Below are 68,218 nucleotides of genomic sequence, written 5' to 3'. Positions count from 1 at the left end.
ATGTCCTGCACCGGTCTAACATACTTCTCTGCCACTCAATACAATACCAGAGTTCCTCTTTCTGCACCCTGTGGTATGCTTTTTCTAGGTCTACCAGTGGTGGGCCGTCAGGGCCTGCAAGGCCTTCTCTGCTAGCCCAAAAAATATCTGAATCACAGATGTTAATTATATTCTGTCTGTTCACTTCCTTTTGCTTTTCCCCTGATTGTGCCGCTTCCAGACATGCATTTTCATATTGTAGCACTTAACCAATCACATTTCAGCCATCATCTGTTGCCAGGCAAGTCAAATAACTCTGCCTGAGGAGGGAGGCCTGCACAATCAGCAGAACTGATTGTGCAGGCCAAACACTAGAAATATAAGTGTCGATGACGCTGTTGCTTCAACCAATCAGATTTTGAGTTGGCGACATCCAAAGCCTTCCAGCAGGCTACAGCAATGTCAGCGCACTCACATCCTCTGATTGAATAGTCAGTGAGTGGACTAGTGTACTAGCGAGAAGCGCACTAGCGAGCTGCGAACAGAAATATAGTTGTGTTTGTTTAATATCGGTTTTGTCAACCCACAATGGCTGCTGGGGGAGAAGAAACAGATTTAGTTGCTAATATATTGTTAAATCCATTTTCTAGATGGAGTTTTGAAGGAAAGCTGGACATCGTTAAGCAACTCCTAAGCTAGAAATCCTGTCACATCCAGGAAAAGGATCTACAACCGGTACCCCTGGCTCACAGGCTCCGAGGTACATTGCAAATTGTATTGCTGGGAGTGCTTGGAGCCGAATAATAAGATTCTTTTTGATAGCCATAAAGTAATTATTGGGGGTTGGATTGATTCAGAGCAGCACTGAAGGCCTAGGTGTAAAATGCCCGGCACTGCTTAAGCATCGTTTCTTTATTGGAAGATCAGGACACAGAAAAGACCTGTTTTGGTGCCTTTGCAGTGACGGCCCGTCCTCTGGCTCCTCTGGTGATGGGGCAGTTCTCTGGTGTGCCACCGGGGGGCGCTCGTCCATCTAATACCCACCCTGTAACACAAACTACACTCTCAATAGAGTGAAGATCAGTGTTTTACGGCAGAATATTCTGTCTCTTATCTTAGAAAATGAAATCAAATTCGGAGAAAATGTTGCTGGCAACTGCAGTGTTTACATGAAGACTCAAAAGGTGGGCGAGCGACTGGGCCTGCACAGCTCTGATACCAAATAGGCACAGAATACAATCATCTAGTATGATAGCTCTATTGCGATAATAGCTTTATGCAGTAGCGTGCAGTCAGGTGAGGCAGGAGAGAACGTGCCTCACTTGCCAATCTTGGAAAGAAAAAAATGTAAAATGAAAAAAAAGAATGAAATGGTTTATCAGTGATTTGCACTATAATGGTGGTTTTCATTTAACGTCACCAGTCTTTTTTATTCAAAATGGCTGGCTCTTCACATTTACCATTCAAGTAGTAAGAAGAGACGTGTGGTGAGGCTGCAGAGTGGTGAGCCTCAATGTAGATTGCGAAATGACCGTATTGCTGTTTCTCTGTATGTCACTATTAAAATGTTAAAATAGTTTTTCTCTATGAACTACATTTTCAATTTGTCAAGAACTGTATGTGCGTTACCAGTTTCTAGCGCTGAGCGATCATAAAAGACCAGCAAAGAGTCACTAAGTGAGGCACGCAGCTCTCCTGCCTCATACTAGGGGGCGCTTGTGATTCCAAGGATTCTTCTTGCGACTCCTCAGCTTTTTTTTTTTCATTAAATGTGCTTTTTTGTGTGCTACAGTTTGCTGTAGCACACAAAAGAAAACTTAAATGAGATTTTGAATATAATCGGCTGCCAGTCAAATGATGACTGTAGAGCTCATAAAATGGTTATATTTATCAGTGATTTGCACTTTAATGGTGGTTTTTATTTAACGTCACCAGTCTTTTTTATTCAAAATGGCTGGCTAATTCACATTTACTATTCAAATAGTGAGAAGAGACGTGCTGTGAGGCTCCAGAGTGTTGAGCCTCAATGTAGATTGCGAAATGACCGTATTGCTGTTTCTCTGTATGTCGCAATTTCTCTGTATATCACTATTAAAATGTTTAAACAGTTTTTCTCCATGAACTACATTTTCAATTTGTCAAGAACCGTGCGTGCCTTACCAGTTTCTAGCGCTGAGCGATCGTAAAACACCAGCTAAGTGAGGCACGCAGCTCTCCTGCCTCATGCTAGGGGGCGCTTGTGATTCCGGGGATTCCAAACTGGCAATTATTGAACAAATGTCTGCAACTGGGAACCCCGGTGGAAGAGACAGTACATTCAAACGCTTTCAAACCTTGGTTTCCTGGTGGTTTGGTCTGGGCAGGTGGGTGTTTGACAGGAGAATCCAGCTCCAGTCTCTGGCGGACGGTGTCCAACTCAAAACTGAAGTGCCACTGAAGCTCGGCGGCTACGGGGGTGCTAGCAGCCGGACGGCCGCTGACGTTCCTCTGGAAGATCTGCCGTCTGAAGCGCTTGTAGGGGGTCAAATGTGCATCTTCTTGTTCCTGGAAGAAAAGAAGAGGGTTTTTTTTTTTTCCTCTGTTCCTCCACACTCCCAAAGAGGAACCTCCGCATCTTAATCTGCGTCATGCATTTAAAGTTGTATCAAATGTGTGTGATGAAGTAGCTCCAAATCTGCATTTGTGGTTTGGTCTGCCAAATGGTTTTGTGCTCTTTTTATTCACTGTTGGATTTTTGAGGGTCTCCTTAATGAAGAACGTACTTGAAAATGAGCAAAATGGATCTTCTGGGTCCCCAAAGTTGGTTTAGTTTAGATTTGTCTCTGACTTTATTAGTTCTTGGTTGTTTTTCTTCTTCCATCTCTGTCAATCCAGTCCTTTTCACAAACCCTTGTTAAAATTTTTTCTTGAGATGTCCTACTCTAATCCCTTTTTTATTTTCCTTCCATCCTTGAAAACGAGTCAATGTGTACATTGACGTTTTCGGCCAACACTATACAACAACATGAAAATGCATGATTAATAAAAAAAAAAAACACTAATGACAAATTATTTTTCATGCATCGTTGGTTTCAAGCAGTTTAAAACATTTTGTAACTTAAGTCAGAAAGAGTGATTGACTGATATCATGTTATGGAGTTCATGCAAACATGCTGTGCTGTGAGGCCGAAGCGCCAACCACTGCGCCACCGTGCCGCCCTACCATATATATGATATAATATAGTATAATAATCATATTCAAAAACTCTCTGCAGGTCAGCAGAACTGAAGAAGCCTCTCAGATGAGGGCTGAAACATCTTCAAGTGAAGTTGCCGCAGCAAGAAATAATGGTGGTTAGCGCTTCAGCCTAACAGCACAAATGTTGGTTGGTTTGTTTGTTTGTTTATAAGTTTATTAGGACAGTGTACAATTACATTAAGCACAGAGGCAGAGATGTTTGTACCAGATTGTAGCTCATAGCTAATTTCCATCAAGGGGAGCTTTCTTTGTGGGTTTGCACGTTCTCCCCGTGTCTGCGTGGGTTTCCCCCCACAGTCCCAAAACATGCAGAAGGTTAAATGGAAAAAATGCCCCCGAATGTTGTGTGTCTGTAAGCGATAACAGCTGGGATTCACCTGCGTGCAGGAGAAGATGGATGGATAGATAATATAATAATATTAGTATATCATCACGTTGAGAAACTCCCGACAGGCCATCATCAAGTTAATAAGGCCTTAAAACACTTGATAGCCTTAACCTTGACAATTTAAATTTTACTGTATTTCTTATTCTCCCTCCTTCCTACTATTACCTATTACTGTTATGTTTTTGCTTGAAACTCTGGCACAACAATGTCCTTCGGGATAAATAAAGTTGTTCTCATCTCTCTCATAAATTCAAGAACAGCCTCAGAAGGGTCAACCGGAAGTACCTTCATGTGCCGTTTTATTTTGAAGGGCACACTTCCGGTACGGAACGGTAATGTTTGCGCTAACTTGTCGGATCCCCCTCTCCCCGCCCCTCCGGACCCGCAGCGGCCGAGCTCGGTTCGTCCTTTCCCCCCTCCAAGATGGAGGCCTTAGGGGGCTACCCCAGCAGGTCCTCCAACCCCAAAGCCAAGAAGCTGACGGTGCTTGTGTGCGCGGCGGTGTGCGTCGGGTGCCTCCTCCTGCTGCTCCTGAAACCCCGGAGCCCGGAGGACTTCTACTCCTTCGAGGTGGCGGACGCCAAGGGGAGGACGGTCTCTCTGGAGAAGTTCCGGGGAAAAGTAGGTCCACATCATCAGTGAGTTTCCGTGCGTGGGCCGGAGGGTTTCTCCTCCACTGGTATCGCTTTGTTTTGCTTTGTTTGTTTGTTTGTTTGTTCTGTTGTGTTTGCAGCGCGACGTTTTTACGCGTCTACGCGCACTAACTCTTCGCTCGGTGTTCCTCCGCAGGCGTCGCTGGTTGTAAACGTGGCGAGTCGCAGCGAGCAGACGGAGGAGAACTACCGGTCCCTGCAGGAGCTCCACCGGGAGCTGGGCACCTCGCACTTCAACGTGCTGGCCTTCCCCTGCGGACAGTTCGGGGACACGGAGACCGGGGCCAGCAGGGACATCGAGGCCTTCGCCAAGTCCACCTACGGCGTCACCTTCCCCTTCTTCAGCAAGATCAGGATCATGGGATCCGAACCGGAACCCGCCTTCAAGTTCCTCACAGGTGAGGGGTTTGTTCTCTGCAGGACCAGTTCTCCTCCACCTTACTGTGACCATCTAATCTTCTCCTCCTACTCCTGTCCTCTTTCTCTCCATCCGTGGACCTTCTCTCTGCTCTTCTTCCTCCTCCAACCTCAGCAAACTTCTACCCAGATCTTCACCTCCTCTCATCAGTCTCACTTCTATCTCCTGACCGTCTAACGCCCGCCGTCCCGTTGGAGTTCTCCTTCCTGATCCAGAGAAAATAAAGCAATCACGATATAGTTACAATCCGGAAGGTAAACGGTCCAAACAGAAGTCGGTATCGTGAAGTCGGTCTTCTAAATGTCTTGGATTTGATGTGAACAACAAAGAAACATCTACTTCATTTTATGGCAAACCAGGTTTATGTGAAGATAAGATAAGAACAACTTTATTAATCCCGAAGGAAATTGTTGTGCCAGAGTTACAGAAAATATAACAGTAATAAATAATAAAAAGAAAAAGGCAGAATTATAAATAAAAATAAACTATAAACTATCTCAGTGAAACTATAACGTGTCTTAGTAAACAAGTGATAAAACTATAAGTGTCTTAGTAACAAGTGAGGTAAGGAGTTCACAATAGTATGATAAAAGGAAAAATTGTAGTGTAGCTGTTATGAAATGAAATATTGCACAGTGAAATGAAATATTGCACAGTTTTGTTTTTTTTAGGTTAAAGATATGTTTTTATGGTTGCCGGCGGCTGAATGGAGAGGAATTAAAAAGTCTGATTGACCTCCTGTGGCGTTCAGTGGAGCTCCTCGGTGGTATCAGAAAGGTCTGCCATCAAGTTAACCTCGAAAGACAGCTTTTATTTAGTTTCTCTTGCGAACGAACGTTCCTATTCCCCTGCTTCCGCTCGAACTTAAAAGCATAACGAAATGTTTAGAAACTGAAAACTGACCGCTTTCGCTTCCCATCTCTAGATTCTGTGCAGAAAATTCCAAAGTGGAACTTCTGGAAGTTTCTGGTGAACCCAGAGGGGAAGGTGATCCGGTACTGGCGAGCCGACGAGCCCATGGAGAGCGTTCGCAAGGAGGCCACGGCGCTGGTGCGGGAAATTATCCTAAAGAAACGCGTGGAGCTCTGACGGAGCTTTTTGCTCAGAAACTGGACACGCTCACGGTCTTCCCTGGGCTTTTTGGAGCCTCGGGTCAACTGGACTGGCCCGCTTCCTGCCGCGGGGGAGGCCGGACAACGGCTCGTAAAAAGCGGGATTTTCTAAATCAAGCCATTTTTTTAAATTCCACGACGGCGACAGATTTCAAGCGAGGCTGAGCGGAATGAGCCTGCGTGAGCGCGAGGTTGAAGGGACCATCCTGGAGTTGAGGATAGATGACCACTGATGGATAGTTAGCCACTAAAATGCTGGATTTGTACCGTTTCTGCCAAACCTTTTTATTAAAATAGATTTGGATGAAGCAACATTTTGGTGCAGGTATTGTTTCACAGCAGCATGTTGTAACAATGTCCATGTCAAAATGTCAGGTGCTTGTTTTGGCCAAAGAGATTTGGGGTAATTTGTCTAGAATCAAAATCAGCTCACAGAATTTTTGCATATTTTGCCACAACTCTTGTAAAACATGAGAAAAACAGGCCAAAATGTGTTGTGGAGACATCTCCTGAAGTCATGCAAGGTAATTATCCAAAGTACTTCTTTTGCTTTAAGCTTTTCCCTTGGGGTCGTGGGGTCGCCACAGCGAATCCACTTCCTCCATCTGACCCTATCCTCTGTATCCTCCTCTCTCACACCAACTAACTTCATATCTTCTCTCACTCCATCCATAAATCTTCTCTTTGGTCTTCCTCTAGACCTCCTGCCTGGCAGCTCCACCTTCAGCAACCTTTTAGCCAGATCTTCAACGTGGTTTGGACATGAACAGAGGAGTGTTCATGCCACTTCCCCTCGGTCATACATGTCCTGCACCCCTGTGACAAATTCTTCTTTTCCTTTGGGCTTTTCCCTTCAGGGGTCACCACAGCAAATCCACCTTCTGCATCTAACCCTATTCTCTGGATCCTCCTCTCTCACACCAACTAACTTCATATCCTCTCTTACTACATCCATAAATCTTCCTACCTCCAATTCCAGCATCCGTCTTCCAATGTATTGACTCTCCCTCCTCTGTCCATGATCCAACCATCTCAGTCTGGCTTCTCTGACCCTCTCTCAGAAACATCTAGCATGTGCCGTCCCTCTGGTGGACTCATTCCTGATCCTATCCATCCTGGTCACTCCCAAAGAGAACCTCAGCATCTTCATCTCTGCGACCTCCAGCTCTGTCTCCTGTCTTTTGGTCATTGTCAATGTTTGTAGAGCATCTCACCACTGTCTCCTCCACCTTTCCTTTCATTCAGGCTGACAGTCTTTTATCTCTTTGTACCCTTGACACTTTTTTCCACCCATTCCAACCTGCTTTGACCCTTGTCTTTACCTCTTTTACATATTCTACTACACTCTGGACTGTTGACCCAAAGAAATCCTTCAACTTCTTGATCTCCACTCCCTGTAGCCTCACCATTGCACCAGGGTTCCTCTGCTCCACACACATATATTCTGTCCTGCAAGACTAACCTTCATTCCTCTCCTTTCCAGAGCATACCTCCACTTTTCTAAATGTTCCTCAACCTGTTCCCTGCTCCCACTACAGATCACAACGTCGTCCGCAAACATCATGATCCATGGAGATTCCTGTCTAACCTCATCTGTCAGCCTGTCCATCACCACTGTAAACACGAAGAGGCTCACAGCTGATCCCTGGTGAAGCCCAACCTCCACCTTGAACGTCTCTGTTACCCCTACAGCACACCTCACAACTGTCTTACTGCGAGCATACATGTCCTGCACCTGTCTTACATACTTCTCTGCTACTCAAGGCTTCCTCATACAATGCCAGAGTTCCTCTCTCTGCACCCTGTCGTATGCTTTTTCTAGGTCAGCAAAAGTGCAATGCAACTCCCTCGGACCTTCTCTGTACTTCTCTACTAGCGTTCTCAAAGCAAATAATGCACTCAAAATTCAAATTGAATAAAAAGAAATCCATAGTTTCGGCTTAATTATACTGTACACTTATTAGATCCACTAAAACCAATGTCAACAAAGAAATAAACTGAAGAAATAAAAGGAAAAAAGGCTTATTCCATCTCATTTCTAATTTATTGAAGCGCATCGAGCGGCTACATCATGCACTACAGCGACACCCTATGGTATGAGAGTGTAACTGCTTGTAAGATTCGGGTCCCAAACTAGTTTTTTTTTTCCACGTCTCATCATATTTCAAGCATGTAACAAAATATAAATAGAGAAAGTCTTTGTTTTTGGTATTTCTGTTTCAATGCAATTTTACATTATTGCTATATCACTTGATGCCACTGAGCACTCCCAACATACGGATAATGTTGCATTTGCTCACAGTGGGACGGATCTATCTTTGCAAGTCAGCCCTGGCGTGCACACCGTTGCTGATGTGTCCGGTTGGAGGGCAGCAGCAGGTAAGCTGGCGCACAAACACGCACGACCCACCAGCTAACAAGACACTGCCTCCCAACCAGCCACCGTGAGGGCCTTCCCCAAAAACATGGCCTTCTGAGTATCTTTTTTGCAATTATCTTCAGGGGAGTCGACTTGTTCAGGATGGTACCCTGTCTTTTTCCTTTCCAGCAGTGTTGTTTTCTTCTCGGTTTGTCTTTTGTCCAGCGCAGCATCACTGGTCTGACCTTTTAAATATTCACTTTCAATATTGTTGATGGTTTTTTCTTCTGAGTTTTATGAAACGCTTTGCTGATTTTCTGGCGTTTGCTAATTTATTTTTTTCAGCTTTCAGATGTCTTTGTATTTTGAGATAATTATCTCTGAAGTGAACTTCTTGTTTAGTATACTGCTCAAAAAATAAATAAAGGGAACACTTAAACAACACAATATAACTTCAAGTCAATCAAAATTGTGTGAATTCAAAGTGTCCACTTAGGAAGCAACACTGGACTTGTTTTAAGCACATTATATCTAAGTTGGTGTGTTTTTCCACTTTCATTTTGAGTGTGACTCCAAATCAAGACCTCCATGGGTTCATACATTTGATTTCCATTGATCATTTTTGTGTGATTTTGTTGTCAGCACATTCGACTATGTAACAAAATATTTCATAAGAATATTTCATTCATTCGGATCTAGATTGTGTTATATTAGTGTCCCCTTGTTTTTTTTTTAAACGGTGTACATTTTGAATGATTTCTTGTCCTGCTTCTACACATTACTCTGTATTTTAGATAATTTCTTGTGAATTTTTTCCCGTTTATCTTGCTGTTTTTTGCAAACTCTTTGCTAATTCCCCTTCTGAATTTCCAGGCAAAAGAAACCCAAGATTGCAATTCACAATATTTTAGCCTGATACTGGAATAAAGAACCACGTTAACTCCAAACCTCTTTCTCTAGCGCCAAGTATATTGTCAAAGTGACCGTTAAGGCAGCAGAGCAGCGTCAGCTGGCAGAGGAGCATCAGCTAACATTACACTGCCTCCCAGCCAGTCACAGCTTTCACTCGCTCCGTCTTGGAATCTAAGTCGCCCGTGGACGTTTCCCGTCCGTCGCCAGCGACGGGCGGCGCCCCCGTCGGCTACGGGTTCGAATCACGCAGCCAGCAGCGAGGCACTGCCACGCCGCCACCGGCAGCCCGGGAGGCCCCGTGACCCCCGAAACACCCGCCGGAAAGGTCAAAACAGTCAGATTCCACTTTTACCTCCAGAGAACGTCTCCTCTTGTCCAGCTCTCTTTGAATTCCCCTCATGTTGTCCTGCACATGGATGCACAGAGATGATGCGCATGCAACATTTATGGTTCAGTAAAAGTAAGACAACGTTGTATGGTTATTATTTTGTCACAGTCTGTTAGGTTGATCACTGGATGCAAGTATAACTTGAAATCAGGTGACAGAACCTGAAACAAATGTGATTTGTTCACATTTTGCTCTTGCTGACACACGTTTTTCTCACGACGGCTCGAAACTGTGGCACAAAAAATAAACATTTAACATTGTCAGCGGCAGAATAGTGACAAAAATAACACTTGGGGATAAAAAAAAGCCACATTCTTGCACGTTTTAAGTTTCATATCTAGTATTTATAACGTGTTATTGGGGGGGAGAAAAATCACAGACAGTGTTTAGAGTTAATGGTTGCCTGGGAGCAGCAGCAACAGACCATAATACAACAATAACTTTACAGTAATTGCATGGAAATGGCCCCAGATGCTCACCCACTGCTCTGCCCCTCCACCTCCAGGACGGTCACCGGGGGCCGGGGGAGGCCGGGACCCGGTCGCCGCTTCGCCTGCAGAGTGTCTCCGTCTCGGGCTGCCGTCCCTAAATACGGTCCCCGGCGGACGGTGGAGCGGGAAACCCCCTCCTCCTCCTCCTACCCCACGATTGGCGCCTGCGTGGGGTCTGTTTGCAGAGAGGGGGGTTCCCTCCGCGTCTCCGTGTCCATTGGAAACAAATGGACACGGTCATAAGTGCAAAGCGTTGCGTTTTAACCGTGCACAAGCACAGCCAAGGACGCGCACCGCCTCTCAGAGAAGCCTGGTGTCCTTTTACACCGTTTCCTATGTAAAGGGATTATTCAAACACCCAGCCTGGCTACGGACACTGATTAAGGGAATAAATGCACCTATTGTGCAGCAGCAAACACACACACACACACACACACACACACACACGTTGCAAGTATAACAGTTGAGCGTCCGCAGTTTTTTTTTAAAACCCATTAAAACAATATTATTAATCATCGTTTTCAGTACAACATATCACTAAACCATAATACAGAGAGTCTGATAATACGATATTATTATCTTTAATCATGCAAAGTAATATAGAAGTCAGTGGTAAAATATCTAAGGCTGATATTAATATGGTGAGATGTTTATTTCTGCTTTTAACCATTTCCCACATCTATTTACAGGGTCTATGTTTTGGATTTACAGAAATTTAATTTCATTTTATTTGATCTCATCATTTTGTTGCTAGCAGTTTGTTCCTTCAGTCTTTCGTAATTAACATTAGAATTAATATAAGATACAATATACTTTACCCCTATGGGGATATATATATATATATATATATATATATGTATACATATGTATGAAAAAAAATAAAGAAGGGAACATTAAAATAGCACATCGTAGTTCTGAATGGATGAAATATTATTTTCAAATGCTTTGTTCTAAGGGGAAAACAACACTACAGGTTGATCCAACTTGAATGTAATTATCTTAAAATAAGTCAAAATTAATCAGTGTTGCTTCCTAAGTGGACAGATTTCACACAAGTGTGACTGACTTGGACTTACATTGCGTTGTTTAAATGTTCCCTTTCTTTTTTTTGTTGAGCAGCACACACACACACACACACACACACACACACATATATATATATATGTGTATACCCGAAGTACAGGTTGGTGATCTTATTTTTTTTTTACATTTTAGCCTGGTACAATATATTATAATATAAATATAACATCTTTAATGTATCGGGAAAGGGAAAGTCATTATGTACGATGACGGTCCATTTACCCTATTTTATTTTATTTTATTTTGTTGTTGCAAGTTCCTCATTTCAACTTGTATTTAGCCGTCAAATATCAACTATTGTTGCGATTATTATGCTAAAAACAACTGGCTGTATTTATTATGTTTAGATCTAGCGTAGTGGGTGAATTTTAACGTATTTTACTTGAACTTTTTCACGTATTTTCCCCTTCTAGCCATTGTTTACTTTATTGGTTAGAATGGGGAGTCCCGGGCCGCTACTTCCGGTCTCGTGAGTCACGTGGTCTGCGAGTAGTGGCGCTAAAGCGGGCGAAGGGCGCGAGCGAGCGCACGTTCCTGCCACCTGCCACTAACATCTGCGCCGCCGGGGTTCGCGCGCCAAGAGCGCGGAAGCCCTCAGCCGGCACGCGCTGCTAGCATACAGGCTGCTTACAGAAAACAAAACAAATGCTAACATTAAAAATAATTTTAAGAAAAAAGTACCATTAAAATTAAATATTATTAAAAAAAAACTTTTTAGCGGAAGGATCTTGTATCCAATATGTCAATACAAGGAAAACAAGATATGAAAGTATGTACTTTTTTACTGTTAATATGTGTCGCTTTTATAAGTGGTGTTGCTATCATTTCACTTCCTCACAATTATATATGTATATATTCTAACAAACGTTTTTTTATTTATATGTGTGTGTGTGTGTGTGTGTGTGTGTGTGTGTGTGTGTGTGTGTGTGTGAAGGTTAAAGCCCTGCGTGTTTTCTCACCTCCTCCTTCCCGCGGGACTCCCGGCTGCTCCGCACCTTCCCCCGCAGGTTTGGTCCCGGTCGCCCCTGGAAACCCGCCTTTGTGTCGGCTCTTTCCTCCCGCATAATCTCCCGCAGTTTGGCGGTACTTTTTTTTGAAGGGGGGGGGGGGGGGGGGGTCTGCCGGTTTAACCGTGTGTGTGTGTGTGTGTGTGTGTGTGTGTGTGTGCGTGTCAGCGGCGGCTGAAGACAAAGGCTCTCCAGCCCTGCTGTCACTGACAAACCTCTGAAGCTGAAGGTGGACGCAGTTAAGTGTTTGATTTTGCGTTAATTCACCGCAATCCTGTCCGTTGACGGCGGGTATTGACATCCACTTGATTTCTCTAAAGCATATGTATCAAACCCGAGGCCTGCGGGCCAAATGTGGACCGCCACGTCATTTCATTTGGCCCTGGAGAACATCTTAAAAGGTGTGATTGTCTTAAAATGAATAATTCAAACCCTTGCATTAGCTCTTAACCACATTTCCCGCAATTCGTGCTGATCATGTTACTCAGGCAGTGACATCGCCCGCCATTAGATCAATCAATGTTATTTTCAACACGTGGAATGTGATTTTCGACAAGTGGAATTGAGAAATACAAATGATCCCTAAATGTCCAGGAAGAGAAAAGTTGATGCAGATGGAAGGGTGTTTCAAGAAAGATGGGATATTTGCGCTTGAGGGAGAAAAAACACTTGTCTTTTGTGTTATAAGGCAGCGTCGGTTGTGAAAGGGTACAATCGACATCGTCGTTTTGACACCAAACATGGAGCTAAGTATGCTAAAGTTAGCTTTCCAGAAAAAAACAACAAATTGTCCAAGAATTAAAAGCCATAAAACATTTGAATAGCATCTCTGCAAATGCATATGTAACATGTTGGACTTTTACATTAGGGAGTATTTGCTTTTTTTTATTTTACATTAAGTTACATTTAGTGGCGAAAATGAGTTTAACACCCCTGCTCTAAAGCGTCCTTTTATTGCATACATTCAGCAGTTGTGAGTAAGTCTGAAAATGTTAAATGCATCCGAAAAAAGCATTAAAATAGCTTCAGAAGTAAATTCACTCTGGAGACAATGAACAAAAATTCAACCAGTTGAAAAATGGTTAATTTCACATACAGTATATGTAACCTCATTCTTGGTGACTATTTTTCTGTTCCATATTACTTTGTTTGGAAATCTCTGCAAGTGAAAAATGTTTTGAGATCAGTATTCAATCACTCAGGTGACATTTGGATCTGCACATCCAGAACTATACTTTTGCTGCGCTGTAACAATAATGAAGAAGTAGCAACATCGTGTCACGTGTTGCAACCGTAGCCAGTCCAGATGATGCTTATATGCATTTAACTACAAACAGCGGGGGGTTAAAGCACAGCCACGTATGTACTGATTGAATTGTTTTAACCTTGTAACTGAGAACAACTTTATTCACAATTGTGACAGTTGTCAGGAAGATAAAAAATGTTGAGAGAGAGGCTAAAATGACATGGTAAATGGTGGTTATTTGTATTTTACAAATCACGCTCTAGCAGAGAGCATGAATCTCCTATCCACACACAGAAATAAATTCCATTTCCACCGTTGGCGGAAAAGATATATTCATCTCCCGCATTGCGTCAAAGGTTTTCCCCACGTTATTATTTTGCCATTGCTTATCATACTTGTATGTAGAGCGTTTAAAATATCAAACATCCGTATCAAGGGAATAATATGAGTGGGGATGCGGGAACTCTTCCAAAATTTAGCCCTAAAAAAATCACAGCAAAAATACGTTTAAGGAGAAACTAACGGCCCATGCTGGTGATCTTTCCGCTGAATGTGGACCCCGTGTCAGTCCACTCCTCTGCTTTCCATCTTATCTTCTTATCTTCATTTGTCCAGATAGATTGTGTGCATCGGAAGGCGACAGGAGCACCGTCACTCTCTATCTCGGGGGCTGCGGCGCCGCCTTCATTGCCCCAAAGCAAACGCACTCAGGTTTGGGAAGTTTAAACAGGTGTTTGAACCGAGGTCCAACTCTTGTCTGGGGACCCTTAGTTGAAATCTCCCCAAAGGTCACATCGAGTCACATGTGTTCGAATATAATGAGTTTCCCCCCCAGACGGCGCTGCCAAACCGATGGTTTGAGGTGAAAAGGCGTAGCTGTTTGGGGGAAATGGATAATTTCCAAACAAGGATATCAAGAAGGATGTTGACCGCGAGGTGTCATGACTGGTCGTTTCTCAGTCTGAGTCGCCTTCCAGGCCGGGACAAAAGGGGAAGGAAGTGCCCCCTGCTTGAAGAAGGTCATGAGGTTTCATTTGCGTCACTGCTCAAACAAGGAAAAGTACGTGGCAAAACAAAAACAGCGTCTTTCCATTCGTTCGTCTGCGCGCCTCTCTTGTGTTGTCTTTCGACAGCAATGTCCAACGCTCGAGTCGGCTTAAAAAACTTTATTTTAAAAATTCGGCGATCATCTGTGCGTCGGAAACCGTTTTCAGAGGTGTGAAAATAAACAGATTGGCTGGCAGATAATTACATATAGAGGCGTGTAAACAGAAACACAATGTAAACAAAAGCTTGGGCAGTATTATTTCCTTTGTTCGGCACCACCACTTGAGTGATGAGCTTACAAGCTACCTGAGGAAGACATTGTGTAATCATTCACAGATATCACTATAGATTATGAGTTAAGCATTAACATCAGCTGCCCACCCACACTTCCTTCCAGTTCTGGACGAATCTATCTCACTCGCGACGCCGTCCTTCGCGGTTTCAACTGTCATTTGGAACCCAGCGAAAGCGGTACCCCCCTTCCGGGTTACTGGAGGTAAAAGCCCGACCGTGAGGGAACACCTGGGTCCGAATGGTGCCGTGTTCCCTGACGGACGTTCGGAAAGACGACACGCTCTCCTCGGCTTCGGCGCCGTCCTCCCCGGCGCCGCCGTTTTTGCATATGGTGGTCTGGAGGCCCGAGAACGAACCGTACATGCGGATAGTGTCCGAGCCCTGCCGCGACGTCGCCCCGCTGGCGCCGCCGTGCAGAACGGCATTGCAACGTGTGCTGACGTCCCTCAGAATGTCCTCCACCGAATCCGCCGCCTCCGTCACGCATCCGTCATCCAGCCGTTGCCGCTTGCAGGGACTAAGAGGTTTATCGCCACAGGGAGGCAGCGGTTCTCCCACACTGGCGTTGCTGACGTTCATCAGTTTCTGAAAACAAACGGAGGTGTTACACCATCGCACGTGCGGCGGTCTCATCACGTCGACGATTTTTTTGCCGCCGTCCCGGTTGCTCACCTCCAGCACCGAGGCCAGGTGCTTTGCCCGGCAGGCCAGCTGCCTCAGGTGAAGGTTTCGCTCCTGAAGGGAGTCCAGCTCCTCTTGTTTTCTGCTCAGAGTCTCGTGAAGCTGCAGAGAAACGGACGCCGTCGTCGTTTGTGCAGCCGTTTCGTGTACCTAAAACCGCGTTCCTCTTAAACGTCTAAAATATGCTCTCGTCATAACGTTCTCCATACCTGGTTATTGACTTCCAGGGATCGCTCCAACGCCCTGCCTTGGCAGCGGCTGACGCCCTTCCAGAGGACTTCATCTTGGGCAACCGGGTACCCGTTCTCTGCCGAGGAATCGGTCGGACCGTCTTCCGCAGAGAGGTACCGCTGAGGCGTGAGGGGAGGTATGACACAACCCTGGAACGGCACCAGTTCCACCGGAGACAGGTTGCTCTCCAAGGTGGCGGGGGAATCTGACAGGGGTTCCACCCAAAGGTACGTTGGAATGATTCATCAGATCACAGCGGTTACAGTAGAAGTGCCGGCACGTTCTGTTTACTCACCTGCCAAAAAGTCCAGTCCGTACAGTCCGAATTCCTGGTCGTCCGCGTCGGATTCGTTAACCTGCAGAGGGGAAGGGAGGGCGAATCCGCTTTTAAAAAGTCAAACAAATCCACAAATCAGCTCCTTTCAAATGTCCCATCAGATGAGACACGGGTTCTACCTGGAAGTCCCACCATGGCCAAGCATGGCAGAGCAGGTTGCTGACAGCACATGTGTTGGCGGTCATCTCACCGGCCGTGCGCGATGTGTTATTTTGGGGGGGCTGCACAGGTGACCCGAGCTAAGAAACCTGCAGCAGCCTGCGTGTCACGACAAGGCGACGGTGCCATTCGTGCAGAATTCCAGCGCACCGTGTTAAACATTAACACCGCGGCAGTGATGCAGAGCTGCACATCTCAAGCTTAACTTCTGCCTCTGAGATCCGATTGAATGTTGGGAGTTTGGCAAGAAGCTTCATTTTGAAAATAAAAATAAAAATAAAAATAAAAATAAAAATAAAAATAAAAATAAAAATAAAAATAAAAAAATGAAAAAATAAAAAATAAAATAAAATAAAATTAAATAAAATTAAATAAAATTAAATTATATTAAATTAAATTAAATTAAATTAAATTAAATTAAAATGACAGATAAGAACCTGTGAGCCGGTGGAGTCGCACTCTCCTCTCGCCGCGGACGCGCAACGTCCCGGATCATCCCACTGGATCGCGGAGATCGCTGCAACACGCATTGAGGATGCAGATTATTGAGCGTTTAATCTTCTCCCCTATATATGTTATGGAGGTTGTGCATGTGTTTCGCAAACCTTGCTCAAGGATGCAGGGCAGCTCGACGTACACAGTGACGGGACTGCTGCTCCGGGGCACCAGCGCTCTGTCCTGCAGTCGTTTTAGAGAGATGCAATATGTGCAACTTTTATTTTCAATTCATTTATCTTGAAAACAAGATGGTTCATACCTTTCTGGTTCCCCTCGCCAGTTGGCCCATTGTACGAGGACAGACAGCCGCAAACACATTTCTCTCCCTTTGCATCCTCGTCCCTTCCGCAGCTCTGTCTGCAGAACTAAAGGCTGCTTTGACTGATTTGCTGATATAGTCCCACATTCTCCCAGACCCGCTGGTTTTTGGCCCAATCAAATGTACCCGCCCGGTCTCCAGGGACCCACGGCGTCCTGGGAGATCGAAATTGGTGGAGACTTAACGGTTTTCCTTTTTTTTTTTTTTTTTTTTTTGTGAGAAGTGGAGCCGCGCATAACCGCGCCATCACAACAGGTGCTTAAAGACCTGCCCTCCCTTTTTTTTTTTGCGGAATTTTCCCCGCCAAGCAAACCAGTTCAACAGTGCATCCCTCCCCCCCCCTTGTTCCCAATCTACCCTTTCCTGCATAAATATCATTTTGAAACCCAGACTTTTTGCGTTTTGCAAGCCGCGCGTAAATAAATCCGAGAAAAGTGGGGGGGGAAAAAAAGGAAAAGGGTAATTAACGTGCAGACAGCTCGGTAAACACCCGTGACAAATGCCTGCATCGGTAAACAAACAGGGACGATTCTCCGCGGCCTCTTGACGCTGAATGCACCTGTGTCAGCAGGTCGAGCTGCCACGCGTAATGGATTATCAGATGGAGGCCCCTGCGTGGGGCGCAGCTCTGATCCACGTGGAGCACTGGCACAGTGGCCGTGCACAGGTTTTTGCTGGTTCCTTGAGCCCAAAGACACATGTAAGGACTGCAAAAACCGATTAATGCCCGCGTTTCGATGTGCAAAGCGGAGTTCCATCACGCGTGGACACACTGGAGGAGTTTGAGAAGGAGACCCAGGATGATAAACAGTTGCTCCATCACTTCTCTACCACAACCAGAGTGAAAACAGCAGTAAACAGGGAGCCAAAGTGGGTTTCACGGCCCAGGATCATCGTCCTGCTCCAAGTTTCATCGGTAAAAGGGTGTGAGCACATACATGTGACGGATGCCGTGGCGTGCAGAGGTCTGCAAATCACCAGAAAGGAAAACACTTTATTCCGTTTTGATATGAATCGATCAAATTCATCGAGTTCTTTTCCGCAAACGACGCTTCCTGTCACTAAACACCTGAAGTACTTTCTACATCAGCTGTGAAAAATTCTTTTTCAATGCTTTTTGAAGCAGGTCGCTCAGTCGTAACTGTGACATAGAAGACCTCGGAAATGTGTTGATGCATTTCGGATTAAATAGCACATATAAAAAAACACACATGCACCCGTTCTAGCACTATTTGCTGACCCGAACAGGTACAAGAACTAACCTAGATGCACAAAAAGCTGTAGAAAAGACGAGTTTTGAGGAACAGCCACGTACATTATGTGCATACATGTGGGCGGAAGTGGAGAAGCATCATTTTCTCACACCGAAATGGGACAGCGTGCTAAAGGGATAAAGGTCTTGTCGCCGCTGAAAATCTAAAATTACCATCTCATTCCCTTCTCAGATTGAATTCCACCCCTCCGATGGATGCCCGAGGCCAAGACCCCCCCCCCCGAGACTCCTCCAGGTAAGTGATGCGACGGTTAATAAACGCGGTTCACTTTGACAAAAGTATTTAGATCTGCAGCCATGAAGCGACCAGCACTCACCGGGATGCGGTTCGTTGGATTTACGCGAGTCTGAGAGCTCAGCTGGGCTTTATTTTGTTTGCCTTTCGGCTATGAGTGGCCATTGATGACATGATGATTTTTCAACCGAGCGAAGAAGTCTAACCCCCTAACGGCAACAAAAAAAAAAATAAGGAAATATGTTTGGCCACATGTTCAATTAATCCAGACTTTCCCGTTCAAAGTCTGAATTTTCCAAACAGCAGTTTCTCCGCTTTTCCGTTGAGATTCTCACCTCTGGTTTGCGTTGTTTTCTTCAACGCGAGTAGAAACTCGTCAAATAACTTCTCGTACAGACCGGGCCTTCTCTCAGAGCGCGTTAGAAGTGAGCACAGTTTATTGGTTACAAAGAAAAATGGCTGTTAAACCCGGCCGGTTCCTAGACTCCACAAGGATTTGGAATTGCTTGAACATATCTCAAACATGCGCTTCCAGACCAAGGCTGAGACGTTATCCTGGTCTCACACGCCGCCCCCAAAACAATGAAATACTTGACATACTGTTTTGACACAAAGTACAGTTCAGTGGGAGCACATAAATCAGCAAGGAGAGAGAAATTAATGCTTAATTTTCAAAGCAAAACCTCATTTTTAATAGGACGGTGAAGCCACATTTCCAGTTGCAAACAACGCATTCACCTGCAGGAGCAAGAAGAAAAAAAACACTCACTCCTATCCAGTTACTTCAATACTATTTTGAGATAATTTATTTCAGAATGACAAAACATTCAATCCTGGTACAATTTCAAATTCTGTAGCTACAGAGATTGATTGAAAAAGGTCAAAAAAAATGAGTGCATACACCGTGAAAAGGACTTTTTGCTACAAGTCTAACAAAAAGAAATGCATGGATGTAACCGGTTGAGAAAGATAAATAAAAAAAATGCAAAATTAAAAAAAAAAAAAAAAAATGATAGTTTGCGACACACCGTCGTGCTTCACGACAGAATATTACTCCTCACATTTTTTTTGTTTTTTCAGGGAAATCTCCGCTCAGATGTTGGAGAAAACCTCCAGCGTCTCCTGGTTGAGCGACACCAGCAGCCTCAGGTTATCTTCGCACTCCCGGGCCAGACTCTGCGGGCCGGAGGACAGTTCGGACATGGAGTTATCGCACCGTGTGTGAGGGGCCTCCGAGAACCCCAACATGCCCGCGAGCCTCAGCGCACAGCCGGCGGTCAGGGAAGGTGGGTATTTGTTGAAGGCGTAGTCCGCTAGGCTCAATTCGCACACCTTTTGCGCAAAGTTGCCGCGAGCCGGACCCTCGCTTACGAACCTGCTCCCCTCGTCGCTCTCTGCAACCGGCGACTCCGAGCACTTGGCGTAGTAGTCCAGGAAGAAGGCCAGGGTGGGGGCGCCAAGGCGGAAGTTGAGACGGAGGAGGATGAGACACTCCAGGTTGCAGAGCTGCTCCTTGGTGAAGGCGTCGCAGCAAAGAGACAGCAGATGGCTGATCCGGGGCGAGCAAACCTCCACCTGGGGGGGGAGAAGAGAGGGTTGCACCGAATGTGGCAGCGGAGGCTCTTCTGGAAGGTCCGAGCCCTCACCTTTTTGCTGGCGAGGAGAAGAGAGGCGACGCCCAGGAGCTGAAAGCAGTCGGAGGCCACCGGGGTGGAGACCAGGAACCTGTCGATGATGTTGACCGCCAGGCAGCAGCACTCGAAGGACAGATGGAAGTGTTTGTGGACGGGGATGAGCCAGCTGACAAGCTTGCAGCGAGCTTCTGGATTCAACTGAGGGAGGACGAGGGGGGGAGGTGGACTAGCATTAGCATAAAACTTGACTTGGTTTATTTAAAAAAAAAAAAAAAAAAAAAAAAAGCATTTCTCTGTGAAATGCTATTTGTCTCCATCATGTCATCCAGTTTTATCAACAGTATGTTTTAACCCTCAAATTATGTTAAGGGTCAATTTGACCCATTGGGTCAATGGGTGAAATGTGTCAAATTGACCCTTAACATAATAAGAGGGTTAAACTGGTCATTTGCAAAACTTGTTTGCAATGATGAAACAGGGATAGCATTTTCATCATTGATATTATCAGAAAGGCTTGCAATGATCATGATAAAAATTAATCCAATCCATTTATGCAATGAATGAATTCATTTTGAGCTTTTTTAAATTATAATTATTATTAATATAATATAATATAATATAATATAATATAATATAATATAATATAATATAATATTATAATTTATTATCATTATTAGATATAATATTTATATTTTATTGTATTTATTATTCTGTCTCTGTCCTATTATCTATTATCTATTACTGTTATGTTTTTGCTTGAAACTCTGGCACAACAATTTCCCTCGAGATGAATAAAGTTGTTCTCATCTCATCATCTCATCTCATATAAGCGATGCCATAGGAGTTTTTTGTCTAATTTAGGTGAAAACATTTGAAGTATTTCAACCATTATCCTCATGTTTGCTCTTTGAAAGCTGCAGAAGGTGATGATGATGATGATGAAGATGTTACAGCCTACTTGTGGTTGATTTTCCAGGCTTTTGTCGGGATGGAAGTGCGCCTCTCTCTCCCTCTGGATCCGGTAACCGATGTCTCCGTATTGCAGGTACCAGTTGGCCTGCTGACTCGCATGATCCTCGCCCCAGTGTGACCATGGCGTGGAAGTGCCACGCGTGGACGAGACCGGAGAGCACCCCAAGTCCTCCTCGAACCCGGAGTCACTCAGCCTGGACGTGAGCGTCTGTTTCCGGTGTCGGTCCGCCCGCCGGCCCCGAACCGGCGTGGGGGCCCCCGCTCCCGGCCCCGACGGGATGCTCGCCCGCCTCCGTTTGTGCACCATCTCCGGTGCTTGCTGACACAGAGACTGTTTTCCCCATTGCGAAGCCGGGGACGGGACGTCACTTTCCCGGGGTCTTCCCCGCCTGTGAGGCTCCTAGCCGCCCGTCGCCATGGCAACCGACGCGACGGGAGCCAAACACGCCTCGGGTGATTCTCGGTAAAGCCCAAACACATGGCGCTTTTTTAAGTAAAAAGGAAACAAAAAAAAAAGAAAAGAGATCACAGGGATTTTTTTGCAAAACGTTCAAAAGTTTGAATGAGCCGCATCGAGCTACTTCGGTCGTTTCCATGGTAACGTCAAAAAGTCGCATCCGTAGTTCAGCAGTTCGGATTATTTGGAAGAGAAAGCAGAAGTAGACAAAAATAACAAATAAACACAGGCGTCAAAAGGCATTAAAGGGATTAAAGAGCCCAAGTTTGTCACTGCAACCAACGGCCCCGGTCCGTGAACGCCACATCTGCACACGGATAACGTTGTCTGAACCATATATCGATATATAAATACATGCTTTACAAGTTGATCGATGCGATCCGAAACATCCATTCCCTCTCCCGGTCCATTAATGCAACATCTGCACACACATAACGTTATTTGAGCCATATATCGATATATAAATACATGCTTTACAAGTTGATCGATGCGGTACGAACCACCCATTCCCCCCCATCGGTCAGTGAATGCAACATCTGCATTCATTTTTTTGTGACATTCTTTGTCATTTTCGAAACTTTCGTGATAGAATGTAAATGTTTTACAAGTTGATCGATCGAAGCGATCCGACTTACGTTTCAAATGAGAAAATCCATTTATCATCTGTAGTATGACAGGCTGTTACAAACGTTTCTATAACATCATTGTCGCTATTTTCCCATATAAAATAAAAAAAATAAAAAAATACGATAAAATAAAATAAAATAAAATAAAATAAAATAAAATGAAATAAAATAAAATAAAATAGCAGGTAGATGGGTTGTCGGGCGGTGGGTGGAACTACAACGCTGACTACAAAACAGAGAGGGCCGTACGTCACCTTTCAAAGGCATAAGCTGCACACAGGCGACCATGCAAAGTCAGCCTTGAGCCAGGCTTCAAGTATGTCCTCTGTCCACGTATTAAAGGTATCTATGTGTCGGGAAATGTTTATTTTTCCACGGGAGAGCACTCGGACTTGCAGCCGTATGTTGAAAAGCTGAGCGGAATGTTAACATATCGCGTTAGCTGCCGATTTTAGCTGTAAGCGCCTGTTAGCAGTTTAGCTAGGTGGCCTAGCTTGTTGGCTAAACAACCATCCCCAACGTCGCCGTCGTTTTAATGTGCAAAACCGGGTCATTTCGAGGAATTTTTTAACTAACCTTAATACAAAGACGTAGCTGTGGTTACACGTTCCACACAGCGAAACGCGAAAAATTCGAAGAAAAGGATACGAGTACATTCATTCTGAAATGAGTCTGGACATGCTAGTAGCCTAGCTAGTGCTAACACCATGTCAAAACAAGCTCTCAAAGTTGGCTTATGTTACAGTTAGCCAGGTAATTTGAGTTGTTGGCTGGGATTTCTATGTGTGTATATATATGTAAGTGTGTTCGGAGCCGCTGTAATTCACGCTGTAATGTTATATCGGCGATAGAACACAGTTGTGGTTGTTGACATGGCTAGAACACCATGGCTAGGGGCTGACGTTAGCCATGAATTACTTCAGGTTTTAAGACATTAAAGAACCAACAACGCTCATTAAAAGTCGGTCAGTTAACCCCTAGTTCCCAATTTTGCAGTTATAACAATTAAAAAAAACTGAGAAGATGACATGGCAAACGTGCAACAGCATGCTCCCTCTGCAGAAGGACATTTCTGCACTATACTGATAATTATAGTGACTTTCTTGATGTTTTTATATTAACTGAATGTTTCACTGTGTAGTTTTTAGCATAAGTACACCATGGAAAATTTGGGCAGGCCCTACCGGACAAGGCAGGGCGGCCGGGAGAGGGGAGCAGCTGCAGAGAAGCCGGAAAGCTGGAGGAGCCAGGACCAGGGAAGGGGACAAAACCTCAGACCAGATGGTGGTCAACAGGGCTGGAAGGGCCAAGCAGGGCCATATCGGGCCAGTCCCAATAAAGGAGGAATGGGGCCCTTGGGGTATTCCCCTGGAGGATTCAGAGGGGGCCACAGTCCCCTGAGGAGGGATGATCCACGGTGGTTTCCAGGCCCTGAAAACAGCGGTGGCAATCGGGAAGATAATTGGAGAGAGCGTTCGCAGCAGCAGCCCAACTGGAGGAGAACGACACAAGGAGAAGGTCCAAAGGACGACAGGGAGCAGTGGAGGAGAGAGACCAGTGATGGCAACGCCTACAAATCAGGTGACCTTTTGGAAGCTGACACACTGGGTGCAAATGTTTCTATGGCTGAAAGTGGGGCGTTATTGCGATTTTGCAAACAAACTGCAAATGTTTTGCATATATGTCATCTGGATGTGAAAATTTTTCGTGTAACATTATTTCAGGAGTTTTAATTTTTTGTTTTCCCCCAAAGGGAGGGGGCGGAGAAACCGAAACAGGGGCAAAGCGTTCGCCGAAGACAACAGGGGCCCTCCAAATGAAGACGCTATCGCCCCCGTCAAAGACCTGCGCAGTCTACGGCAGGCAGAAAGACGTCTTAGTAAAGAGGAGATCTACTCCTTGAAGAAAGTAGGATCCCCTACCTGCTCCTCCGATTAACTGAATATACATGTCACTTTTCTGTCTTTTGCTTCACAACCACTTTCTTCTTTCCCAATTGGTTCAGAAGCCTCACAACAACCCCGATGCACTTTACACCTGTGCTTTGTGTGACGTTCTTCTGGAATCGGTGTCTGACGCTTACAGGCATATACGAGACAAGCGGCACAAGAGGAGAGCCAGGGTGAGAGATCAGTGGCAAAATCAGAACTCCTGTTCGCAGGGTGACATTTCTACCCGTTGTGTCATTGTAAACAATGTGCCGTGGGGCTTTGCAAAATGTGCGTTAATACTAGTCCATTCACTTTGGGCGTTGGCATGACAGCCTGTTTTGTTTGTGTTCGTAGGAGAGGCAGGAACAGATGATGCTGACGGAGATTCTGCCTCCTGGCCCAGAACAGATTAATGCCGTGAATGCTGCAATAGGGATTATTGTCCAGGAAAATGGGATGAATGACTCAGATGTTGAGTGCAGACAGTCTGTTGTTGCTCGCATGCAAGACCTTCTTCTGTCTGTCCTACCTGGTGAGTCAGAGGCAAAAGATGGAATCCACGTCCAAGTGATTCCTGACAAGCGTTATTGTTTTTCTCGCAGACTAACATCAACGTGCCTCACATCACCTGGTCACTGACCAGTGTGTTATTTGTATTAAAATGATTACCTGTCTGTCACTTTTAGAGATCAGACTCCGGCTCTACGGATCTTCTTGCACTAAGTTTGGATTTAAGGATTCTGATGTCAACATTGACATTCAGTTTCCGCCTCATGTGAGTAGCCCTGTGTAAGTTTGATCATGTCACTATAAGGGCTGTCCTGCACGTCTCCTTTTTTGAAGCCTTCATACAACCATCAGTTTATACAGTATATATCGTGTGTGATTCCAGGCTTATTCCAGCCTACTGCATTTTAAGTTGTATTTAATTCCAAGCATAGCTCACTGCAATGTGCCTCTCAGCTATTGTCTGTCACGTGTTTCTTTTAGATGCATTCTAGTTCTGTAATTCTAGTTCAGCAGCTTCCTATCACACGCATTAGAGGTGCTGTCTGTATTCTAATAAGAACCCATGTGGTCACATTCAGCAAATGTGTCTTGTTCTGTATACAGCACTGGTCAAGCCATTTACCGTAATTTCCGAACTATTGAAAACACCTCAATATAAGCTGCACCGGCTAGTCAATAGCTATCTTGGGCTAAAATCGTCAGTCATCTTTTTCAGTGTCGGAGTTGAAAAGTCTCAGAATTTCCTGGTCATTTCATCGGTCCGATGATACGAGGATAAATGTTTTAGCGGTGTGAAGCTTGTTAGCCCCCTCTCCAAAAAATCCACATATGAGCTGCATCGTTGTTTAAGTGAAAAAAGTGTACTCCGACAAAGTACGTTTTGAAATGTGTGTGTTTTTTTTTTTTTCTTGCTCTTGAAACATAGCCATCACTTGCCATGGTGTTAAGTTTTAAAATTCATGTGGGTAGATGCAGATGGATTTGTAAAGAGTAATTCATCTGATGTGTACCTGTTGGCTTCTTTCATGGATGTGTGTCTTGCAGAGTAAACCATATTCATTGCTCTTTTTCACATTATATTTATGTTGTATAAAGGGTTTGAAATGGAATGTATTCACAGATGCATCAGCCAGATGTCCTACTGCAGGTCAAAGAAACCCTCGCTGTGGCCCGTGAGTCCGTTCTTTCATTGCACCATAAAATAAAAATTTAACACATTTCCTTGATACTTTTTTTTTTCTAGAAAATAGCCACATTTAATTTTTGCCATTCCTATAATTCCCTTTGTAATTTTTTTCTTCACGTGTTCCCAGCTCTCTTTGTTGATCTGGAGGCCGATTTTCATGCTCGAGTGCCTGTTGTCATCTGCAAGGAGAAAAAGAGGTGTGTATAACGTCAGCTGCAATCTGAATGATTTTAAAACCAAACCAAGGACCTCATCGAATACATTTGAATTTTTGTGTGCTCTTAAAATGTGTCAAACCAAACTTATTGTTTTTTCTTTCCCGTGCAGCGGCCTGGTCTGCAAAGTGAGTGCAGGGAATGAAAATGCTTTCCAAACCACAGCCTATCTTTCATCTTTAGCCAGAAGGGAGGATCTCCTGCATCCGTTGGTTGTGGCCCTGAGACAATGGGCCAAGGTAGGTTTTTCAACATTTTCTCTTAATCGCTTTTACAGTGATCTTTCGAACAGCGTCAAAAGTTTTGACGACCACTGTCGTTGCTTTGCTTGTTTAGATATGTCAGATCGATTGCGCCGAGGAAGGCGGGCTGCCGTCATATGTTTTTGCCCTCATGGTCATCTACTTCCTGCAGCAGCGCAAAGAGCCACTGCTACCGACCTATTTCAACCAAGAGGTGCATCTTGAGTCTTTTAAAAATAATTTGTGGTTTAGTTTTTAATTCCAGTCTAAACAGAAACTCTGCTTATTTTAGATGAAGGGATTTTCACTCGGCAAGCTGTCGGACTTCAATCTCACACATGTAGAGGATGGATGTTTACACTGGGCTTGGACGTCCTCATCCAAAGAGTCCTCACAGACAGCAGACGATTCCTGCAAGAAGGGAAGGGTGAGTACGAGCGGTAGGAAGAGTATGCTTTGGTAATGGGTTTCTGATAAATACAGGGGAAACTTGACTTACGAGTTTACCGAGATCCGAACCATCCCTCAGTGGATTGGTTTTTTATTATCTTATCTACTGTATTTTTCACACTATTAGGCGCACATAAAACCTTTTAAATTCTCAAAAATCGTCCGTGCGCCTTATGTATGAATTCTTGTTGTGCTTACTAACCTCCAACCAATTTTATGTGGTACACTGTGCTCAAACATCTGCCAAAATGTTTTAGTGCGACTTTGGTAAGCGACCAAGCCGCTCCGCTTGATTGATCGTCGGACCGTTCCCACCTGACATGGAGACGTTGTGTTAAAGTTGGTTGAATATGGGTTGCAACGTTAGATAAGTAATTATGTCGTGCTGGAAAACAACGTTGTTCCAACTTCACACTCACATCAGGTGTCCGTTATCGCTGGCAACCATAAACCAATCAGAGAACAGTATTCTTACCTCCAACACTTTTTTTTTTTTTAATAGCGGTACATACTGTGCTTCAACTGAAATATTATTGTACATTTGTGTGAATGAGGACCCCAAACAATGGCACCCCTTAAGAGACATCCTTACGAAGCGGAATTCAAACTCAAGTCCATCAGTCATGCAGTAGATGTTGGGAATAGAGCAGCCGCCAAAGAATTCAACATGAATGAATCAAAGGTATGGAAGCGGAGGAAGCAAGCAGATGAGCTGCACCGAGTAAAGAAGAACAAACGGAGTTTCCGAGGGAACAGAGCGAGATGAATAAAGTCCGACTAAACTGACTGTTTTGTTTGGCTTTATATACCGTATGTTTTATCATGCGCCTTATAACGCGATGTATCTTCTGTATGAAAATAGACCCTTTCATTGATACCGCGCCTAATAATGCAGTTTGCCTTGCGGTCCGCTTAATACGGTATTTAATTTCCGAGCGGAGATCTGAATTAGCAGCAAGCGGGATGAGCGTTTGACACCGACATGGCTGCCTCTCTGTGATGTGACATTTAAAAACAGCAGCATCAGTGAGAAGGCAGGAGACATTTACAGGTATTTGGTGCAGCGGACGACAGAAACGTCTTTGACGGAAGAGTCGTTTAAAGCTAGTCAGACAGTTTGATGGTATTAGAAAGAGGGGTGGCGTTCACTTCGTCATTAAATGAAGGTTGGCCGTAGAGCATAGCAAAGAGTGCACGTTACATTTAGAAAACGTTGCAGCGCTAAGTGTGGTGACTAAATTGAGCAAAGAGCAAGAAATTCAAAAATCCCCCAAACAGACACCAGCATCTTTGTCCAATCTTCAAGGAAAATACACCTAATAAAAACAGTTCATTTCTTTACATTCTATTTTTTGCATTATTTGTTATTTTATAAAGTACATTTTTCTCATTTGAAATCATGTAACAAAGTCAGGGGACTGGAATCAATTACTGTAATTTCCGGACTATTGAGCGCACCTGAATATAAGCTGCAGTGGCTAAAAATAAATAAATCTGTGTGTACATATTATAGGCCACACTTGTCTCTAACCCGCATGAGATATTAACACAGAAACTTTTTTTAACTTCTAATTAAATACATACCAGTAATATCCGCAAATATGTGCTGGGAATGCTTTTTTCCATGAAAAAGATGAATAATAAATAACACAAGGAAAAGTCCACCCATCATTTTTCATCCCCGCTTTGTCCTCCTATAGCTGATCGCTATCTTGGTCTTCCTCTTTCGCGCTAAAACCGTTAAAGTCGTCTTCTTTGGTTTTGGAATTGATCGGCCTCAGAATATCGCGGTCATTTCATCGGTCTGATGTGACGAGGCTAAATGTTTTGGTGGTGTGAACCTTGTTAGCCCAAACAAGCTGCATCATTGTTTTAGTTTTTTTTTTGTGGTACTATCGAGGTTCCACAATGCATGCGTTGTCAGGAGGTTTTGTTTACAAAACAAGAATATGACATAATTTAATTGTGCTCGTTGTGATTTTCCCGCAGGTTCAACTGGTGTTTCAGCGCCCTGGCCCCCCCGTGGAAGTCGGCCTTCTCTGGGTGGAAATGCTGCGCTTCTATTCCCTGGAGTTCAACATGGCCGACAATGTCATTAGTGTACGGACCAGTGCTGTCCTCTCTCGAGAAACTAAAGACTGGCCAAAGAAACGCATTGCTGTGGAGGGTTAGCGACCTGTTGTACACGCCGATGTTTAAAATTTAGTGACAACCTATGTCATGTTGTTCAGTGTTTCCCGTCCTTGTCTTGAAAATAATTGTGAATGTTTGAAATGACTTCTACACGATTTAATTCTCATGGTTTTATTCTTGAATTCTTCTTTCATTTTTTTTTTTCCTTTAGATCCATTTGCTGTAAAAAGAAATGTAGCCCGCACGGTGAACACTCAGCAAATGTACGAATACATCCTCCATTGCCTCAAAACAACGTACAAGTATTTTGCACTGCCACTCAACACTCCAGCAGCAAAACACAAGACGAGGCCGCAGCGAGAACCCGTCGAAGGTGCAAATGCGAAGGATCTAAGCGAGGAAGAGGACGGCCAGCCAGATGGAAGTCACCTTCAGTGCACGAGTCTGGCCAAATCCCAAGAAAACGGTCCCGAAGACTCGGATTGTATCATTGAAGAGGAGGAAGAGGTTGAAGAAGACAGCGATTCGGACGGGGAAAGGGAAAAGGAAAAAGCCGACCCCGGCAAAAGCAGCCTCTCTGAAGATGAGGAAGAAGAGGATGCGGACACACGTCTCCGACATCACCTGGACAGCTTCACGACTGAAGACGAAGACATTTTTCCGGTGGATGAGATCTCCGGGGAGGACCTTCTGTCCGACGAGGAAGGCCCGGATTTGGACTCGCCCGGTTCGAACGACGAAGACGAGGAGGAGATGGCGCCTGCCAGCGTTTCACCCGCACCTTTAGAAGATACACCTAAAGATGAGGTCCAAGGGAGTCAGAGCCAAACACAGATTCAGCGGTCTTATGAGTTCACCAAGCAGGCATTCACCAGGGGGAAGGTATTTTTTTTTAAACTTTTAATCATTTATAATACTTTTCATAGTTCTTTAGTGAAGCAGGGCTGCCAGTCTTCCTGTATCAGATCATGAAAATGTCGAATAACCTCCTTTGTACTTCATCTTGTCAATTCCCTCTCAGTCCCACACGATTGTGTGCAGCTTGTGCAAGCACGATGGACACCTGAAGAAAGATTGTCCCGAAGATTTCAAGAAAGTACAGCTGGAGCCCCTGCCCCCTATGACACCTGACTTTTTCAACGTACTTAACAACGTCTGTGAGCAGTGCTTTGGTGAGTGTATTCAATTAAATAAAAAAAAAAAAGGGGAATATTTTGAATTCTAGCTTAACATAATTCAGCTTCCAGAGTATCTCTTATTTTCTTCACTTTTAAACAAAAAAACAAACGGTGGTATCCAATCACTTTACTTTCTGAAGAAAACTGCGATCAATAACAATAATCATAATAAAGTAAAATGTTTTCTGTAAGTATTGATATATAGATTATGGCTTAGTTGACATCCGCCTTTCCCTCCAGTGGACTTTGCGCCTGATGATCTTGAAATTGGTGTGAGAGAGCACATCCTTCACGATCTTGAGATCTTCGTCAGACGACAATTTCCCGGTAAAGTAAAATATCTATATATTGTTTGTGAAAATCTGGCCTTTGAATTGATTGATGCATTACATCGACCTCTAACACGAGACTGTTTTTTTCGGTGGGGGTGCAGATGCACAGCTTCAGCTGTTTGGATCTTCCAAAAATGGCTTTGGCTTCAGACAGAGTGACCTGGACATCTGTATGGTGCTGGAAGGGCAGGAGACGATGGATGTAAGTTGCCTTTTTCAGGAAGGAATCGCTTGAGGTAGAATTTTTGTGTTTCATTGTGTTTAATTTGAAATTCCATAACATTTGCTCTTGATTCATTTCTACAGGATGTCGACTGTATTACTATAATCGAATGCCTGGCAAAACTTCTGAAAAAACACCCAGGTAACAATTGTCAAAAATCATGATGTTGGACAGCTGTCACTTATCTAAATTTATGTTTACATGTAAAGGACACAAGTCATTTTTAACAAAAGATGTAATCAATCCTGTCCTTCCTGGAAAAAGTCAAGGCTAAAAAAAAATGTTTGTATTTCTGCACCAGATCTGAAGAACATCCTCCCAATCACCACTGCAAAGGTGCCCATTGTGAAGTTCTTCCATATTCGCACTGGCCTGGAGGGCGACATCAGCCTCTATAACACACTGGTAGGGACTTCAGTCAGTGTTACTGGGGAACATGCTTATTTTTACGTGAATAAAGTGTAATTGTACATTCACAGGAGGTGGCAGTGGTGCTCTCATCGTGCAGTGTTAGCTCTGGTGAAGGGTTTTTTTTATTTGCACTGAGCATGTTCACTCACAGCGCGGAGCAGGAGATATGAATTGCAAAAGTTAAGAAATATGACGAAGTGAATGTAGCGCTCGACTTCATTGTGACTACAGTTGGAGATGAGGAAAAAACGGGGTGTCTAAAAAAAAAATGTAAAAAGTACCCTAAGTTAATGTGGCTGATCAATTTGAATTTATTATCATTTTAATTTTATTTTATTATTTTTTCCAAAAATATTTGTTTTACATTTCAGGCAAATTGATGTGCCTTAAATCTTTTCTGTTTACAGACTAAAAAACAATGTAAATAAAGTTATTCTTTGTTGAGAGATGATATTTCTTTTTTCTTTGAATGTTAATAAGGATACAACGTTATGCAGAGGTGTACATATAACAATTTTATAGACAAATGATACTATTTATAATTGCGGCAGAGAGTGGGGGGAGGGTGCGAAATGTTTTGTTCTTCCAAGGGAAGGCGATACATAAAATAATTGAGAAACAGTGGCAAAAAGTGAATCCCTCCATTTTCAGGCCCTGCACAACACACACCTACTAGCGTCCTACGCCGCCATTGACAGGAGGGTGAAAATCCTCTGTTACGTCATGAAGGTTTTTGCCAAGGTGAGCGTCCTTTTAGAAGGCTTATTTTTGTGAAACATTAATTGCACAATTGTCATGGAATATTGTTGAATATTTTTACAGATGTGTGACATTGGGGATGCTTCACGTGGAAGCCTCTCTTCATATGCATACACTCTGATGGTGCTGTTTTTCCTGCAGCAGAGAGACCCACCACTTATCCCCGTGCTGCAAGAGGTAGCCTTTTTTTGTGTTAAATCTGCTGTTTTGTAAATGTCCAACCAGGAATTCCAAAATTTGTTAGCGGTTGACTGTTTAGCATCTGTATGGCTGCAGGCTGGTATCTTTGTTGCATTACCTATTGAGCCTCAATAGCTATTTAAGAGAACTGCAGAAATAAATGTAACTTCTTTCCAGAATACTTTGATTTGTGTGAATGTTAGTGTGTGTGCATTTTTTTCCTATAAATCTAAGATGGTAAGACTGAGTTCTCCATTTTAAGCTTGGTGCTGCATCAAATTTGTCACGGATGGCAATTCACGATACTTAAGAATCATCCTAAGCGGGCCTTGTTTCGTCCAAATTTTGAAAAGCACGTAGTATATTGTTGGTTTCCCCAAGCTTCTCTGCAGCCTGATTGAAAGGTCACATTCGTCCTTGGAACCGAGCAATGATGTCACTTGATAGTTGTTGTTTCAGCTGTTCGGTTGTCCACTCCGCTTTAAAACAGATCTGTGATGTTTGTATTAAATTTAACCGGAGCCATTTTTGTCGTCCCTTGCAGATCTATGACGACGGCAAGAAACCTGAGAAGCTAGTGGATGGCTGGAATGTGTACTTCTTTGATGATTTAACAACACTTGTTAGTATTTTCTTTTTCTGTATATTTTCACGCCTCTTTATGTCTGCTAGTAATCCATAATTCCCTGCTTGTAGCCAAGTCGCTGGCCGCAGTGTGGGATGAACACTGAAACCGTGGGGGAGCTGTGGCTCGGCCTTCTGCGCTTCTACACCGAGGACTTTGACTTCAGAGAACATGTCGTCTGTATCCGACAGAAAGCACGCCTTACCACCTTCAACAAGCAGTGGACGTCCAAATACATTGTCATTGAAGGTCAGCTAGACTCTTCCTGTAAAAGGCGAGGCAGATGTTAGTCGTGTCACAGCTTTACAAAGGACTGAAAATGGGAATTTGTCTGGTGCCGCTGAAATTGGGAAGACCGGCGTCTCAGAATACTGTTATTTTGAGTTATAATATCCAAAAACAATGGCGGTGGTTCTTCATGGTTCTTATGAAGGCGTCAAAAGTAAATGTTTGCGTAATCGTAGCATAAATTATAGTTGTCAAAACAGCACAGACATTCAGATCAATTCTGTTTTGTGAAAATGATAATTTTCTCCCTTCCCCCCCCCCTCTTCTTCATACAGATCCATTCGACCTGAATCATAATCTAGGCGCAGGGCTGTCTCGGAAAAGTACGATCATTTACCGATTCTGCATAACATTCAGTTTAATGTTCTTGTATTCTCATAACTTGTTTTAATTTCTGCTCATGCAGTGACAAACTTCATCATGAAGGCTTTTATCAATGGAAGAACAGTATTTGGCACACCTGTCGGTGCCTTTCCTCCCGAGTACCCGTCGCAGATGGTTAGTGTTCATCATGTAAACACCCTGTGTATTTATCGCCATGTAAGAATCTGCACACTTAATTTGTGTCGTCTTTCCCATTTCAACAGGAGTATTTCTTTGACCCGGAGATTCTCACAGAAGGAGAAGTGGCTCCCAACGACCGCTGCTGCCGCATCTGTGGCAAGATTGGCCATTTTATGAAAGACTGCCCCATGCGCAAGAAGTGAGTATTTTGGTTTAAAAGTTGGTACATGAAAAGTAGGAGGACGCTACACCAACATCTTTGTGGAGCACATTTAGCGTCACACGTGTTATGAAAAGTATCGCGTAGAACCGAAGGATGAGAGGATAAGACATACACACATGGTCTGGAGGGGGAAAATGTGTCTTAACTACTGTGGTTGTGAAACATCTATTTTATGTATTAGCCCAGTGATTCCCAACCTTTTTTTTTTTGCCATATTTTACTTTTGAAAAATCACACAGCAAACCACCAAATAAATGGTTTTCATGAAAGAGATTGAAATTGTAGACTTGGGATATTTCTTGAATATCGCCAGGGTTGGGCGGTTCTTCTCCGATGATTTTGCAGGCAGGTAGTATTATCGCTCTGCGGTGTGTGGCTATTTGGATTTAGCGACTAGTTCAGCAAGTTTGTAGCAAGTTTTCTCACTCATCTTGGTGATTTTCTTCAACCACGATGCCAACAGACTGAGAAGTCTGTTTACGCAGACGAACAAAAAAATCTGTGTTCTTATCCAGAAGTGAAGGGTGGTTAGTTCGGCGGTGGCGTTTTAGTTTGCTTGGAACAGAGTTTTTTCCCGCACATGTGGCAGAATAGAGTTTGCTCAGTTGGTTCCCCAGTAAAAGTGAATACAAACGCGATCTAACTTTCATTGTATTGTCTTGAGCGCACCTATTTTAATTATGCCTCTGACCACTACTCATACTTGGGCTCCATACAGAGGCTCCTAATTGATTGCTTTTTCTTTTAGAATATTTATCAATGGCATCCGACAATCAATCGAGCGGAGCGGCTTGGTCGCTTATCAAAGTTGCACTGAAACATTTTGACAGATGCTTGAGTGCAGTGTACCACATAAAATTGGTTGGAAGTCCAACAAGCACAACAAGAATTCATACATAACATGCACGGATGATTTTTGAGAATATTTGAATTTTTGAGAAAATTCTTCAATTTGCGTTGAAGAAATCATTTTTGGACCAATCAGGTGAAAGTGGGCATTTTTCCACGGCACACCTGATGATCTCTCACAATGAATCACTGTATCAGCCTAAACCTAGCATTCTTCTAAGACCTGGTTTCAGAGCTGGTTAAAAAAAATGCTATCACTTTTTATTTTATCACATTTTTTCCTTGTATTTGCACATCCTGTCACGTTTTCCATGAATATTGCTAATGTGGATAATCCTGCCCCGCCAGGTCCAAGCACAGGCGCGAGTCAGAGAGAAGGCATGAGAACCAGCGTGACAGAATGGATGGAGAGGACACAGGAGAGCAGTTCAGACACAAGAACGAACACTGGAGGAAAAAGGACGCGCCCGACATGCGCTGTTGCTACTTGTGTGGATCAAGTGCCCACATCAAGAAGGACTGTCAGCTGAACAGAAGCCCCGCAGGTTGAAAACATGTCTCGTTTTGGATGAATCCTTGTTGACAAAACACACTGAATTATGGGTTTACACTGATGCACTGCACAGAGAACATAAGCGTCCTTTTTTTGTTTGTTTTTTTTTTTTTTGTTCTCATCAGGAAATATGAAGATGGAAAACTTTGCTCCACCCTCCTCCAGTCACATGAGGAATTTCAGAGAGAGGGAGAAACAAGTAGGATTTACGTATTGAACATTTGTACTGTAAACAATTCACAGTTGTAAACCCCATTCATCCACTTTTTTTTTTTTTTTTTTTTTAAATTATTTTTCAGGGTTCCCCCTTGCAGGAAGAGAAGAAAAAGCGAAAGCAGCAGCAAACTGTGATATTAAGTCCACAAGCAGGTAAGCAGACGCTTACACATGCACGGTCCTTCACGTATAACTCTTCAATCGTGTTTATTTCTTTGATATTTTTAGGCAGCAAATTGTTTTTACCTGAATTTGGCAAATATTCCAAAATAATAGAAATTAGAGACTCCTTTCCTTTTGAATGAATACAAACCAATCTCATCAACACCTTTGTCATTTTCACCAAACTGATACTTTCTGAATACAGCCGCTTCATTTCTCCCCTGCTATTTTTTGGTATTACTTAATGTTTTTGCACTAAACTGTACAGATAACTGCTGCTACTCTATTAAAATTAAATATATATACATTTCAGGTTTTTATGCTGTTAAATCTCCTTTCACCTCAGGACCAGTAGCTTGTATCTGCATGCACTTTACTCTTCCCTTGCACTCTTCTTTTGCTAATGTCATGTCACTGTGGGGGAAAGCGAGAAACATCTCCTCGATTCCTCTGTACGTCCAATAGAGCTGACTTTGACTTTGACATTGGTCACGTAAACCCCCGTGTGTTTGTGTTCCAGGTAGCTTAGTCTGCCGAAATATGAATCGTTCTGGTCACAGGAAGAGCCCGGTGGAATGAGAGGCGGTGGTCGTGTCACCCGTTTGAGGTTCCACTCTCGTCCAGGCGGACCACGATTCAAGTCCAGCCCAGAGACCCTTGAATTTGTATGAGACTGTCGGGCTGTTGGGAGCCTGTTTAAAAGCCAAAGCCAGGACGCCTTTGACTTGAAGCCATATAGGGCCTTTTTATGTGCGTGTTGTCCCCCTCCCACCCAGCCACAAACTTACTACTCCTCTGAGGAGTTTTTAAATCTTTTATTTTAAAGTGACAGGTCATTGTGTGTGCAAACCTCTCGGTCTTGTCTGCTCACTCTGCTAATCAAGTGTTTTTGGAACTCGCTGCATTTTAAGCAACATCAGTATAAATACTCTAAACCTTGTATACCGAATGTGATTAGTTACATCATTTACAAGCAATGGCTTAGTGCCGCTCCGTTGAGGTGTCTCCTGTTGACAACACGCCATTGTCGTTTTAAATTAAACTCGAGCACACATACTTAGTAATTAGAAAGAAGAAATAAATCCCAATTTTACTTCTGAAAGGCCTTTTTCCTTGCAACCGTTCTATATGTCACATCAGATATAGAAACCATTGTAAATGGTTGAAATATGTATGCTGTGCTCTTTGTTTCATTGCAGCTCTTCCATTGTTGCAGCATGCTCAGTACCTGACACCCCCTCCGGCCTATCACATTTCAAAACCACTTCCATGGAAAAAGGCAAATCGCAGTAACTGATATTAACCAAAAAAGACTACATTTCTAAAAACATTTGAATGGCAGTGTGGCTTTTTTTTTTTTCTCCCCCCTGGAACTTTTTGTCGTTATAAATTGGTCTGTCCTCTGCACTGACGTCCATTTCATCTTTTAAGCTTTGGAATTAGTTTTACCAACTGTTTTGTTCTTGTTCCTTTTTTTTTGTTTTTGTTTTCAGGATCATGTTTTTTTTTTTTTTTTTTTTGAGACTGCTGATTTGCCCAAATGTAACAGATACATCCTGCCCCCCCCCCCTTAACTGCTCGTGACTTAAGGACAGTAGAACTGCACTCCCCAAGCTTATCCCTTATGGTTTTATAACCTCAGTGCAAATACTGCATTCTTTTATGCTTCAACTAGAGTCAATCTCAGTTCATTCAGTGAAGAGAATAAAGTATTTATTTACAGCAGGTTATACTTTGTTGTAATGGTGCCACAGAGTTCATAGCTGCACTGTGAGGGTCCTGCCCTTAAATTATGTTGCTGCTAGATTATGTCTGAAAACCCTGCTAAAGTTCAACCTCGGATGTGGACTGTCTGGCTTTATTGTCTTAATATGGTTGGATTTTTATAAAAGATTGTGTTGTCAATGATATTGTAATTGTATTTTTATTTTGAAGTCGCCAGCCTTATGATATTTCTGTTGTGTTGGACTGAAGGAGGTGAAATTTGCTACTATGGAGCTCAAATCCTGCCACAAAAGATTGGCTTGCAATCCGTTTTATCATAAAGGACTCATTAAACTGAAACCGGTAACAGCTATACTGTGTTCTTTGAAATAGGTTTGTCTATTTCTTCAGATTTTTTTGGAACCTCCTATTATATACAAATATGTTGGCAGGGATGTCTCACATACATGGCAACTTAGCATAAAATTACAATATGTCATACAAAGACAACATGAAATGTCTGCTAAAAATCAACTCCATTTTTAAACCTATCAAGGATTTGACTACATTTTAATGCGAAAACCTTTCGTAACATATTCTAATTTTGCACTCAAAATTCTACACTGTGTTAAAAGCAGTCACAATTCCATCCTTCTGGCAGTGAGATTATTAAATTTGCACATTATAACAACTGCACATGTCCATCTAAAATGAAAAAAAACTAATTGTCACTAATGCATGTTTTTATAAGTAGGTCCTTACAGCAAAAGCAATGGATGCCATTTCCCTTTAGTTTTAGATTCAAAATATATCCCTCACGCTTGCCCCCACTTTTAATGAGACCGTTTCAGATTAAGATGCTAATTGTGTCTGATTAAAAAAGATTAAGAATAATAGTTAAATCGTTTTTTTTTTTAAATGATCCCTTGTATTACGTCGGCGTCAGATGACATGCTAAACCTCGCCAACAGGTTACGCAACAGTTGATATTTCTTAAAGGACTTAAAACGTGCAGCCCATTGGCTGCCTCACCCATCCGTCACAATTTCCGCTAATCTGATTGGACATTTTGTTTTTAACCAATTTGGGGCGTTTGCCTGTCTTCTTGCGCCTGCGCGCATGATTGTTATGTTTTCGGCTGCACCAACATGTCTGCCTCCATGGTTCGAGCGACCGTCCGAGCGGTCAGCAAAAGAAAGATACTCCCAACAAGAGCGGCACTGACTCTCGTAAGTCGTAAATTTGCTCTTTAAGAATGCATTAGTTGCATTTTGCCGTCTTTTCACCCTGTCGGCTTAGCGCTCACGGCGTCCGGTGATCCATGTTAGCTAACGGTTAAGCTAGCTGACGTAACTTATCTGACGTTATCATGATGCTTTCATAATAACTCTATTTACGGACTTTTTCGCTGTGCCTGCACGCTTAATACTGCTTTCGCAATCGTTATCTGGGCCACTTATGTGAAGTATGAAGTATCCTTTTTTTTTCTTTCGGTCTCGAGTCCTACCGGCAATGTCGTTTAGCTAAGATGCGGAAACAACCGGTACCTGCTACTGACAGCTCCATCCAGTTGCATGTTAGCCAAGGCAAGAAGTAAAAACGTCGAATAAACAAGGAAAAAAAGAGAGTGATTTCTGCAAACATGCTTGTTGACGAAAGCTAACGGCAAATATTTTAGTTATTTTTTAAATGGTTTGTGAAAATCAGTGTCATTGTCGCATCAAGTACTGAGATGAAGGCGATAATAATGCACTTCACCGTGTCTTAATCTGCCAAAAGGATCTAGCCGATTCTGCCCTATTGATAACAACTCAACCGAAATGTATTACCAAGAAACTTTTAATATTTATAAGTGTGCTTGCAGCAAGATTATATTGTATTTGTATTGTTTACCTTCCTGCTCTTACCTTCATATGCTGTAATGGATGATTTAGAGCAGTGTTTCCCAACCTGTTTTGAGCCACGGCACTTATTTTACATCAGAACAATTACACGGCGCACCACCAAATAAATATGTCAAAAACGTTTTTAATTAAATAGAATTAAATAGGAGTCTCAATTCACTCACTCTGAGTGAAATCTGGCCCTGTTTGGTTAGACACAAAGCTGATATTCTTGCAGGAACTGAGGTAACGCAATATAGCTTTCATTGTATTGTCTTGAGCTCACATTTTTTACCCGGGCCTTCATCTGGGTCAGAATGTTCTTCAGGCCCAGAGGGTGCTGATTGAGTACTTTTTCTCCTTTTAAAATATTTATCCGTTGCGTATCACTGCCGCAGTCTCACTTGAAGCATCACCAATAACTGCTGTTTGAGCAGCAGCAGCAGGTTCACTCACTACCCGTTGCATTCTCGTGGAAGAGCATGTCATTAGTCTGCCTGTCACTGCGTGCTGTCCACACAGATAGACCTATGAAGACACATTATTTGCATTGAATTAATCATTTTTGGGCCAATAAGGTGAAAGTGGACATTTTTCTACGGCACACCTGAAGATCTGTTACGGTACACTAATGTACCGTGGCACAGGAAACACTAGGGTAGATGTGGAATATGGAGGAATCTGTTTCTCTCATTCAACTGTTAAATCTACAAGCAGTGTGCAAATATGCACAGACCTGCTGGTGTTTGCGTTGGGTTTTAATGAATCAAATAACTTTCACATCCTCCAACCAGCCTTCATCGATCAAACATAAACACAAGCTACGATGATGCAACCATGCTAGCTTTGTCTGCTCGTGTCACAGACCACCTTACTGGAAAAAAAACAAAAAAACGTGTCAAGGACAGGAATGATGTCATTCTAAAATGACACTTCACAGGTTAATGTTGGTGTTATCAGGGTGGTGTTATCAGCTTAACAGAAACACAGCTTGAGTCACACAGCAGCTGTGCAGAGCTGAAGTCCACAGGCGCGTCCTTATGTCATTCAAGAATGGAATCCATTGAGTCAGAGCATCAACTGCTGGGCTCTGAACACAACGGCACGTTCTTTACTCGTGCAGGAAAGAACAGTTTCCCTGGACGTTTAGGGAAGTCCTGTTTAAAGGTGCACATCAGCACACAGCTGAGACTTCAGTTGCAAATCAGACACGGAATTAAAGACCTGTCCTGAATGCACACGGTAATCCTCAGGCATTCTCCACCCAGCTGGACCAGAACGGTTTTCAGCTTGTTGCAGCACCGTGTCGACAGCAGGGCCGAGCGGCACCCGTGGCAGCCTTTGGATTTACACGTATGACGAACATGCCAGCTGTAGAGGGATTACCTCCTATGCAGATGTCATTCATCCGGGGCTCGGAAGTAGAAATGGCATCGGAGGAAACGTCATCGCGGATGAAATGCTTCCATTGTAACTTTTGTCGTGATGCTTCTCCTGCCTGACAGCAAGTTAGGTTTAAAGTCTGACATTAAAATACTCCGTAGAGATGAGCGTCTGCGATCCATCGCTGCTCACATACCCCATATTCAGCTTTATCCTTTTCTTTATTGTTTGTTCTCCGTGTCTAACTAGAGAATTCACCCTCTCCTGTTCCCCCTTCAGACTCCGGCGGCGGTAAATCGAATCAGAATCTTGTTGCAGGACAAGCCTGAATACGTGAGTAACTTGCAAAGTCATTGGAACGGCCGTTCGTTGACTTTAATTGACGTTATCGCACCTCCGCGCCCCCCCCCTCCCCAGATTGGCTTGAAGGTCGGCGTGCGAACCCGCGGCTGCAACGGGCTGACGTACACACTGGACTACACCAAGGAGAGGGCCAAGTCTGACGAGGAGGTGCTGCAGGATGGTGAGCTCCGGTCGATCGCCAATTATCCAGGTTCTAAGATACCGTGGACTCAATTGATCCCACGGTGGGGAAATTCTTATTGTCCCCGCAGCATTACAGGGCAGATTAGCCTGCAATTAGTATTAGAATATGCAAATAAAGGATTTAGACACAAATAAACAAAGAATATGTATTATATAAATAAATGAATCTAAAAATGTAATAAAAAATGCCTTTTGTTGGGGATGGTAATGTAAATAACAGGTGTACAGTGAGAGATGTGGGGAGTAAAAATGAACTGACAAGGTGTCCCGGAGAATGTGTGTACCATAAGGCGCAATATCAATGAACGGGTCTATTTTCATCCATAAGGCGCACCCTGTTATAAGGCGCATGATAAAACCTACGGCATATAAAGCCATACAAAACAGTCAGTTTAGTCCAGGGGTCGGAAACGCGTAACACCCAAAGAGCCATTTAGACCCGGTTTCCTCGGAAAAGAAAACACCGGGAGCCGCAATTACTTTTTGATGTCTAAAATAAAGGTACCACTTTATATATTGCTTTTTATTACCTTTACACTTTGTATAAACAAGTGTGTAGTGTGTTGCTTCTGAAATTCACAAAGTATTACGGAGAAAATTAAATTTTATTTATGTAATGAACCCATTCTGAGCTTTGGGCTTTCAGAGCGTGTAGGGGAGCCTTGACCTGAATTTTAAAAATAAATCGGGAAAAAACCCCTGTGTCAGTAAACAATAAAAAATAATTATTTGCAAAGTAGCTTCATAAATATTTCTTTTACCTGGTTTATGGGACTTCTACTCCTGAGCTTCTGCGCACAGCATCTGCAAATCAGGACTTTACCGGCTGGTGGGTATACCGGCTTCCGCAGGGTATGACGTTATTTTGAGCGGCGAAAAATAATAAATATAATTTTATTTAATATGTCAAGATCACAGTAATCTCCCAACTTAGAACTAAAGTTATCAAAAGGAATTAACACAAATGAAATACACTTTAATTAAGTATTTATAATTTATTTTCCCAAACCACTCGGAGCCGCAGTGTAAAGATTAAAGAGCCGCGGGTTGCCGACCCCTTGTTTAGTCGAACAATGGTTCACTAACCCGCTGATCAATGGGTTAGTGATCAAACTGTGGCCATCTCGCTCCGTTCCCTTGGAAACTCCGTTTGGTCTTCTTTACTCGCCGCAGTTCATCTGCTGGCTTCCTCCACTTCCGTACCATTGATTCATCCATGTTGAATTCTTTGGTCGCTGCTTTATTCATCATCATCTACATCATCGCAGCCCTGATTGGTTTATAGTTGCCGTTGTATTCCAGCACTACATAATTAGTTATCTAACTTTGTCCGACGTTGCAGCCCATATTCAACCGACTTTAACGCAAGGTCCCCGTGTCAGGTGGGAACGGTCCAAAAATCAATCAAGCTTAGCGGCTAGGTTGCTTACCAAACATTTTAACATGTTTAAGTGCAATGTGCCATATAAAAGTGGTTGGAGGTCGGTAAGCACAACAAGAGCCGCACGGACGATTTTTGAGGAAAATGTAAGGATTTTGAGTGCGCTTTATAGTACGAAAAATACAGTTAACATGAATATTCCACAGATGACTTATTCATGTTTGGTTTCACAATAAAGTATTTTAGTTTTTTTTCGAGACGGAAAATGGCACGCGCTTCCTGTCGGGTCGATCGGAGACCGTTGAACGAGTGGACTCTCTTGCAGGCGTGAGGGTTTTCATCGAGAAAAAAGCTCAGCTGACCCTCCTGGGGACCGAGATGGACTTCGTGGAATCCAAGCTGGCCAGCGAGTTTGTCTTCAACAACCCCAACATCAAGGGAACGTGTGGATGTGGCGAGAGCTTCAGCGTTTGAGCCTCGCCGAACCCCGAACCCCCGTCACAGACTGAGACTGAGCACGGACGAGGGGGTAGAATAGAAAGAGTTCTCCTGGTTCCTTGTGTTATAACTACTGCATTCAGACCAGTCATATCTCACACACTGAGGTTTTATTGACAATCTGCGGTAATCAGCACTGTCACAATTTCACTGATTTTTTTTTTTTTTTTTTTTTTTTTTTTTGTTTTTGTGTTCACGTACACCAGATCTCAATAACCTCTTCTTTCTTTCTTTTTTTTTTTCTTTTTACCCTGCAGTTAAATTCCTCCCCTGGACCTTTAGAAATAATAGCAAACTTTTTTTAATTTTTTTTTTTTTTTTTTTTTTTTAAATTTAATCAGCTGCTGTTCTGCTAGCATAACATATCCGCCCGAGAGATTCATTTGATTGACATGTGGGAGCAACCGTAGCAAAAAGGTCCCTGAGACATTCTCAGCAAAGTGCAATGAAGATGGAGCTTTTCACAACATCCCCTTCACTCTTTTTTTGAAATAGAAAAGATTTCCTCCCTAATCCAGAAACATCTTGTCTGCAAAAATCACCGGAACTGCTTTTTCAGTGTGTACAGTGTTTGAAGGAAAAAAAAAAAAAATGAAATGTTTATTTATCTACTTGTGTAAATAATGAGTGATGTAAATCTCCCTTTTAGCCACGCATACGCACAAAAACTCAACGCACAAGTCGTTTATCCTCCACGTTAGCAGGTAGGAGATGGGGTTCCTCTATGCTTGATCAAAGTATTTGCATCAGAGTGCTTTTTAAGTTGTAACCTGTGCAATATGTAAGTACAGTAAACCTAATAAAAACTGGCTACATGGGTTCATTCATTTGTTTTCATCTGCGCTTATTCATGAGAGTCTTAAGAACGGGGCATAAATAATAAACTCATTAAATCTTGGAGTTTATACTTTGCAAATTAATTGCTTTCTCGGTTGTGAATGTAAAAAAAAAAAAAAAAAATCCAGATGACAAAAGCGAGATAAGTAGTTTGGAAAGGTGCTCCATTTTACCGCAGTTGTGAAAAGCTAAGATTTAATTATTATTTTGGAGCATCCAAACCAATTTTTTTCTTTTTTTTCGAGAAAACCCTCCTTTTATTTAGTTGGCGGTGATGACTGCTGGGTGATGACCAGACAATCGATACCTGAATCTCAAAGAAAACAAAAGCAAATATGTCGATCTACGTTTTTATTTCCAAGAGGAACAAAAAGCCCTGGATCGCTTTTGCCTCCGCTAACGATTGCGCCGCCGAAGCTTTGGAACAGCCCGGGGATCAGCCTGGTCTCCTGGGGCGAGGGTGGTCTGGAGCGACGCTTTCATCTCAGACCTGCACAGCAGCAGGACACACACACACACACACACACACACACACTGAGCAACTCATCACAGGGAGCAGAGTATGAGCTGAACCCACAGGTAGATGAAGGCTTTTCCACATTTAACGTGATTTGGTTGTTCTATCCTCGCCTCTGTTTTTATTTTCAACACATTTGAGATGTTTGTCCTTTTGGATCAGTTGGTAGACCTTCTCGAGGGATCCCAGATGGCCTCCGTCAGCCGCGATCCGGACTGCGAGAGTCCCTGCAACGAGTCGGCGGCCCTGCGGGGCCGCGGCCCGCCGGCGCTGGCCGACGCCTGGCTCGTCCCGACGTTCTTCGGCCTCATCATGCTGATCGGCCTGGTGGGGAACTCGCTGGTCATCCACGTGGTCGCTAAAAACCAGCAGATGAAGACGGTCACTGATTTCTACATCGGTAAAAACGAGGAGGACACGCGGGCTTGTTTGGGTTTTGAACAAACAATCTCACCGGTCTTTGTCTTGCAGTCAACCTGGCTACGACGGATATCCTCTTCCTGGTGTGCTGCGTGCCTTTCACGGCCACGCTCTACCCGCTGCCCAGCTGGGTTTTTGGAGAATTCATGTGCCGCCTGGTGAACTACCTCCAGCAGGTAAGATCCACCGACATGTCCGCAGTCTCCATGGAGTCTCCATGTTCTCCTTGTGTCTACGTGGGTTTCCTCCCACCGTCCAAACTCTTGCTTGAGGTTCATCAGAGACCCTAAATTATTCAGACGTGTGAGTGAGAGGGTGAATGGTTGGATGTCACTCTATGCGGCCTTGTGATTGAATGTCGCCCAACGATAACTTGAATAGCCTACAGCATCCATTGTAACCCGAAGTGCAGGAGAAGCGGTAATTTATGAATAAAAATGAATTAAAGAAAATGTAATGATATGTTGTGATGTTTTTTTTCCCCTCTTTTCTGTTGTCCAGTCTTAACCTTGATGTTCTCTCTGCTGTTATATTTATTTGTAGATGTATTTTGCTATTTTCTAATTGTCTCTCTATTTATATTTATATTCATATTTATTGACACTATATCTGTTACACTGCTGTGACAAAATCATTTCCCCCATGGGGATCAATAAATTTTATCTTATCAACATTGTACTAAAAGTCACACAATTTACTTCTGGTAACCAACAGTGTGATGAAATCCAATGAGCTGTTTCTGCCAAATTTTTAGATAAATGTGACACAGTTGGATATTATACAGGACTGTCTCAGAAAATGAGAATATTGTGATAAAATTCTTTATCTTCTGTAATGCAATTACAAAAACAAAGATGTCACACATTCTGGATTCATTACAAATCAACTGAAATATTGCAAGTCCTTTTTTATTTTAATATCGCTGATTACGGCTTACATCTTAAGAAAATCCTATCTCAAAATATTAGAATCTCATGAAAAAGTAATTTCTGTTTTTGCAATTGCATTACAAAAGATGAAGAACTTTATCACAATATTCTAATTTTCTGAGACAGTCCTGTGCATGTGTGTGTGCGTGTGTGTGTGGGTGTGTGTGTGTGTGTGTGTTACAGGTGACCGCTCAGGCCACGTGTATCACTCTGTCAGCCATGAGCGTGGACCGCTGTTACGTGACGGTTTACCCGCTACAGTCGCTACAGCGCCGCACCCCACGCATGGCGCTCGCCGTCTCCGTGTCCATCTGGATTGGTAGAACCCCGACACACACACACACACACACACACACACACAAAGACGTGACCTATTCATAGTGTGATCACACAAAACAATATGGCGGCCATGAAAGCGTTGGTGAAATAAACAATAACTTTCATTACATTACATTACATTACATTACATTACATTACATTGCATTTGGCAGACGCTTTTATCCAAAGCGACTTACAATAGAGGACAAAGGGACTGCAAATACACTTGCAAATACACTTTTAAGCAAACTTTCAAGCATAAAAGTAGCACCATCATGGCTGCAGCATCTCCATGTAGCTCCGTGAGAAGATGCAAAGATCTTCCACCGAGACGCGTTTCCTGCGTCTCCCAGGCTCCTTGCTCCTGTCCATCCCGGTGGCCGCGTACCAACGCCTGGAGGCGGGATACTGGTACGGCCCCCGGACCTACTGCAGCGAGTCCTTCCCCTCGGCCAACCTCCAGAGAACCTTCATCATCTACAGCTTCCTGGCGGTCTACCTGCTGCCGCTGCTCACCATCGGCGCCTGCTACGGCTTCATGCTGAAGCGCATGGGTCAACCCAGCGTGGAGCCGGCGGACGGTGCCCACCGGGTAAGATGGGGGGGGGGTGAGGCATTATAGCGCTACGCTTGGTTGCTATGGAAACTTGATGTCAACACCTCCAGCTCCTGGCGGAGAGGGCGGCGGCACTGCGCGCCAGAGTCTCCCGTATGGTGGTGGTGATGGTGGCTCTTTTCCTGGTCTGCTGGGGGCCCATTCAGGTCTGCATCCTCCTGCAAGCCTTTGGTCTCCGCGGTTACCTTCTCTACAAGGTAACCACCCACCCACCTACCTACCTACCTACATCCAGAAACACCTAAACCGAGTCCACGCGATTGTTCTGCCTTCGCAGCTGAAGATCTGGGGCCACTGCATGTCCTACTCCAACTCCTCCGTCAACCCGCTGGTCTACGCCTTCATGGGGAACCACTTCAGGAAAGCCTTCAAACGCGCCTTCCCCGCCGCATCCCTGTGGCGCGCCAAGCGAAGGCCCCGCGTGGGCGGCCTGCAGGCGGAGGCGACGGGGGAAGCGTCCCTACGGGCGCCCGAAGGGGAGGCGGAGATGCGCTTTCTTTCATCAGCGTGCTAAAGGTCACGCTCGACGAGAGGCCGTACCGCGTTATTGTTTATTTAGAGGTGATTTGGGGATGAGAGATGTGTTTCCAGCAGTGCATGTGTGTGGGAAAATGCACACACACACACACACACACACACACACACATACACACACGCAAACAGTTGCAGCCAAGGGCACTATTTCGGGTCAATATAGAAAGTGCTAGCAACACCAGTGCGTGACAGGCTTTATAACACACACACACATACATGCACGCACGCGCATGTGCATGTGCATGCATTCACGTGCGCACACACACCACCAATGATCAATTACAAAGGGTTAGAGAAGGACAGCCGGTCAGGTGCCTTTTATAACTTTCACAAGCTCACAATTATCTGATTATCAGTTTACTGGATCTCATATGTATGAATTCCTTTTTATTTGCAGTATTATTATTGAAATAGTGCACAAAATTATATATCAGCAGTATTGGACGCTCGTGTTATCTTGTGTCGTTATTGATCTTTGACATATGTGTTTTTTGGGTTTATCACAGAGAGCTTTTTGTCAACTGGACAGAAATGGACAGATTTAGCAAACTCACACACACACACACACACACACACACACACGCACACACACATATTCCAATGATACAGTATGACTGAAAATGAAAGTGTACATTATGTTGCTCTTGTAAAATAATCCACCCACCAATGTGTGAAGCCAATAATAAAGACCTGTCGAGCGTTAAAATGCTTCATATATATAATCTAAAACTCTTTAATAAGGCAGATTGTATTTATACAGCACCATTTATCTGATTTTTATGCACAGGTCAACTAGGTCTCATGTAAATTGAAGCAATTAAAAATTGAAATTTAAATATTTCAATTTTTTGGCATTTTATTTCAACTTTAAAATCATTAATGATCACAAAAGTGTACCAACATAATTTTGCATGTAATTATCCATACAAAATTAAACAAAAGGAAAAAACGTGGAGTTTATAAATTGAATATCGATTGAAAAAAATGATTAAAATATTCCAAAAAAAATTGTTTATCGAGACGAATAAAAAAGCAAAAGAGGCTGGATGTGGCCGTAAAATGCCGAAGATCTACAGTATTTCTCCAGGAGAAACCTCGGACAGATCCCAGCTCAATGTGGACGGCTTTCTGCCTCGACCGGGTGACAGTGTAGTCCTAACAGTCACTTGCTCATATCTGACATAAAACATTAATAACATAATTTATAAAAGAAACACCAATGGTGGACGCCTGGCGAAACTGTGCAGGATATCAAGCCTCCCTGGGAACATACGGGGAGAAGATAACAGGACAGGAACGAGGGTCGTGCATCCTGAGCAGGTAGCATGGCAGCACAATTATGGGCTAGGCTCATGCTAACTATCAGCTTTCTCGAAAAGAAAGGTTTTAAACCTGTTCTTAAAAAAACAGGAAGGGTGTCCGCCCCCTGGTGCAGCAAAGAGTGAGTTCTCTCTTCGTCCACCTTCGTGACGGCAGTAAAAGTGTTCAAGGTCATTCGGTTGACCTTTTGCGTACATCCAGGCACTCAGAGCCTCCGGGTTGGACCTGTCAGAGTGGAACGGTCCACTTTTATTCTTATTCTTATCTTTTTTATTCTTATCCTTCTCTTTTCTGAATCGGATGATTTGAAATTCCTGCAAAAGTTCCAAGTTCGATGGATTGTCTGGTTCTTTGTTGTGAAAGGTTATTGATCCAAAATCTTGATTGCATTTGCCAGAAAGCGAGTCAGACGTTCACGTAAAGTCCCCTCTGATTGGATTCCCTCGGTCGGGCAAACAGCCAATCAGCTATCGTCCCGATCGATTCTGACCAATCATGACTGCGGACCGAACCGGCACGTGACACCAGGAAATAAATCAACCGTCTGCTTTTTTAGTGGGATGCGTTCAATGAGTGTCGGAAATATTGCAATTGACGACCGTGAATCGCAGCCGGATTGAAGAGGAGAAACAACAGGTGTTATAACCATAAACCTGCAGCAAAACCGTTCCGACATGGAAATTGAAACCTATTTTTTCGCACGATGAATCTACTGAACCATTAAGACCCTGCACGGAAAAAATAAGCATAAAAATAAAACCACCACCGCAGCTCCCGCTTTTCCTCGAGTACTCTTTTCCATTCCATTGCATTATAACAGTTTAACCGCAACGGTACACAAACAGATCTATGACAAAATGCATGCTGTTTTAATATTTATCCCTTTTAAAGACAACTGTCAGTGAATAATAAGATACGGTGCATTGCAACGACTTTAAATCTACGTACCTTATACGATTTAGTACTACCGTGTATTATTCCGTCAATTAAACACATTTTGCATGTAAATTATTTTTATTTTTCATGTATAAACTGCGCTTGTTCAGCGTTTGATAACAGCGATATAGTTTTTCCGAGCTCGATTTGAGTCCGTGAATGTGTCAGACGATCCGGATAGATAATTGGTTCCCAGCCGGACTGTTGAGACCGAAGAGCCGCCGAGAGGAAGGAGAACATCCACCTGGAGCGAGAAGAAGAACAACATCCACCTGGACTCAGACCTACAATCATATTTTTTATCATTCCATTATTTTTTTCGTTTGATTTCAAACATCATGGAGGAGAAAAACAGCAAACAGCCCATCAACTTCGGCGCCGGACCCGCGAAACTCCCGCGGTCGGTAAGTTGGAAAAACGCCGGGAAGAAATGTCACTTCTGCGGAGAAAGACGTCATTTATTTGTGACAGGAGATAAACGTTTTTCTCTGAGGAGGGTTGTGTTTTTTTCCTCGGAGTGTGACCGGCGATGAGCGGAGGCCGCCGGGCTGAAAACGCCGTGTTGAGTTGCATCAGCCTCATTCATTCATGTGGAAAACAGCCTTTTGTGCGCCCCCTGCAGTACCCACAAATGGCCACTAGATGGCAGCACTGAGTCGCCAACTTTCACCTTTCTTTCGAATTTTTTTTTTTTTACATTATTAATAAAATAATGTTTTATTATTATTTTTATCATTAAGAATAATACATTTTACTTTAAGGTGCCTAACTCGACCCCCAAGTAAACTGCATACGTATACATATATCGATGGCTGGCATGCAGAACCTCCTATCTGCAAATTTTACTTTGAATGGTGAGAAATGGGATGGCTTCACATTTTCAGCCTATCTGCAAGATAATCCCGCCCTTTCTTTTGACATGAATGTCACTTGACAAAACTCCTATGTGCACAATGAAGCAGAAAAAAATAGGAAAATAAACTTGTCTTTTTTGTCAGTAGTAAAAATACATGCTATGTATTTTTAAATGACATCATAGAAATATAGTCTGTGAACAATAGAATATTCTTGAATATCTTGAACAAAGACCAGACTATAATCAGATGTAACGTTTTTTGTCATTTCCTGAAAAAGTGTTTTTTTCAGATAGGATGTTTTGCATTCCAGCCATCGATATGCATAACACACATTCAAAAACAACAACAACAAAAAAAATTATAAATGTGACCAAGTCGTAATGCACATATAGTGGCACAATATATTGTGTCAATTTGAATAAGCAACATGAAGGTTGTGAAGAAACGAGTGGTGTGCTGGGAATTATCCCAAATATGAGTTTTTCTGAGATGCAACGTCAACACGAACGACTTAGATTCTAAAGTCATTTTGCAGGGCAGTTTTAATATTCTGGTGCGGATTTGAGTCTTATTGTTTCGTTAACTTTTGTTCTCAGAACTTTTTTTCTTTTCATCAAAAGTTAAGACACTGTTCATTCCTGTTTGGTTTCTTTATGTTCTCTTTTTCTGGCTCCCACATATTCTATTGTGAAAAAATGTTACCTGTTTTTATATCAATTTTGCAATCTCAGTCTTGTCAAACTAGTAATAATGTCACTTTATCTCGTCTCAGATCATGTAACTATCCATCTGGTTGTATTTTGCTCTTGTAACTTATTTATCTTGAACCCTGACAACACTTATATTTTATTAGAAATATTTATTCATCCACATCAGTCTCATCCTATTTTTTATATTTTTTTTCATTTCTTTCTTTATGGCGCATCTGGGATCATACAATTTCCTCCTGGATCAATAAAATATTTTCTGGTTCTAATTCAAAACAAAAGGTGCTGCTGCAGGCGCAGAAGGAGCTGCTCAACTACGCCAGCCTCGGCATCAGCGTTCTGGGTGAGTAAAACCTTCAGGACTGTTTAAACACAAGCTCTTTATTCCACAGATCTGCAAGAAAATAGGAAAATGCAGTGGAAAGAAGGAGCAGGTCCGAGGGGACGAGGCCTCTGCAGGGGGCGAAGCACCAGTCAGATTCCATTCAAACCAGTCCGCGTGCTGCTTCCTGAACACACGACTGATTGTTGATTTCGGTTAATCAAATGCAAGACAGGCAAACATTCAAGGTGTGGTTGTTTTAGGTGCTTTTGTCACAGCTTCTTTCATATTTTATTTTTATTTTACCCTGATCATGCCTCGAAGGGATGAGGAGATCCGCAGACTCTCTCCGCAGTGTCCGCTCAGGGCTCAGAAGAGACATTCCTATGAATTAAGGCCAATTAGATTGGGGTTAAAAGTCACGGCCACCAAAATAAAAGCACTGCAGACTCCTGCCTGAATCGGTTTGCAAACATGCAAACACACACAAACACAGTCCTATGTAACAACTTCATATCATTTTAAATGAGTCTTATTTTTCGTTTTTTTTTTTTTTTTTTTTGCCTTACAGTGGACCTTTGCTACTTTGCGTCTCGGCTTCCGCGCCCTCACTACTTTGCAGATTTTTTTTTGTAATTTGGTTCTCACTTATCATTCTTCAGCCGTTTTTTTTTTTTTCGCAGTATGTGGACTTTTTTTTTTTTCATGATGAAACAGCCATATTCTAGCCTAAGAAGAAAAAAAAAACACTAGAAAATATAGTAAAATTAAACTGAAATTTATTTTATAAAATAAATAAAATACAAGATCTCCTTTGCTGAACATAGATACCCAGCATGGCCAACTCTCGCTCCTACCATTGTACCCACATCAGATCTAATACGGAATATCATTGGCTGAGTAGATCCATTCTTGCATGCTATTGGCTGACTGAGCAGGTTGTATTCCTCATGTTGATTGGTCCAGCATACATGTCCTGGTCCACTTTGCTGCCATTGGCGTAAACAGGAATATAGTCCAACTTTGTGCTATTTAGTTTGTGAAAGTGTCTTTACTTTACATTTAATATGATTTTTAATTTACTCATTTTCTGTACATTTTGTATTGTATTTCAACATTTATAGTACACTACAATTATCCAAAAGTGTTTTTTTTTTGTGTTCTATATAAGAGTGTGGGAAGTGTTTGCAGGAGGTTTGTTGAGGGTTACTATATCTGTTAATGCCATCAAAATTATCACGTCTCGACTTTGTGGAAATTCACTTTTTATACACACTTTTTATATTTTTGGTCTTTTATTTTTTTTCTGTCTTCTATCTCTAACCCAGCGTTGCTGCTATTGTTGTGTTATTGTGCTGCGTCCTCCTTTTTAAGGTTGTTTTTGTCTGTTTTTGATTCCACTGAACCTGAGAGCTGCTATCTCTAAATTGCGTCGCACTCTGTGTAATGACAATAAAAGTCTTGAATGATTGAATCCTTAAAACCTGTCCTATTTGGGAACGTTTAGAGTTAGCGTTAGCCTAGCCGCTGGTGACGCTGAGGGTTTATATATCTGTAAATAACATCAAAATGATCATGTCTCTACTTGCGGGGGGTTTCGGAACGTCACTCCCGCGAAAAGTGTGGGTCCTCTGTATGATCATATTTAAATTTTTTATTATTTTTATTTTTTTTTCCCCATCATTATAAGACATACCGATAGGAATTCACACACCAGCACAAATAAGCACAGATTAAATGAGAAGGTCATCTGAGACGATGGAGGTCTTATTTTTTTTTCCTGAATACCATGTTGGTGTGTTTACCGTAATTTCTGGATTATTGATCACACCTGAATGTAAGCATCAACGGCTACAAATAGATAGACGACCACGAAAAAGATGAATAATAAATACAACAAGGAAAAGTCCATCCATCCATTTTCCATCCCCGGTGAAATCACGTTTTTTTTTTTCTCTTGTCTCCACCAGAGATGAGCCACCGGTCGCAAGACTTCAACAAAATCCTGAACAAGACAGAAGGCCTCCTGCGAGAGCTGCTGTGAGTGGTTTCCATGGTTTCGGTGCTTCTTCTCTGCACCGTCTTCTGAAACCACAGGGTTGTCATGCAGTTGCATGAATACCCTCTTTGTCAGATGATGTTTTTGTGTATTCGCTACATCTGCTCGGTGCGGTATTAAAATCGCGGTGTCCTCTTTTCCCCGACAGAAATATCCCGGACAACTACAAGGTGATGTTCCTGCAGGGCGGCGGCTCGGGACAGTTCAGCGGCGTTCCTCTCAACCTGATCGGCCTGAAGGAGGACAGGTGCGCCGATTACCTCGTCACCGGCACCTGGTCGGCGAGGGCCGCCAAGGAGGCCGAGAAGTACGGCAAAGTCAACATCGTTCACCCCAAGCTGGATAGTTACACAAGTAAGTAATGCCTGCGGGCATCAACGGAGGGAATACCGCACCCGTATGCGGCCTCGTGGAATTCCATGCCGCTCGTCTCCGCGTTTCACAAATAAACATGCATGTGTCGGAGGAATCTTTACATATCATTATTTTTTTCTAATTTGAAGGTCCAGTATGATCCTTTAACTGACAAAAAAAACTGTTTAGGGGCGTTTGGGTTCGTGCTGAGACCCTGCGGCGTCTGGCTGCAGTCCCAGGCTGTTGCATAAGAAACAATAGCGCGGGAGAGGGGGAGGTATGCAGGCTGTCCTTCTGCAAAGTTGTGCTTGATGTTTCTCGTCTCGTCTTTCATGCTAACTCAGTTTGTTTGAGGTTCAACTTGCCCCGTGGCGTTCAGCGATATGACGCCCGTCTGTTCAGAGGAGCGGCATTTTTCTGCACAGTCCAGTTCCTGAAATCCGGCACCGACCTCCACCCTGGACAGCTGGATGAGTTTTAAATGAGCACGGTTCATGCTAGAGGGTGGAGTCCGCTGAGGATCCTGGTGCAGACGGGACACCGGCAGGGGTTTTTTAGGGATTTTCGGCAGTCAACTTTGCTTCATGGGGTCGCGTCCGCGAATATAACAATTGCATAACAAGAACGTCTCAGTGGGTTTGTTACAGCGTCTGCCAGCGTCGTATTTTTTGGCAGTTTGGCAAATGCCAAGAGTTAGATAAGGGGTGTCAAACGTACGGCCCGCGGGCCAGTACCGGCCCGCCAGGGGGGTCCATTCCAGCCCTTGGAATTGATGTACAACTTGGAAAAATACATAAAAATCATGAAGTATTCTTTTGAAATACAAATATAGTTCTTATTTTGTCTGCTAGGGGCGCACTGTTTAAGTCAGCGTTAGCAACATGACACAACACTACTCACAACTTACAGCAGATGGCAGCAATGCGGCTTCCGGGTAAATAGCGTTTTTACTTGTTGTTAGAAATGTAGCTGCTTTTTTGCTGGACCCGACACCTTCGCCGGCAAGATGTCGTTGTCAAAAAAGAGAAAAGTGGACATGGAGCGTAGGGTTTTTTCCAAGAAAAATGGACCACTTCTTATTTGTTTGTTGAGTTTAATAAGAAACCGGTATGCTCGGTGAGGAAGCGGCGAGTTTAGGTGCCGCTGTGAGACTCGCCGTGACGAAAAATACAACGAAAAGCACGGAGAACTGAGAAGATAGAACTCGTTTTACTTTTCTTCATGAATCACGGGTTGTCGGTCATGTATTTTTAAAGGGACAGTTCATGAAATAGAAAGATTTGTATAATTTACCTGTTCTTTACGCGAAAACAAAGGAAACATGTGGACTTGGTGTTACTTCTGGGTAAACACGCTATGATTTTGGCCGTTTGTGGCCCCTGAACCTAAATGAGTTCGACAGTCCTGATCTCCAGGATGTTCTTCCTGAGGAGACGAGGTCGTTCCTGAGCTAGTTTGGTGTCTGCAGGCGACCTTCCTCTAGTTTACGGTTGCCGGCGGGCTCTTCTTGGCTATAGTTTGCGAAGGTCAACATGTTCAACAAGCTCGTGAGGAAAAGCTGGACCTGAACCTGAACCTGGAGGACAAACCGGGATTTGTTTGTTGAGGTTAATAAGAAACCGGTATGCTCGGTGTGGATGCGGCGAGTTTAGGTGCCGCTGTGAGACTCGCCGTGACGAAAAATACAACAAAACGCATACCGTCGTACAGACCTTCATCCCGAGACGTTCAGACACATAAACATCTCGCGGTGGTTTCCCATCCAGAGATCCCCGACCCCAGCAGCTGGACTCTGAACCCCTCGGCCTCCTACGTCTACTACTGCTGCAACGAGACGGTGCACGGCGTGGAGTACGACTTCACGCCCGACACCAACGGGGCCATCCTCGTCAGCGACATGTCGTCCAACTTCCTGTCCAGACCCGTGGATGTCTCCAAGGTGGGGCGGCGAGCGATTCACCGGACCGTTAACCAGCATGTAACCTGATGCATCTTCTCCGTCAGGTCGTCTGTAGTCGTATCTTTGCTTTTTTTTTTTTCCCCGCTCGGCAGTTCGGCCTGATCTTCGCCGGCGCCCAGAAGAACGTGGGCTGCGCCGGGGTGACGGTGGTCATCGTGCGAGAGGACCTGATAGGCCACGCGCTGAAGGAGTGTCCCATCGTCCTGGACTACAAGGTGCAGGCGGAAAACAACTCGCTGTACAACACGCCGCCCTGCTTCAGGTATGAGCTGTGGAAACCATTCTGTTTGCACGTTTGTCAAATTCCCTCTTAAATAAACTGAAATGCTATTTATCTCTCCCCGGTTTTATTTTTATTTGAATAAGAAAATGTAATTTTCTAAATTCATAATAATAACAATAATAATTATTATTATGATAATAACTGTAATTTTGATAGCTTATTATTATTATAATTAATTCTAATTATTTGTAGTATGATTAATAATGATAATGATATCACAATGGGTTAATATGATAATGATAACAATAATAATAAATGTAACAAATTTAGAATAATGCTAATAATAATAATTGTGATTTTGATAAATTATTATTATTATTGCTAAAAATAATAATTATGATAACAATAATATATAATTATAATCACAATGAAGTAATATGATGATACTAAATGCAATAAATAACATATAACAATAACTGTAATAAATTTATAATAATACTAATAATAATTGCAATTCTGATAAATTACTATTGTTATTATTATTAATAATAATAATATCACAATGAAATAATATAATAATAACAATAATACTAAGTGCAATAAATAACATAACAATAAGTGTAATGAATTTATAATAATACAAATAATAATAACTGTAATTCTGATAAATTGCCATTGTTATTATTATTAATAATAATATCACAATGAAACAATATAATAACAATAATAATAAGTGCAATACATAACAATAACTATGATTGTAACAAATTAATATGATATTGATAATAATAATTTTGATGAATTATAAATAATATGTTTAAAAAAATAATACATAATAGAAGAGAATTTAAATCAATGAACTGGTTTTAGTAAGTGTGTTTACCTTGAATATTGGATGAAGAGAGCATCTGCAGTCGAGTAGAAAATTGTCAAAGGAAAATAGGGGAGTTTGTCATTAATGCTATGTTCTTACCGGCTACACACTTAATGACGCGATGTGATGCTAACTGTAGCTTTGCTGCCCTTTACAGCTAAACTTCATTTATGGACGGAGTGAAATCGCTCTTTTTTTAAAACCATCAAAGCGACCGGCTTTGAACAAACGCCTCCTTCGTTGTCGATCCCTAGAAAAGTCTCGGTCTCGCATCTCGTATCGTAACTCGTATCTCGGAAAGTAAGCCAAAACACCCGGTGCGTTACTCTTATTAGATAATCGACTCTTTAAATTCCAACCGTCTCACCGTTCTGCTCCTGGTTGTGAAGCATCTACATCATGGGTCTGGTCCTGGAGTGGATCAAGAACAACGGCGGCAGCAGCGCCATGGAGAGGCTCAACAAGCAGAAGTCGGCCCTGATTTACGACATCATCGACGCGTCCAACGGCTTCTACGCGTGAGTTCCTCAGACCTCCGGGAAACAGGTGTGTGCGCACCTTTTACGCGGGCGTTAAAAAGCGCGTTCCTCCTTTCCGCCGACGTCCAGGTGTCCGGTGAGCGAGGACTGCCGGAGCCGCATGAACATCCCCTTCCGCGTGGGGAAGAAAACCGGCGACGACGCCTTGGAGAAGAAGTTCCTGGAAGGAGCTTCCAAACTCGGGATGATTTCCCTGAAGGGCCACAGGTGGGCGGCGGAGAACTACGATCTTAACGCGACGCTCGGCTGTGTTTTGTCCACCCCGACGTTAAAACGGCGGTTTTGTCTCCCGCCGCAGGTCAGTCGGGGGAATCCGCGCATCTCTGTACAACGCCGTGACGCTGGACGATACCGAAGCTCTGGCCGCCTACATGAAGGAGTTCCTGAAGGACCACCAGTGAAGCTGCGCCGCCGCCGCCGCACGCCCGGGAAGACGACAGATCGCGACAGCGCCGGTTTTAGAAATCGCTAGCTTCGCTTTCGGACCCGGAAGTCGTCCCTTTTTACGAGACGCGGGCTCTCGTGCGTGAAACTTAACTCCGTAGACAACTCGCAAAACTGACACTAGCATTTACTAGCATACAACTCCTTCCTCTTTGTCGATCGTGGATATGAAGCTAACCCGCGCAGAGCCGAGTTGCCCTTCGTGTGGATTGTTAAACCAACGACTTCCCCCGAAAAGTGTCCCGCAATTTGAACATGTCGTTCCCGGACACTTTTTTTTTTTTTACGACTAGAAACCGATTTGTCTCGGTCCGGAACGGCTTTTTGCACGAACCCGTTAGCACTTGGGCATAACCGTTGCCGCTAACGTGCCTTTCAAACATCTCATTCCGCTTTATTTACAATGTAAAATAACGGAATTCTATATAAAACCTTATAATTATTAGACGTTTATAATATAATTCCCTTTATCATTGACTGTATTGTTTTACGTGGATGTTTACCGCGGGTGCACATTGTTCAATTCGCCAAATTAAATCCGACGGTGATTTTGACATTTCTTTACTTTCCCCTGTTTAACCCTGTCGCGCGCACGTTGTGAATGTTTCTTCTGTGATGTAAATACCATAGGTGATCCCTGTTAACATTCCAGTAAATCTTTAATCAGTAATTTCCTGTCTGGAGTGGCGTCTTTTAACAAGCGGCGGCGGCGCAGCGGGGGATCGTCGTTTTTTTAGCATTTGTGTTCATTTATTTATTCATTAGCGTTCTTCGCGTAGCCGCTCCGACTCCCGTTTGTCCCGAAGTGCAAAAGCGCGTCGACGAAAAAGGCGTCCGGAGGCAGCTTCCTTCCCCACCCGTCCTTACGCTTGACCTTCGACCTTCTCGGCAGCTGCGTCCGTTTTCGTCTTCACGTCGGCTCGCGTTCGCCGCGGACGTCCACAGGTGCGTTTTAGCGGGAGGTTAATCGCCGCACGACCTTTGTTCGGGGAAGGATCTCAAGGCGTCGTGTTTTAGCGAGGTACGTTTTTCTTCAACGTGTCAGACACCGAAGCCGAAGATGAAATGTTCGCAGCCTCCGACTGCCAAGCACTGTAGTCGCGTCACAAACGGGGTTGCGTTTAATTCCACTTTAGCGCGGGCGTTCTTGGTCGGCCTTCCAACGCCGGCTGGATGTCTTTGCGGCAGACGACCTCTAGGTGGAAGTGTTCATCAGGACATTCCTGCCTGGCAGACCTTCTCGCCGTGGCTGGTTGCTTCTGTGACGCCGTCCTTATTAAAGAAGTGGCGGCACATGGAAGGCTATAGATAAGATATACTACTTTATTGATCCCCATAGCGGAAATCCGTCTGAGCAGCACAACAATAACCATATCAGTATGAATTTGAATATAAAATAGAGGAGACAGATACAACAGGAAGGATAAAAAAAAAAGGGAAAAAATTAGATAAGCATGGTGAGAATGGATTGATAACGAGGGTTAAAAACAATAGATAATGGAATTAGGACATGACGTAAGGTAAGATAAGATCAACTTTATTGATCCCCATGGGGGGAATTCTTTTGTCACAGCAGCGTAACGTTGTCGTACCGGTTTGTCCTTCAGGTTCAGGTCCAGCTTTTCCTCACGAGCTTGTTGAGCATGTTGACCTTCGCAAACTATAGCCAAGAAGAGCCCGCCGGCAACCATAAACTAGAGGAAGGTCGCCTGCAGACACCAAACTAGCTCAGGAACGACCTCGTCTCCTCAGGAAGAACATCCTGGAGATCAGGACTGTCAAACTCATTTTGGTTCAGGGGCCACAAACGGCCAAAATTATAGCATGATTACACAGAAGTAACGCAAAGTCCACATGTTTCCTTTGTTTTAGCGTAAAGAACAGGTAAATTTTACAAATCTTTCAATTTCATGAACTGTCCCTTTAAAAAAATACATGACCAACAACCCGAGATTCATGAAGAAAAGTAAAACAAGTTCTTTCTTCTCAGTTCTCCGTGCTTTTCGTTGTATTTTTCGTCACGGCGGCGCTATTTCGTCTAATAGCGGCACCTAAACTCGCCACTTCCTCACCGAGCATACCGGTTTCTTATTAACCTCAACAAACAAATGAGAAATGGTTCATTTTTCTTGGAAAACCCAACACTCCATTTCCACTCTTCTCTTTTTTTGACAACGACATCTTTGCCGATGAGGGTTTCGGCTCCGACGGAAAAGCAGCCACATTTCTAACAACAAGTAAAAATGCTATTTACAGACCCGGAAGCCACATTGCTGCCATCTGCCGTGTTGCTAACGCTGACTGAAACAGTGCAACTTTAGCAGACGATATAGGACCTGCATTTTTATGTAAAAGGAGAACTTCATGATTTTTATGTATTTTTTCAAAGTGTTGATTTGTTCCACGGGCCGGACCGGACCCCCTGGCGGGCCGGTACTGGCCCGCGGGCCGTACGTTTGACGCCCCTGCTGTAGAAGACATCTGTGTCGCGCAACCAGTCCAATTTATTGTGAACGTGGACCTTAAGATACTTGTAGGAGTTCATCTACACCTCCCAACCCCGGATGAGCAGAATAATGGAGTTAGAGCCATATATATATATATACATACATATATATGTTGCATTTATATTTGAGAGCATCTGATGCAGGCACCTTGTGAAATCAGAGGAAGCCAGAAGAATTATGTGCAGCTTGTTGCAACTCCATCACTCAAAGTCACCCTCCCTGACACACACACACACACACACACAAACACACACTCTTTGGTTCGCTTTGAAGGTCAACTCACCACCGAAGGCAGAACCTACTGTGTTTCCTCTTTGAAAACACACACACACCGGCCTTGTTATGTTTTGACAGCGACACATTCTCCCGATGTTTTCTCTGGCTTTCCGTGCGAGCGGCGGCAGATGTGCGAAAAATGGCTTTAAGAAAAAAAAGGGATATTAATAGAGGCCCGAGATGCAGCGCTCTGCTTTCATCTCTCACAGCTCCGGTGGAGAGAACGGCTGAGCGTGGACGCTGTGAGTGGGAATTTAACCTAACAGCCTTTTCCACATGCTCCCAGCATCATTACCATCTGTGTTATGCGGCAGCCTGCTTTCATATATATGTTTATACCGTGGACCCTCGCTTTTCGCGGGAGTTACGTTCCAAGTTCCCCCCGCAAAAAGTGAATTTCCGCGATGAAGCGACGTTATAATGTTGATGGTATTTACAGAAATATTAACCCTCAACGAACCTCGCTCAACCCTTCGCCGACCTCCAGCAGACTGTCATCAAACCGCCATCAACTTGATATGGTCACGTTTCTCCCTGCATTCGGCGATCCATGCAGCAAAAGAATTTTCCATTTTTATAATTAATTTATTTATTATTGTTATAATAATAATAAGAAGAATACAATACTACTAATAATTAATAATGCATTATTATTGTTATTATCATTATTGATAGTAATAATAATAACAATAATTAAGAATGTATTATCACCATTATTATTATTATTATTAGCATCATTAGGAATCGTCCCAGTCATTGAATTTCTGCACACAGACCATTAATTATTATTATTATTATTATCATTATTATTGATAAATAATAATAAAATAACAACAACAACAACAACAACAACAATAATAATAATGATAATTAATGTATTGTTAACATTATTATTATCATCATTATGAATTGTCCCAGTCATTGAATTTCTGCACACAGACCATTCATTATTATTATTGATATTATTATTGATAACAACAACAACAATAACAACAACAATAATAGTAATGATAATAATAAATTTATTTTTACTTTTATTATTATTATTATTATTATTATTATTATTATGAATTGTCCCAGTCATTGAATTTCTGCACACAGACCAATTATTATTATCATTATTGTTATTTTTTTAGCATTATTATTATCATTATTATTATTATTATTTTTATTGTTATTATTGATTTGTTAAGTTATTTTGTCTTGTCATCACCCGCTTTGCTGTTTTACTGAAGCTTGAGGTCGCTGTCTTCCTCATGTTAGCTTCATCTTTCTTAATATAACCAACTGTAGATTGGTTGATGCTGTAATGGCGGACAACTTCAGCAAAACTTCTGCCTTCCTTTAAAACTTTGAGAAGTATCATCTTTTCAGCAATCGTCAGTATCTTCCTGCCTGGCTTGGGGTCTAAACCAGACTTTTGGGCCGATGCTGGGCGTTTAGGAGGCATCGTAGAGCATGGAGGTATTGCAAAAACAATTTAAAAAGGGACTAAATAGCACAAAGTGGACAGTACTTACACTTAACGCCAACGGCAGCGAAGCGGAGCAGGACATGTATGCTGGACACAACCTATGAGGAGATCAGACGCTTCTCTCCATGAACAAATCAACATGAGGAACAGAACAACATGCTCAATCAGCCAATAACATGCAAGTATGGATCTACTTAGCCAATGATATTCCATATTAGATCTGGCGTGGATACAATGGAAGGACAAAGAGATGGCCAGGGATCTTTGGTTAGCAAAGGAGATCGCATTTTATTTATTTAAAAAAATGAATTTCGGTTTAATTTTACAATATTTTTTACTGTTTTTTTTTCTTCTTAGGCTAGAATATGGCTTTTTCATCATGAAACAAAATGTCAAAAAAAAATGCTAAAACATGCAAATTACAAATAAAAATCCGCCAAGTAGTGATGGTCTACTGTATACACACTGCTCTAAAAAAATAAAGGGAACGCTAAAATAACAAATCCTAGATCTGAATGAATGAAATACTCTAATTAAATACTTTGTTTTTACATAGTTGAATGTGCTGACAACAAAATCACACAAAAATGAACAATGGAAATCAAATGTATGAACCCATGGAGGTCTGGATTCGGAGTCACACCCTAAATTTAAAGTGGAAAAACACACAAACGTTGATGTAAATATCCTTAAAACAAAACCAAATGAATCAGTGCTGCTTCCTAAGTGGAAGCGGTATATGTATATATACTGCTCAAAAAAAATAAAGCAAACACTTGATCAACACAATGTAACTCCAAGTCAATCACACTTGTGTGATATCATAGTGTCCACTCAGGAAGCAACACAGATTCATTTTGACTTGTTTTAAGGACATTACATCAAAGTTGGATCAGCCTGGAGTTTGTTTTTACACTTTAATTTTGAGTGTGATTCCTAATCCAGACCTCCATGGGTTGATACAATTGATTTCCATTGATCATTTTTGTGTGATTTTGTTGTCAGCACATTCAACTGTGTAAAGAGCAAAGTATTTCATAAGAATATTTCATTCATTTAGATCTAGGATGTGTTTTTTAAGTGTTCCCTTTATTTTTTTGAGCAGTGTATATATATATCTATCTATCTATATGCCGTGTAGACAAACATTTACCTCCTAAAAAACCCATTCCCTCCGGGTTCCCTTCCAACTTTCATTTCAAAAAATGAGTTGAAGCGGCGCTCCTCCCAGCGGCAGACACCAGCTAAAGCAGATCCAGGAGTTATTATTTTAGATGGTGTCCCGACAGGTTCTCCTCCCCAAAAAAAGTAATTTTGGCCGTCGGCAAATATCAGGAGCCGGAGCGGCGGAGGAAGTCTGGATGTGGGTGTTGTGGGTCCAGCTTTGTGTGCTGACGGATAAAGAAATCTGTCAGACGGAGGATCCGACCTGCAGGTGCTGCAGAGTCGGGATCTGGAGGAGGAGGCGCTGACATATATAGTATACGGAAAACACACACACACACACACACACTAGTGGCAGGCCGTGCATTTTACACTTAGGCCTTCAGTGGTGCTCCGAATCAATCCACCCCCAAATTAGTAGTTTATGGCTATAAAAAAACATCTTATTATGCAGAAATGCAGTTTAAAGAGGTGCATTGCAGATAGATAACTCGTGTAGTGTTAAAATTCGCCCGCGGGAGCGCGTCACGTGACGACAAAGGGATGCCCAACTCTTCCACTGACACCCCCAGAGTGTAATCGAACGCTGAGACAACATTCCACATTCACCCTTTCATTCAAACACTATATGGAGAAATTCAACAATTCCTTTCATTCGCGTCATGTATGGACACAAAGTCGTTCCCATTGCTATTTCAACATGTATAGCATTTTCAAAGGACTGTGTCTATTCTATGTGTGTGTGTGTGTGTGTGTCAGTGGTGGGCCGTCAGGGCCTGCAAGGCCTTCTCTGCTGGCCTGAAAAAATATTTGAATCACAAACGTCAATTATATTTTGTCCATGAATACTTATAAAATAATTTCAAATGGTCTTTTCATATCCTTTCATAGCTTTCCTCCTGGTTGTGGCGCTTCCAGACATGCGTTTTCATATTAAAGTATTTAACCAATCGCATTTCAGCCATCATCTGTTGCCAGGTAGGGTCAAAGTCAAAGGACTCTGGCTGAGGGGGGGGGGGGGGCTGCACAATCACTTCTGCAAGCCCTTTTTCCCAAAAGTGTTGATGACGCTGTTGCTTCAACCAATCAGATTATGAGTTGGCTACATCCAAAGCCTTCTAGCAGGCTACAGCAACGTCAGCGTATTCATACCCTCTGATTGGATAGTTAGAGAGTGGACTAGTGTACTAGTGAGAAGCGTGCTCGCAAGCTGCGAACAGAAATACAGTTGTGTTTGTTTAATATAGTTTTTTTCAACCCATAATGGCTGCAGGAGGAGGAGAAACGGATTTAGTCGCTAATATATTGTTAAAGACATTTTCTTTTTGAAGAAAAGCCAGACATAGTAAAGTTGTTTTGTTTAAAAGAAAGGGTGAATTTTGACTGTCTATGTGAATTATAAAAATCTTTATATGTCATGAACTGTTTCAATTAAAAAAAAAACATGACAAATTCATATTAAAGATGAGTATTAAAAAAGAATTGATGAAATTACACCCTAAAAATATTGTTGAGTTAAAAGAGGAAATCTTGTCAGTGGGGGAAAATTTGCCACTGAAATTTATTTGAAAATTGATTGTTAGCATGTATAAGAGGAGGTATAATGTTTACAAGGCTGATGGTGGCGATTCTGGTTATTAAATCAATCTTTTTAATTTTGCCTGTTTTTTTGCTATTGTTTTTGTGGTTTTTATAGAAATAAGAAAAGAAAAGATCATTTAAACAATGTCACCAGACGTTTTTTCATCAAAAAATCATTTTGTTTTCAAATTTTGAAGCAAAAAATACATTGCAAAGTTACTTTTTCATTTTTTTCCAAAAGGGTGAATGTTTGCCTCCATATGGGGTTTGAATGAGAGTGTGAATGTTTATTTTGTTTAAAAGAAAGGGTGAATTTTGACTGTCTATATGGTGAGAGGGTAAATGGTTGCATGTATTTATACCAAATTAATTCATTCCTCCACTTCAATGTGCTTAAACAAAAATAAAAAAAAAAGTGTTTGGACACGGCAAAACTTATAAAATGCAAAATCATTTTTTTCTCAAACTCAACAGCAGCCGAGTGACAGTTTCATGAAAATGAGCAGAGACATAAAAGCTAAAAACGAGTAGGAAACGCTTTTTTTTTTCCACTAAAATAACCGATTCGGAAGAAAAAAAACCCTCCTCGGGTCTCCGGCTCAACTTCCTGTTAAAGTTTGTAAAAGTCCTCTCAGACAGGAAGAACAACTTGTACTTCCTGTGTGATCACCTGACCTGCAGCTCCTCACCCTGGTTCCCACACAGGTGAGTTCATTTATTCGTTTTCTTTCGAAACCGCGATTTGTTTTACTTCAGATGTTTAACAAATATGTTACCTTGGCGCTAATATTAAAGGGTCTGGTCATGAGGTTCTTCACACCTGCAAAGTAAACACAGGAACCTTGAGGAGGTATTTATGTAGCGCCTCTTATTAAATATACACTGCTCAAAAAAATGAAGGGAACATTAAAATAACACATCCTAGATGTGAATGAGTGAAATATTCTTATGAAATACTTTGTTCTTTACATAGTTGAATGTGCTGACAAGAAAATCACATAAAAACGATCATTGGAAATCAAATGTGTGAACCCATGGAGGTCTGGATTTGGAATCACACTCAAAAAAAAAGTGGAAAAACACACTAACTTGGATATAATGTCCTTAAAACAAATCCAAATGGATCAGTGTTGCATCCCAAGTGTAACCAGTATATATTTTTATATGATCTTATCTTCAACTTATTCCAAGAAAAGGCTCAAATTAAAAGAAATACTCTCAATATATACATCATATATATCTTAATATATACAGAAATTGACCTGAAAGTTATTGATCAGATAATTTGAACAAATATAGACACCTGACAAAATTCGACCTGACAAAATCATCTCTATTGACAAGATCTAATACCAAAATCTACATTTAAACTTTGTAGATTCAAAACTGTTCACCTTTCTAAAGGAGAGGTTCTAAATGAGGATTTTGAAAAATAAATAAATAAAAAAAACGAATAAATAAATAAATAAAAATGAAAATAAATAAGTAAGTAAATAAATAAATAAATAAGTAAAAAAAATGTAAATAATAAAAATAAAAATATAATAAATGATGCCACAGAATTATATTTGTTTGAGAAGAAGAGTGGGTTCTGACGTCTGAGTGAGCGGATGAACGTGTCACTCTCGTACTTCTATCCCTTTATTTTTATTTTTTTTGCAACTGCACTTTAGCACTCCTGTCGCATTGAAAATCAAACCCTCCAAGATCGACCTCAGCATAACCCGCCGTTATTTGTTGTTCTCAGTGACAAATCACACCGGACCCTCACTTTCCGCGGGAGTTATGCTCGAGAAAAAAAAAAAAAACACGCTGCAGAACGATAAATCTCGAGAACCAATCTTTTCTTGTAATTTTGCATTGTGTGTGTGAACATCTGGCGGTATCAACAATAAAGTCAACTTAGAATTATATGCATCTTTATAATCACTGCGAGAATCACAGAAACGCAGGACGAGATGTAACACCGTCCGTTGTGCCGCTGGACGTTACGCCCTTACATGAAGAGCCTGTCCTTGAATATCAAGGTCTTTGAGCGGCCCGATGATGGCGGAAGCTACGAATCCTCGACATCGCAACTCTTTGTTGAGATAAATCGGTGTATGGCAGTTTCTTCGACGGTTCTCCCATGGAATAGTAAAGTTCTATGACGGGGACCGAAGTACCAAATCTGGTTTTCTGACGTCGTCGTGACACGACTTCCCGCGACCCCCGAATGTCACGCGTGAAACCGGATGTTTTTAAAACCCGTCCGTACGACTGCGTCGGTCCAGAAGGAACCTCTTAGCGATTTTTATTTTATTTTTTTCGACAAAAGCGGCGTCCGTGACCCCGGCGGATCCGGCCTCGGAGGAAGGAACGAATAAAACCCCCCCCCCGAGAGATAAGGCTTTGAAACGCGAGCGACCGATGCGACGGGATTCCGCGCGGGTTCTCGTCCTTGCCGAGCCCGCTAATGTTCAGGTAAAGCCGGCGGCGGGCGGCGGTAAGACGGCGATAATGAAAAACACCGGGGAAGACAATATCAAATGGCTCCTCTACATCCTACGGTGGAGATTAGTCGGCGCAAAAGTAGGGTGGCGGAGCCGGGGGAGGCGGAGGCAGGCTTTAGTGCTGCTGATTGAGTCTCTTGTCAAGAGCTCCATGCTTGCGGCATGAAAAGTTACTGTGACTGACATCCTTTATACGGCGCAGACACACATTTCACAATGGACCGGCGCTCTGTTCTCCGCAGATACTGTGCGCGGCGTCCGCTCGGGGAGAAGAATGGCTGGATTGTGAATTTATCCTTGAACTAGTTTATTCCTCTCCCTCGGCGTTCATCCAAAGGCGTTTATTTCCCCCCCCCCCCCCCATACACGGTGGTGGGGTCGGCCTGGTGTTTTACCTGACGGAAAAAATACTAGATGCGGGGGATAAAAGTGGAAACCCGCGGCCTGGTCGGGTGTGAAAATCGACAAAATATTTATTCTTACGACAATCTACCGTCCAACCATTCACCCTTTCATTTGAAACTTTTCTAGAGATGTACAACCATTCATCCTTCCATTCAACGACTCCTTAAGAGATATCCAGCCATTCACCCTTTCATTCGACACTTTTCTAGAGACATACAATCTTTCACCCTTTCATTTGACACTTTTCTAGAGACGTAAAACCATTTACCCTTTTATTTGACACTTTTCTAGAGATGTACTACCATTCACTCTCTCATTCATCACGTTTCAAGAAACATACAATCATTCACCCTTTCATTTGACACTTTTCTAGAGACGTACAACCATTTACCCTTTTATTTGACACTTTTCTAGAGATGTACTACCATTCACTCTCTCATTCATCACGTTTCAAGAAACATACAATCATTCACCCTTTCATTTGACACTTTTCTAGAGATGTACAAGCATTTAGCCTTTCATTTGACACTTTTCTAGAGATGTACTACCATTCGCTCTTTCATTCATCACGTTTCAAGAAACGTACAATCATTCACCCTTTCATTTGACACTTTTCTAGAGACGTACAACCATTTACCCTTTTATTTGACACTTTTCTAGAGATGTACTACCATTCACTCTCTCATTCATCACGTTTCAAGAAACATACAATCATTCACCCTTTCATTTGACACTTTTCTAGAGATGTACAAGCATTTAGCCTTTCATTTGACACTTTTCTAGAGATGTACTACCATTCGCTCTTTCATTCATCACGTTTCAAGAAACGTACAATCATTCACCCTTTCATTTGACACTTTTCTAGAGACGTACAACCATTTACCCTTTTATTTGACACTTTTCTAGAGATGTACTACCATTCACTCTTTCATTCATCACGTTTCAAGAGACGTA

General features: G+C 42.7%; 8 protein-coding genes across 12 annotated transcripts in view; 5 read left to right on the top strand and 3 right to left on the bottom strand.

Annotated features, from left to right (window-relative positions):
- Nucleotides 1-3,675, bottom strand: part of LOC147221260 (cell division cycle protein 20 homolog B-like) — an 8,508-nt gene extending 4,833 nt beyond the window's left edge. Inside the window, exons 1-3 of the mRNA XM_086169200.1 lie at nt 3,669-3,675; nt 2,313-2,585; nt 921-1,024 (exon numbers count right to left, since the gene is read on the bottom strand). Coding sequence (XP_086025326.1) covers nt 921-1,024; nt 2,313-2,585; nt 3,669-3,675 — 384 coding nt within the window. The remainder of the gene's footprint in view (nt 1-920; nt 1,025-2,312; nt 2,586-3,668) is intronic.
- A 311-nt stretch (nt 3,676-3,986) lies between these two features.
- Nucleotides 3,987-7,807, top strand: gpx8 (glutathione peroxidase 8 (putative)). Of its 4 annotated transcripts, none has more exons than XR_015107886.1 (4): nt 3,987-4,226; nt 4,395-4,656; nt 5,602-6,312; nt 7,327-7,807. XR_015107886.1 is itself a non-coding variant. In XM_086169955.1 (4 exons), the coding sequence occupies exons 1-3, from the start codon at nt 4,029-4,031 to the stop codon at nt 4,898-4,900; spliced, it is 570 nt and encodes a 189-aa protein (XP_086026081.1). In that variant the 5' UTR covers nt 3,987-4,028; the 3' UTR covers nt 4,901-4,930; nt 5,602-5,737. The 4 variants fall into 4 exon arrangements, 3 of the variants coding, with proteins under 3 accessions (XP_086026081.1, XP_086026082.1, XP_086026080.1); XM_086169955.1 differs by lacking the exon at nt 7,327-7,807 and adding an exon at nt 4,791-4,930 and having other exon boundaries at nt 5,602-5,737; XM_086169956.1 differs by lacking the exons at nt 5,602-6,312; nt 7,327-7,807 and adding exons at nt 4,791-4,930; nt 5,348-5,424.
- A 6,952-nt stretch (nt 7,808-14,759) lies between these two features.
- On the bottom strand, nt 14,760-16,046 carry mcidas (multiciliate differentiation and DNA synthesis associated cell cycle protein). The gene is made up of 5 exons (XM_086169199.1): nt 15,981-16,046; nt 15,820-15,880; nt 15,503-15,729; nt 15,285-15,395; nt 14,760-15,197 (listed from the first exon to the last, which is right to left on the bottom strand). The coding sequence occupies exons 1-5, from the start codon at nt 16,044-16,046 to the stop codon at nt 14,760-14,762; spliced, it is 903 nt and encodes a 300-aa protein (XP_086025325.1).
- A 3,144-nt stretch (nt 16,047-19,190) lies between these two features.
- ccno (cyclin O) lies at nt 19,191-21,466 on the bottom strand. The gene is made up of 3 exons (XM_086169829.1): nt 20,938-21,466; nt 19,992-20,177; nt 19,191-19,920 (listed from the first exon to the last, which is right to left on the bottom strand). The coding sequence occupies exons 1-3, from the start codon at nt 21,256-21,258 to the stop codon at nt 19,438-19,440; spliced, it is 990 nt and encodes a 329-aa protein (XP_086025955.1). The 5' UTR covers nt 21,259-21,466; the 3' UTR covers nt 19,191-19,437.
- Nucleotides 21,467-22,288: 822 nt separating this feature from the next.
- Nucleotides 22,289-37,268, top strand: tut7 (terminal uridylyl transferase 7). Of its 2 annotated transcripts, none has more exons than XM_086169442.1 (29): nt 22,289-22,376; nt 23,176-23,615; nt 23,788-23,942; nt 24,040-24,156; nt 24,320-24,497; nt 24,652-24,740; nt 25,596-25,647; nt 25,789-25,858; nt 25,989-26,115; nt 26,213-26,332; nt 26,411-26,545; nt 28,558-28,735; nt 28,913-29,583; nt 29,723-29,873; nt 30,120-30,206; nt 30,313-30,413; nt 30,518-30,575; nt 30,736-30,839; nt 31,497-31,586; nt 31,668-31,781; nt 32,329-32,406; nt 32,481-32,658; nt 32,973-33,020; nt 33,104-33,195; nt 33,285-33,400; nt 34,622-34,818; nt 34,952-35,025; nt 35,126-35,195; nt 35,725-37,268. In XM_086169442.1, exons 2-29 carry the CDS (start codon nt 23,195-23,197, stop codon nt 35,781-35,783), a joined length of 3,930 nt encoding a protein of 1,309 aa, XP_086025568.1. In that variant the 5' UTR covers nt 22,289-22,376; nt 23,176-23,194; the 3' UTR covers nt 35,784-37,268. The 2 variants fall into 2 exon arrangements, with proteins under 2 accessions (XP_086025568.1, XP_086025569.1); XM_086169443.1 differs by having other exon boundaries at nt 22,333-22,350.
- Nucleotides 37,269-38,020: 752 nt separating this feature from the next.
- Nucleotides 38,021-43,422, top strand: isca1 (iron-sulfur cluster assembly 1). The gene is made up of 4 exons (XM_086169412.1): nt 38,021-38,137; nt 40,454-40,507; nt 40,592-40,697; nt 42,427-43,422. The coding sequence occupies exons 1-4, from the start codon at nt 38,057-38,059 to the stop codon at nt 42,573-42,575; spliced, it is 390 nt and encodes a 129-aa protein (XP_086025538.1). The 5' UTR covers nt 38,021-38,056; the 3' UTR covers nt 42,576-43,422.
- A 698-nt stretch (nt 43,423-44,120) lies between these two features.
- On the top strand, nt 44,121-47,425 carry kiss1rb (KISS1 receptor b). The gene is made up of 6 exons (XM_086169411.1): nt 44,121-44,353; nt 44,425-44,549; nt 45,486-45,621; nt 45,974-46,212; nt 46,287-46,433; nt 46,514-47,425. The coding sequence occupies exons 1-6, from the start codon at nt 44,143-44,145 to the stop codon at nt 46,748-46,750; spliced, it is 1,095 nt and encodes a 364-aa protein (XP_086025537.1). The 5' UTR covers nt 44,121-44,142; the 3' UTR covers nt 46,751-47,425.
- A 1,802-nt stretch (nt 47,426-49,227) lies between these two features.
- Nucleotides 49,228-58,035, top strand: psat1 (phosphoserine aminotransferase 1). The gene is made up of 9 exons (XM_086169410.1): nt 49,228-49,430; nt 50,873-50,933; nt 52,883-52,952; nt 53,120-53,325; nt 55,092-55,264; nt 55,378-55,547; nt 56,772-56,900; nt 56,991-57,128; nt 57,220-58,035. Exons 1-9 carry the CDS (start codon nt 49,365-49,367, stop codon nt 57,320-57,322), a joined length of 1,116 nt encoding a protein of 371 aa, XP_086025536.1. The 5' UTR covers nt 49,228-49,364; the 3' UTR covers nt 57,323-58,035.
- Nucleotides 58,036-68,218: the final 10,183 nt, after the last annotated feature.

The sequence above is a fragment of the Fistularia commersonii genome, chromosome 22 (genome assembly GCF_037954325.1).
Source record: "Fistularia commersonii isolate RoL2024-O1a breed Wild chromosome 22, RoL_Fcom_v1.0, whole genome shotgun sequence".
Classification (NCBI taxonomy): domain Eukaryota; kingdom Metazoa; phylum Chordata; class Actinopteri; order Syngnathiformes; family Fistulariidae; genus Fistularia; species Fistularia commersonii.
This window is presented reverse-complemented; position numbering and strand designations above follow the sequence as displayed.

Excerpts from the sequence above, each read along its gene's own strand:
- gpx8 (XM_086169954.1), top strand. The coding sequence starts at position 4,029 with ATGGAGGCCTTAGGGGGCTACCCCAGCAGGTCCTCCAACCCCAAAGCC. Across the intron at positions 4,227-4,394 it reads TGGAGAAGTTCCGGGGAAAA|GCGTCGCTGGTTGTAAACGT; the intron begins GTAGGTCCACAT and ends GTTCCTCCGCAG. Across the intron at positions 4,657-5,601 it reads CGCCTTCAAGTTCCTCACAG|ATTCTGTGCAGAAAATTCCA; the intron begins GTGAGGGGTTTG and ends TCCCATCTCTAG.
- mcidas (XM_086169199.1), bottom strand. The coding sequence starts at position 16,046 with ATGACCGCCAACACATGTGCTGTCAGCAACCTGCTCTGCCATGCTTGG. Across the intron at positions 15,730-15,819 it reads CGGACTGGACTTTTTGGCAG|ATTCCCCCGCCACCTTGGAG; the intron begins GTGAGTAAACAG and ends AACCCCTGTCAG. Across the intron at positions 15,198-15,284 it reads ACCTGGCCTCGGTGCTGGAG|AAACTGATGAACGTCAGCAA; the intron begins GTGAGCAACCGG and ends GTTTGTTTTCAG.
- ccno (XM_086169829.1), bottom strand. The coding sequence starts at position 21,258 with ATGGTGCACAAACGGAGGCGGGCGAGCATCCCGTCGGGGCCGGGAGCG. Across the intron at positions 20,178-20,937 it reads GCCTGGAAAATCAACCACAA|TTGAATCCAGAAGCTCGCTG; the intron begins GTAGGCTGTAAC and ends GTCCTCCCTCAG. Across the intron at positions 19,921-19,991 it reads TTCTCCTCGCCAGCAAAAAG|GTGGAGGTTTGCTCGCCCCG; the intron begins GTGAGGGCTCGG and ends CTCCCCCCCCAG.
- tut7 (XM_086169442.1), top strand. The coding sequence starts at position 23,195 with ATGGAAAATTTGGGCAGGCCCTACCGGACAAGGCAGGGCGGCCGGGAG. Across the intron at positions 24,157-24,319 it reads GGCACAAGAGGAGAGCCAGG|GAGAGGCAGGAACAGATGAT; the intron begins GTGAGAGATCAG and ends TTGTGTTCGTAG. Across the intron at positions 33,021-33,103 it reads CGCAGGGCTGTCTCGGAAAA|TGACAAACTTCATCATGAAG; the intron begins GTACGATCATTT and ends CTGCTCATGCAG.
- isca1 (XM_086169412.1), top strand. The coding sequence starts at position 38,057 with ATGTCTGCCTCCATGGTTCGAGCGACCGTCCGAGCGGTCAGCAAAAGA. Across the intron at positions 38,138-40,453 it reads CAAGAGCGGCACTGACTCTC|ACTCCGGCGGCGGTAAATCG; the intron begins GTAAGTCGTAAA and ends TTCCCCCTTCAG. Across the intron at positions 40,698-42,426 it reads CGAGGAGGTGCTGCAGGATG|GCGTGAGGGTTTTCATCGAG; the intron begins GTGAGCTCCGGT and ends ACTCTCTTGCAG.
- kiss1rb (XM_086169411.1), top strand. The coding sequence starts at position 44,143 with ATGGCCTCCGTCAGCCGCGATCCGGACTGCGAGAGTCCCTGCAACGAG. Across the intron at positions 45,622-45,973 it reads CTCCGTGTCCATCTGGATTG|GCTCCTTGCTCCTGTCCATC; the intron begins GTAGAACCCCGA and ends TGCGTCTCCCAG. Across the intron at positions 46,434-46,513 it reads GCGGTTACCTTCTCTACAAG|CTGAAGATCTGGGGCCACTG; the intron begins GTAACCACCCAC and ends CTGCCTTCGCAG.
- psat1 (XM_086169410.1), top strand. The coding sequence starts at position 49,365 with ATGGAGGAGAAAAACAGCAAACAGCCCATCAACTTCGGCGCCGGACCC. Across the intron at positions 50,934-52,882 it reads CCTCGGCATCAGCGTTCTGG|AGATGAGCCACCGGTCGCAA; the intron begins GTGAGTAAAACC and ends TGTCTCCACCAG. Across the intron at positions 56,901-56,990 it reads GCGTCCAACGGCTTCTACGC|GTGTCCGGTGAGCGAGGACT; the intron begins GTGAGTTCCTCA and ends GCCGACGTCCAG.